General features: G+C 41.6%; 1 long non-coding RNA gene across 1 annotated transcript; it reads left to right on the forward strand.

The window, feature by feature from the left end:
• Window positions 1–33,398: 33,398 nt before the first annotated feature.
• Window positions 33,399–54,938, forward strand: LOC109324620. The gene is made up of 4 exons (XR_002104971.1): window positions 33,399–33,410; window positions 45,297–45,302; window positions 50,437–50,442; window positions 54,863–54,938. It is a non-coding gene; the product is annotated as an uncharacterized LOC109324620 (long non-coding RNA).
• Window positions 54,939–72,089: the final 17,151 nt, after the last annotated feature.

Below are 72,089 nucleotides of genomic sequence, written 5' to 3' on the forward strand. Positions count from 1 at the left end.
ACTTGAAAACCTCCTGGATAGAGCATATTACTGTTCTGTTCAGGGTCATACTGGACACTTCTACCACAAGACACTATAGCACCGTAGCAACATGCTCAGGCATCATAACATCTGTTGGTAAAAACCATGACACCACCACTACATTGCTGTAGCAACATGCTCCCTTGTTATAGTGCATTGCTAAGCAATGTAGTGGCCAAAAATAACCTTGCACAGCCAGCATGGTGCAGTACAGGCTGTTACTTCACTGTCTTTTAGTGCTTCCAAAAGGAAATACTAAATGATGGTGCACTAACAAAGGCACTGTACAGCCACGTGTAGATGCGCCCACTGATCACCAGATTTGGGGAAGAAGGAACTTCTCCCTGCATCAGATAGGCATGTAGTGGATGCCATCTTAGACCCACATCTCCTATATCCTTTTTATGGAATAAAACTTGCCAAAAACTGGTACCAATTTGAGAGTGACTGTGAAAGGATTAACTCTGGACTACACCTCCTCCTGCTTCCTCAAACGGACAGAGAAGCTGGCAGTCGTATCTTTAGCCTTCTGTGCTGCCACACTGTGTTCTGATGAAGAAAATATGCTTTCCTGCTTAAGACATGCACCCCAATTTTGGAGGGATGATTTTGGGGGAAAAAAGTGCATGTAATATATGAGTAAATATAGTATTGACCAACAACTTCCCTGATGATGCAGCAACAGGATGTTGGTGGTACCCTTGTATCCTCTGCTTTACCCATGGCATGTTTTAATGTGTGCTTAGTGTTTCAGAAATTGTTCCATATAGGTATAGGTGAGGCTTTGAAGCGGTCATTTTGGGGATTTGGCTAGTTGCTACTTGCCTATGAGCAATAGGGAAACAGACTCAGTGGCTCAGGAGACTCTTTCCACTCCTGTGTTCCTATAGTTGAGCAGCAGTTGCATTTTGCAGCTCATTTCTATCTGGAAAAATGTCCTCCCAGATGAGAGTGGCTCTATTTTTCCCTCATCTTTCTTATAATGAATATGTGATCTGCAATAAAATGATTGGTATTCTCTGAAACATCTCCAGTATCCTGCTAGAGAAAACTCAGGTAATCCGCTTCCCTTGCCTGATGCTATTGTGGTAAACTTTCATTTGATAATCTTCAGTCTGTGGAGAGTGTGTGTGTGTGGCACAAAGCCTGAACAAGAAAAACCCACTAATGCCTTGGCTACGATATAAAAACCACGGGCAAAGATCATGGTTTGGAAATCAGCCCAGAAGACGTTCTGGCTGTAAGGTACATTTTGTGCTAGAGGTGCACATTTTTCTAGAAAGACTCCTAGCATGTGCATTCATTGTGTCAAAATGCCCAACACATGGAACTGGTCCACAGCTAACATCCTTCACAAATTCAATGTATGTAACTTGACATCACAAGACCCCTTTTTGAGGCTAAATATCTTTGAACCGTGGATGCACTTTTTGAGGTCCTTTGACAATTATTCTTTTCTTCTCCTTCCCCTCTCCCCATCTTTTTATCTCCACAAAATGAAACAGTTCAAATATAACCACTATCCCACTTCCTCCCTTGAAATTTAGTACAAAACTAGCCTTTCATGACTCTCTTTTTTTCATGATTCTGTTGGAAAAACATTCCCTCAAATTTAACCAGCAACCTGATGCTCAGAGTGGCAAAATCACTTGAAGGAAAATAACATGTTCTTTTTCCACAAACAGATACGTACATTTCTACAGCTCTGTTTTGAATATTCAAATGAATGAAAGACCTGCACAAAACTCTAAATAGTCCACAAAAAAGAATCCTTAGAAGTATCGACCTCAGTTATAAAATTTCAGCTATTAAATTTGTCTGACCTGAAACTTTTGAATTTTCTCCTGTAGTGGGACTTCACTGAAGTAAAATAACAACAGATGAGGCATAGACCAAGGCCAGAAACATTGTGCATGGGTTTTTTTCTTTGTTGGTATTTGAAAACTTTTTCTGGCTTCTGGTCGAAGAAATACAGACATCTCAAAATTTTTCACTAAGGGAGAGAGATGTGGGAGCAGCTAACAACCTAGTAGTCAGAATACCCATCTAGTATGTCAGAGACCTAGGCTCAAGCCCTTCTTCTGAAAATTACTCATACAGGCAAAGTATTTGCCCATTCTGGGGAGAGTGGGTGAGTTGTGCTTTATCCTATAGTTTTACCTTTTCTCCCCTCCCCCAGCCAGCTCCACTGTATAGTCCCCAAATTGTATCCTGCACCAAGGAGTTCATGTTTACTAGCTTACCAGGAGCAAGCTATGTATTTCTGGAGCTACATAGTTCAGTCAGTAGGAGTGACTAAGTATGCACTGGAAGGAGCTGGATTTAAGCCCAGGTGATGGTGGGTTTCCAGTAATCATTTCCAATTTCAGCATAGCCTCCTATCCAATAGGTACAACGAGCTATGTTGGGATAAAGGCAGCTGGAGTGAGGTGCTGACAGGACCTCCTCATGCTGAGGTTAAAGAAACAGTGGAGCCCTGCCTCCACTGCCCCAGTGGGCCTCAGTGCCTATAAATGGGACACCTTTTACCTTTCTAATATGTATTCTGAAGGGCAGGGTTTAGGCCATAATTCAAAGACCACTGGAGTCAACTCCACAGGCCAGAAATAGTATTAAGACTCTCTGAGAGCATGTACTTCATCTACCTCATTTTCTTCTTTGGCAATCCCTTGTAATCAAGGATGATTGTTTTCCATTATTGTCTTACCTCTGTGTCTGAAGATGGCTGATGAGGCCTATCTGGGATCTACAGACCCTACTGCTGCTCAGACATGTGTTTCCATGTGGGGTGGGTAGCACAGGATTCTTAATCTGGTTCAGGACAAGCTGTTTCTGCTACTTCAATGTTCCCATCTCCTGTTGTCATGAGGTTTCAAAATACTGAGGTCCCTGCAGCAGACTCTTCCTCCATTTGGGGAGGTTCTGGGCAATAGTTTCCCATGAGGTGACACTGCTGCATTTTTTTTCAATTGGCTTTGAGGATGTCCCTGAAGCACTTTCTTTGCCTTCCTCTTGAGTGTACACCTTGGTTAAGCTGAGAAAATAAAATTTGCTTGGGGGCGTATAGAGTAGGACATGCAGTTGACATGGCTGGCCCAATGAAATTTATGCTGGATGATCATTGTCTCAGTACTTGTGGTGTTTGCTTGCAGGAGGATGCTAATGTTGGTATGTCTGTCTTCCCCCTAGGTTCAGAGGATCTTGTGCAGGCAGTGTTAATGGTATTTATTCAACATACTTAGATGTCTCCTGTATGTTGTCCATGTCTCAGCTGCATACAGCAAGGTGGGGATCACGACTGCTTGATAAACCATGAGCTTTGAACACCTGTTTCTTCAGGAGTCCAAAAGCTGCACTTGCAGTCTATCATAGCATTAAGAGAAATGGTCAGTATAGACCAGTGGCTCTCAGCTGGGTTGTCACAGCACCTCAGAGGCTCCTTCAGAGGTGCCATAGTGACAACAGCCTGGTAAAACTGCTCTGCCCATGTATTGGGGCTCTCTAATCGGTCTCATCCTACGTAGCCTTTCCTGATCTGGTACCCATATTCTCCTTCCAGAAACAGAGGCATGGGTGGAACTGTCCCATCCACCTCTGTTTCCAAGAGTAAACAGTATAAAGCAGACCTAATACAGGAGGAGCATGCACACATGGCACAGTCCTCTCCAGGGTGACTGTCCAGCAGGCATGTAGGACAGTTTCATCTGGAAGCAGAATAACTTGTTTGAGAAGCATGGAAGTAAGCTGAGGAAGCACCAGCTGTGGTTCTCAGGTGCTGGTACCTCCACAATCAAACAAGTGGTGGAGGCAGTTGCCTGCCAAGGGCCTAGATTCCTTTCCTCATTAGGTGAATTGCACTAAAAAGACTTGTTGAATTGGGTTAGAGGAAATGTATTTATTCCTGCTCTGCCTATGAATACAAGTAACTAGTGTCTGGTGCTAGTATTCATCAGAGCTCTCTGAGGAATCTTTGGAAGGAGAAGCTAAGCATTTGTTTGCTTTGCTTTATAAAGTAGGGACTAATTCATGGTAATTAATAGTAAAGGCTTAACATTTCATTTATTGACAGAGCATTTTCATTGGTTAATGAACATTATAAAGGAGCAGATTAATCTCCTTTATGTAAACCTCACAGATCAATTGGAAATTTCCTATTAGCAATTTAAACTACCAACTTCTTCCAATGCAAAAAATAAACATTTTCCCTTTGATAAAGCCCTTTACCAATGGAAATAAAATTACGCCAAGTAATGGTTATCGTAACATGGGTTAATACAGCTGTGCTTCACAGCTTATGATCCCCTAGGGTATATTTATTTCAGCTTTGCTTTTACGGCAAACAACAGCCTAGGGCACGGTGCTTCTTATAATGGCCGTACCTCCAAGTTTTATGGTTTGCTTTTTGAGACAGTTGATAGAAAGAGCAATGACTGGATTTGATCAAAATTAGTCTTTTTCTACACTGTTCCTTCAACTCATTCAGCAATTTAGAGTGTGACGTTCCTTGAAGGCAGAATATTTTGCAAGTTATGGCAATCATTATATAAGAGAACATCAAAGACTCAATTTCCACGCCCCAGTTCTAAGGGCTTACTTTGCATGTGTGCATTGAAATCAAATATAAAGAACTATATTTTTGACAGTGTCTTGGTGGAAGTGCCCAAGATGCCAGGCTAGGCAGTTATGTATCAAGGAGCTGGTGAAATTGATTAAGGGGCAGGGGAGGCAGAGAAGGTAATTGACACAGTCCTAGGAATGTTCAGGAGATTCTGGAGATCTCACTCTTAAGCCTCTCTACACGCTGATCTTACCAAGTTCAACATTAAAGCCTTCCAGGCCCCTGAATTAGCTGCTTCTAAAACCAGAAGCAGTGTATCTATGTCTGAACAGTGCTTCCAGTCAATTAATACTTTTGGTTAACATGGCCAGTTAGCCTACCAGCTCATTAGCACTCCTTCATACTATGCAGTTGCAGCTCTGCTGTTTCCAGCTTAGGAGGATGGCTCTGAAGAGTAGCGCAGTGTGTTTTGAGGGTGTCACTGCTGGGCCTATCAAATTTACTGTCTAGGCATAGCTGTAAGGAACAGATATCCCAAACTCATGTCTCAAGTTAATCCTTATCAAATCCTACACCAAATCGGTTTATAGTGTATGAGTACTGTTTTGTGCTCTGGCATCAATTTCATGTGGGGTTTGACTAATCTTCTTGCATTTGCACCTCATTTCTACCTCAAAGAAATTAAACCGTTGCACCAAAATCATCCTCTCTTTCTTGATTCCTCACACCTCCCCCTGCCATTTCCTTGTACCTGATACAGCTCCCTTGCCTTGCCTTTTATAATCAACATGACTCATGACCTCTTGGGGCATATCAGGAAGAACAATACTAGCATAGAATATACATGGCACTGATGTTTATAGATTTAAGACATGGTGACAAAGGCAGCAAGTGTTTAGTGAAAGGAGTTTAGCCAAAATGACGAAATACTAAAAGGGCATGTATACACATGCGCATTTACTGCATAGTAATCGAAATTACTAAGTAGTACAGGCACGCATGTACACATACACTCCCATACTACACAGTAAATATGGTGACTTGTATCAACTTGAGCATAAATTTGATACCTGCATAATGTAGATATCAAATTTATGCCTGATTAGTTACTGTGCAGTAATACACATGTAGATGCCTTACTGCGTAGAAGCACTGTGTGTGGAATGACTCGGGACTGAAGTCCCTGTCATTCTGCATATGGCATTAATGTACTTTTAACATCTGCACATGTAGATGCCAACCTATTCCCACTTACTGCACAGTAAATTACTGTACATTAAATTTAAGCTGGCGTAAATGCATTTGTAGACGCACCCAAACTTCTCTCATCTTAAACCCACAGACATGTCGGTTTGGAAGGCTTGTTTCTTTTCCACAACTTTAGAGACTTAGAGCCAGCACTCAGGCTTTGCTTTGCTTTGGCTTCAGGAACATGGGATTCAGCCACTGTAGTTAATTGATTTGGAACTCTAGATGGGATATTACTCCCTTTCATTTAAAAATCACCTATTATTTCCTTTCACTTTAAAACAAAATTATCTGAAAGCTCCCTCTTTTTATTATTGTCAAGATGCTGCTATATTATCTTTACAGATCACACAGGTAAATGGGGCTTTTTAGGAAACAGAATTCTTTTTAAAAAAAGAAAGCCCATGAGTATCACAGTCATTTACATTCTTTTGCAAGCTGATGAAATAATGTAACATCCAGAAGTATTACCTAACGTGGAGCATGTCCATTAAGTCTTTGATGTTTAGTCTGCAAAACCAATTCATGGTGCAACAAAGTGAGCCTAATAGTTATGCCTCTCATCCACATGAACTCTGTTCTATTGAATAAGAGACCATGTAGTCCTTATCTGTAGAGCTCTCAGTCCTATAACTTCAGTGACCATGTAGAAGGCCTTTCATGAACCGGTCAGAACTGCTTGGTCTAAAGACCAAACCTGCTGCTCAGTGTGAAAAGAAGAGTCGCATACTAACATCACTACTAAACTTGACAGGTTCTCTAATGAATGTCAACTGCATGGTACAGTGCAACTCCATGGCAAATATGTCCCCATGCTCTCTGTCCTCTTTGTCACTCCCTGAAAAATTCTTTTGCTGCTGAGGAGTTATTCATATCCCATGAAAACTGATGAAAGGAATGAAACTCTTGGGGCATGTACAGGCATTGAATTTTGATCAGTCTAACTATGGTTGATCTAAATGCCCAAACATACAGGCATGCAGAGGGCTGAAATCACCCAAAAAATGGTATGCCAGATCTAAGTTAGTTCATTCAATCTATGAAAGAGTTAACCCAATCTCTCAAGTACCTGTACACACGTTCAGGACAGCTCCATGGCTGGAAAAGCTCAGCTGCTCGCCCCAGCCTCAGCGCTGTGCTATTCCCACCCCGACTATAACTTGGCTAGGTGGGTGGGGTGGGACCCCCTTTGAAATACCCTTACCCTTCTGCACAACTAGGTAACCCCACCCCCTCCAGACCCACTAATCTCACCAACCCCCTCCTGTGGACCCACTAGCATACCCTGATCCCACCTGCTTCTTTCCCTGTCTTCCCTGCCTACCACCGCCACCCCTTCCCCCAAATTTACACCAGGGTCCCTGCATGGCTTCTAACATTGGCAAACATGCTGCTTCCAATCTACCTTCACTCAGCTTAAAAATTGAGCTATATGAACATAGACTGGGTGCAGCGAATGGTTATACACACCCTCGGTGACCAACAAATCCTTAAGCCTTAGTCGCATACAATTATGCACCTCTCATTGTGAGTGGACTGATGCTGTTACCAACTCTTCTTATGTGGGCTCAGTACCAGCATCTTGTTTGATATACTGTATATGCTAGTCGCACTGAATGTGTTTGAAACTTGGTGCACTTGTAGTTGCTAGTGAATTACATTCTGTTTTTCCTCTTAAAAAATTGTAGCTTAGTGAATCTTTCATTTCTTTAAGAGAATCTGAAAATGGATTGGTTGAATTCTCCTTTCCTATGCCATACATGCTCTTGAGATATTGGAAAAATTGAGACGCATCAGTTAAATACAGGAGACAAAATAATACGCACATCACTCAGTGACTAGGAATGATGTCCAAAATGTTATTTATTGCAAGTTTTCATTAAATATGCATTATTCTAATGATCGACACATTACAAAGATGGACATTTTGAAGAAAAATGATATGAAAGAAGACTAAAAAATATTGTAGTCTACTTGGCAGGGAAATGTGGTTTAATTTAAAAATCATATAATTGTTATAGAAAGAGCCATATAAATCAAACATTTTAATGTTGACAAGATTTTTATCAGGCATTCTTCTCTCCTATAATTTCCCTGATATCACCCAATAAGCATGTATAATAAAGTCAATTTTCAAGCTGTTACAGTAAGAATAATGACATAAGTTTTCCTCTCTCCCTTTCATTACTAGAAAAGTTTTGCCCTATTTATTTGAATGACATTGGTATGAATAGGGAGAAGTACATGAATATGAAAAAAACCAACCACTATACCTATAAACTCATCTATAGTACATTGCCCGGGGCATAGCCACAGTTCTTACAACGTCGATACAAAAATCTAGTTCAGATTCTTTTTCTCCCTAGTTAAGTGAATCGACTGAATGGAAGAGTCCTCTGTTTTTCTGATACCAGTATGAACAGTTAACAAACAGCTTTCATGGGAAACAGCCACAGGTAATATAGATGGAAAATATCAGAACCACCAGATTGATTCCATTTTTTCCCCTACTACTCTCCAATACTTTATGCTTGCTAATTAGGACCTGAGTTTATAGCTAGCTTTTTAGCTTCTAGCAGCACTTTAAAATAAAAGTGTGAGTATATAAAATTATACATTCTGGTGGATGTGGCTGGACTTCAGAAGAGGGAGAGGGTGAATAAGGTATTTTGTTCTGTTTCAGTTTTTACTAGAAGGGGTTGGGGAAAATGTTTTTGTTGCTCAACAATGTCGTCTTTAGACGGTGAAGGAGTAGAATAAATAGATTGTCAAAGGGAAGATGGTGGCTGCCACCTCTGGATCTTTAATTTAAGTTGACTAAACATTTCAGAAGAGGAAGTTTTGAGGACAATTTTGGCTGCAAATCTGTCTCTGGCAATGGTGCATGTCAAGGTATTTAAAGCAATTGGACAACTGAAAAAGGATGTGGTTTTAATTTTCAAATAATATTTCCTGCATAATGATCAGTGATCTACCTATTGGACAGATTGACTCTGTATCCTTCATGCCTTAGATGAGAATTATCCATATATAATTATATATCCATATATATAATATTTTAGGAAATATATTATTTCTAAAAACAGAAAAAAAATTGTTGTAAAAAGGGCTTGTGTCAGTGTGATAGCTGACTTTTTGTGGAACTTGACTTCGAAAAAGAGGGGTTGTGTGCCAGTTCCCTAAAATTTAAAATGGGTCAAAAGGAAATAGCTTCACAAAAAACAAGCTGGCCACTTTGGGTAGACTGGACAGAAGCCATCAACACAGCTGCCTGTAGAGCCAGCCAATTGATTAACTGCATGATGTTAGAACACTTCTGTATCTTTCATAGAGTAGCAAGCGTATGGGCCATTTGACAACCAAGTAAATTGCAGTAGAAGGAAAAGGGACAGGAAAACACCAGTACTTATTTTAAGTGGGAGTAAGGAGGAGTTATCCGAATGTAAAAAAACAAAAAAAACCCACCACCACCAACAAAACCAAACATGTTACATGTGAAAAAGGAAGAAGAAAATTAGCCAAAGGGTGGGTAATCCTCCCTAGCATTTTACCATGGAAACCTGTTCTGCATTCGACATTACTTGAATGAACATTTCAGGGTGGCTTCTATTCTTGTCCTTTGAGTAGACTATAAAATAGATAGGCAAACTAAAGTAATCCTTGTATTACTGCCATGAAAATGTACTGCTTGTTACTTTCTCTCCCCCACCCACGACTTTTATGGAGATATTCATACAGGGAGTGAGCAGGGAAGTAATGATACTTAGGGGGAAAAAGAAGTTTTCATTATGGCGAAGGAGAGAATAGAATTTTTAAAAGGCTGATGTAGTAATTACCCTGCGTAATTATTTCTGACCCATTACAATTGGAGCAGCTCACTATGGTTTGATCCAATCCAATCAAGGTCAGTGGGAAATCTTTCCACATACTTCAGTAGAGGTACAGCAAGCCCAAAAAGAATGATCATGCAGTCAGGACCATGGAGTTAATATTCATGTGTGACCATTTAAATGTCTGGGGTATTAGTGAGAGATTTCTACACCTTCTTTCAGATGGAAACACTTGAATGGGTACCAGAAGCATGAAATGCTGAGTTACGGCCAGAGTTTGCAAGATGTCAAAGCTTGCTTAGGTATTTGTTGAAAATATATTTTGCCCTCATAAAGGAGAAATCACCTTGTATACTCTCAGGATTCAAATTTCAATCTCTTTAATAAAAGACAAGGAAACTACCTCCGGATAAAATCAATCCCAAGTCTTTAACTTTGGTGTTTGGATTTAATACTGCTATTTGACTTGATCTGTTTTTATCCAGTACTTAAGTGTCACCACCCCTACCCAGCAGGATAACAGATAACTAAAGTTGAAGGAAACTTGTACAATTGACACCTGGGCAAACCTCTCATCCTTCAAAAAGGTCGGGAGTGCTTACTGCCCACATATACCAGACAGGATTTAGATTTTCTAATATTCATTTAAAAAAAAAAAATCATATTGACTTCAAATGAAAGTAAATGCAGTGGATTACACTCATGTTGTTTCCCTCCTGGTAGGTGACCTGCTTGCAAACTTATCATAAAAAATGAGCCTCAAGAAAATGTTTAGAATTGCCATTTCTGAATTGTTGGGAGTGAGAATGCATGAGTTTGTAAATCAGTTGAGACAGACAAATGAAACATCAGGGCAAGAATAATATCACAATCTCACAATCTTATTCAGAATATCTTTTAAAAACAGGAGTATTAGTTTGACTTCAGGCTAAGTTTCATTTGGGGTGGAGGGTCTGGCTGGTATCAAGCATAATCTCCAAAAAATTAGAGCTATCCTTGATTAACAATTTGAAACTCTTGAAAATAAGTGTCTAAGACCTTGGAATCAGTAGGCCACTTCACACAGTAAAGCACTACTCCATATAGGTCAAGATATCAACATTTGACACTATGTGAACAAACAGTGATGTGCTCCGCATCAGGAGCATCAAACTCAGCTCTTGCCCTGGGCCAGATCTGGCCCACAGGTGTCCTTGGACTGGACCCAGCCCAGGGGTGCTCTGTACAGGGCAGGTGGCAGTGGTGGTTCTGGCCCAGTGGTGGTGGTAGTTCCAGGTCTAGCTCTGGTTCCTGTGCAGGGCAGTGACAGGGTCAGTGACAGAGAAGGTAGGGCAAGCATACAGGGGCCCTGCCACGAGAGCCATATCCTTCAGGACCCAACAGGATCCAAATTCTGCAGCATGCTACACCTCCCTAACTGAGCCAGAGTGACCAGAAGGCCAGATCTGGCCCATATGTAGAAGAGGGGTGTCAAACATGATACGGCTTGTTTCTTTTTTGAAAATTGAGCACTGCTTGCATGGTTCTATTTTCAGACGTTTTTCCACTTGCAGAAGGAAGAAGGACCCCCAGGCTCTGGTTAGCTTTCTCTTACCCCTTTCTTAAATGTTGAAAGGGCCATTGGAAAAGTCAACATCTTCAATCAATAAGACACTGACTCTTGACTTAAGGGCCCTTTGGATCAGGCTCAGTTTACTGTATGCAGGACAGCAGCAGAGGGCTGGCCATCCATTTCATGGCATTCTTGGAAGGCACACAGAGAAAAAGAGATCAAAGCATTGTTGAATAAAATGCTTCCCAACCTTCATGAATCAGTCAGAGGGGCTGCATGATGGTATGTAAACCAGGGCTTTGAGAATCTGCTACAGTGGAGGAAGATGGAAAGAAGCCACGAGTCAGGTTTTTTAGACCTACAGGCACTGTAGGAACAAAAAGTGGAGTCGTATTGAAGCTTTACTTTCAGTGCCAAAAAAGAAATGTGGGATTTGCTGTGACAACTAGTGTGTGTTAACAGTCCTCCTGTAAACTCCTAGAGCACCGACAGATGTGCCGCTCCCCACTCTAACTCATGGTGCTTCACAGAGCACCATGAGTTGTTCAGACAAACCCTCCTGACCTAACAGACATTCACTGTTGGGTTGGGAGGGTAGGGCATTTAGCTCTGCCTTGGAGCCGATCTAGCTGAAGAGCTGCATATCTGCAGCTTCTTTCCCCTAGCCCTGCCCCCACCCTCCCAGATCTAGTGCTGTCTGCACCATGGGAGGGGCGGGGGGGAGGAGGGGAGGGAGCTCAGGCTGGGGTTTGCCTAGCCTGCACTGGAGTTGGGGTGGGTGGATTGGAGATCCCCTGAGGTGGGGGGGTGGGCTTCAATCCACCTGCCCTCTCTCTAGCACAGACTAGGCAAACCCCAGCCTGAGCTCTCCCTCCCCTCCTGTCCCTTCCCCTCCCTTCTTCCCCCCCTCCTCCGCCCCCCCATTGTATAGACAGCACCAGGGACGGGGATGAGCTCCATCAGACCAGCCACCTAAGCAAACAGAAGTTAATGAAGGAACTCCACTGTGAAGTGCCTTCATCTGAACTCTCATATAATGTGGGTTTATTTGTCACATGATTGGGGACTTTCAAAGTGTTCTTCAGCTGGCACTTCTTTCAGCTGTAGAGTGCTTGCAGAGGGCCAAATGCACAACAAATATAACTTCTCTTTGCACCCTCAGTGTAGATTTGTAACTTTTTATCACCAGGTAAATCAAGCAAAATACACCAAAGATGTATTGTTGACCCAAGTGGTAAAGAAAAAAATAACTTCAGGTAATTTGTTTCCACTAGGATTTTACAGTAAGATGACTAATGTGCATTAGTTATACCACTGCAAAAAGACCTGGATGTCCCTTGAAATTCATCCCTGATAATTTCCATCTTTTGTTAGGTTACCATTATAACAATAATAAAACCAAACTGGGCGCCTTTTCTCCTCCTGATCTGCATGCTTCTGTCCCCTCATGGTTTTTCCTTTCTAGTAATCCACACATATGTAATGGGTGACTGAAGCCTTCTGAATTTCTTTCAACTGATTTACCAGTTTTTTTAATCACTTCTTGCTGGTCTATTTCTTTATTCACTTAAGACCTGCCTACTAACCAAAACATTTAACTCTGTTACACACACACATGCATGCACACATGCATGCATGAACCCCTTCTGAACTTAACATTCCACAAGTAATGTTTTCAAAAAGTTTTTTTTTTCCTGTTATAGGGGAGGAACTGTTTAGTCTAGTGGTTTGAACACACAAACATAGGCTGACACAACATACCTGCAGATAGAAAAGACCTAGTAGGATACATCCATTCCAACACTCCTTTCTTGGCCAGTGAAGAATGATCTCTATGGACATTTATAGACATGCTCCAGGAAGTGGGGGCAGGGAAGGGGGTGCTTTTAATTACAGTGGCTCTGAGCTGCTGTAATTAAAGCACCTAGAGTGTCATATGTATCAACATCTGTGCGCTGAAAATTGGTGGTGAAGGCACTTTAACTAAAGCTGGTTGAATGAGCTTCAGTTGAAGCAGTTCCACCGCCATTTTTCAGCATGAGGACACCGATAAACGCGGCACTAGAGTCTGCTGGAGCCTATTAATTACCATGCCCCAGCAAACTCAATTAATCAACTCTGCTCTGACACGCTGTAATTACAGCACATTGGAGCAGCCTCAATGCACGTGGATAGGCATTCTACCTTTCCTCAAACAGATAACTCTACCACATCCTTTAATAGTTATGCTCCAGATAAATGAATCTCTCACTTCTTTTCCCAATATGCATGCTAAATTCAGCTTTCTTTTTACTTCACCTGGTTATTCTTAGTTCATACCCTTCTACCATGCTTAATGATTCCTCCCTGTTCTTGGTGTTCATTTGAAATGAAGGAGTCAGGTTTCTAGGTTTAAGTTCCTAATTCTGTCATTGACTTACTCTGGGATTTGGGGTCAGTCAGAACCAAACTATCAAAAGTATCCTCTAAATTTAGATAACCCAACTTTAGCAGCCTTCATTCTGAATTTTGGGGTTGACATCACCTCAAGTTTTGGGAGACAAGTACCTTTGAAAAAATCATGGACTTAGTTTGTGTGAGGCACCCAACATCTGAATCTCCAGAAGAAAATTTGGGCTTTAGTTCATTTATACTGTGACCTAGCCATCTGTGAAATGGATATTAAAATATTTATCTACTTCACAGTTATATTGGGCAGTTTCTGTAAATAATGCTGACAGCACTGAATGACGAAATGCTATATATCCCATACAGCAAGCAAAATAATACCTTTAATTCATCAAGCTGTTCTGATGTTGCTGTGTTGAACAAATAGAACTGAGAGCAAAAGCAGACCCACTAAGTGTAAAGTGTTACCCTTCCTCTGTCGTAAATCTGTTTGCATTTAATGTCAATCCACTCTTTTTGGATGGAAGTAATGGCTTCCTTTGTTTGGGCTGCGTTCTAGTGACTTGACTCCAAACTGCATCTTCAAATGCATAAGTCTGTCGGTTTCAGGGGAACAATACTGATTTACAACATTTGACCATCTGGCTGGGAACTTTGGTCCCAAAACTACAGGAGCTGGCAAGCAGCACCAACAATAAAGCCAGAGTAGGACTTCAGGAAATCCTATGTATGTGCCTAAAAAGTGCACTGCAGTTCTTATAGGCGAGACATCTCTGAAGGACTGAAAAAGTGCAACAAAATATGCTCATAATGGCAAATGAATATATTAATTTCACTTCTTATTTATCTCAGAGAAACCCAGATGAATAACAGTCTTCCAAGATGGCTCAGAAAACCAATCACTTGAAAAAAATGTTGCCTTTTAACATCACATTTGGTTTCTTTGTCCCAATCCTAATGCTTGTGTTTTTTTGAGATGAGAAGAGTGAGCTTGGGTTGTTGTAAGGGGAGAGGGCCATATGATAAAACAAGCACCTTGGGAAAGCAAAACAAAGCAGTTCTTTATCTCTTAGGCTGCATCCTTAAGCAGCAGGGGCACAGCCATGAGAAACTCTTTTCACACCAGGTCTCTTCATGGGATTATCCACACGGAGAGGAACATTATTCCTCTTGCGGAGAAAACATCTGTCAGGTATAAAAATACACCTCCCCAGAAACCTGCTGGGTGGTATTTCTTGGAAGGTCATATGGTTGGGGTTGGGGGGAGGGGTGGGAATTTGTGAGAAGAGAAAATAAATTAGTTTTTCTAGAAAATCTCTGTTCTTGGAAGCATCCACAGAGGATGTGTCATATACTAGTCTTGCTCGCTATAATCTTTTTGGTCACAGATAAGTCTTGTATCCTCCCGCCAATAATTTACAAAAATAAATACTATAGGCAGCCATCAGAATAATCTTCTGTGAACGGGCAGCTGCCACTGCTGCTGATGGAAAGCTTTGAGATTTATTGAAAGTGTATAGCTCTGTTTATGTTCTTTCTCACATACCCACTTTGTTTTTTTAGGGCTGTCTAATCCCAGTGGTGCAAATCTACTTCTGACTTCAGAAACTCAACAATCCCTGTCACAGTTAATATTCCATATTGTATCTGATGTGCTAACATTTCTCAAAAGGGAAGCATTTTAAAGATGTTAGTGCTGTCTACTTGCAGGTGATACTGAACCCATTATTAGCTTCTCCCTTGCACCTCATGACTGCACCACATTATTTGTTGGATCCATTTTGCATGGTTAAAGGGTGGTCCCAGGGTCTCGGCTGACCCCTTTGTAAGCTCTCAGGAGTCCTGATACCTATTGCTTGTTTAGTACCATTCATAGATGGCAAAATTGCATGGACATTATACAGAAAATGTGTACTCTTTAGAAATAGTTAAAATGTGCTCCTTCCTGGGAGACGCTGCTAGGCTCTGGACTTTCAATTGTGCCATGAGAGTCAAAGAAACTACCTAAGATCTAAGCTCCACAATTGGCCAGTTTTAATTATCTTACAATTATTCTTCTGCAGAGTCAGTAGCAAATGAACCTCCTGATATTTGGGGGCATCTGTCTCCCCCATCTAATCAATAATTAGGCCCATTTTCTTCTACTGCTACTTTATCAGTGGGTACTGATTATCCTTCTTCTTTCTACAGAGATCCCATATAGGTATTAACCAAATACAAACTGTTATAAATTGATATGCCTCCAAAGTGAAGGTATATTGATATGCATGAGTTCAGGATTTGGCCAAATAGTGGTTCCAAACTTACCAACCTTCAGCTGAGTTAGGCCACAACTATGGTGGGAACAATCTGTTTTTCAGCAAGCAGACATTTTGGTATCTAATTTCACAATGTTGCTCTTACTTGGCAAAATATCCAAACTATGCATTTTTCCTGATGAAGACCTTGCAGATTTCTAATCAGCAACATTTCTTTTAAAAAACACTTTTCTGCCTGTAGAGCAAAAAATACAGGGATGACTGATAGCTGCTGTCCTTGAGTAGCGAAGAATTCCCAATGCCAGTAGGTGCTGATGGCTTTTCTTTAATTTGTCCACGAATGCATAAATTCTCTATTGTGTATCATTCAGGCAAAGGAACTGAAATTGTGCAACATAAAAAGGATTCGATGCTATGATGAGTCAGAAGAGAACCTCCTTCTCACCTTGCAGCTTGAAATAGTTTGCCAAGGATTTTACAGTTTTAGTAGTGTGCTGTAATTTCCCTTGCAGGGCTGTGTATTACCACACTGCCCTGTTCTTGAGATCTTACTGCACTTATTACTATGTATTTGCATTGACTTCCTGTAGCTGCACTGTGTTGACCCTGGGAATCTTGCCCAAGCCTTGAGAGAACTGAATGGACTTTGCAATATGGCTGTTCATATCAATAATGTTAATATTATTTATGCAGGTACTTATGCAATATCAGTCAGTACTGAGAGGTACCCAGCTTTGTTTAGAATGCTGTTAGCTTATGGATACTGACTCTTTGTCTGTGAGACTGAGCTATTTCACAGTGCCAGTTATAAACCTGATGTTTACACTGTTCTTCTGCTAAAAGGAATCATTGTTACCGATACTTTAAATTCATAGCGTTCTATTGTAAATTTTGATAGGTCTAGAGGTAATTTTCACTTCCTATTAATGTCATGGCTAAACTTGATGAGTTCATTATCTGGATTTATACTGCTTGTTGCTGCTGACAAGAAAAATATTTAAACCCTGGTTAACACCTTCATTCACAGGTGCAGAATGTGATGAGCATGTGATTTGCTTTTTGATACTTGAACATCCAAGACACTGCTTATGTTTATTACGAGTACGATCTATATTTAGCAAATTTCTGCTGTATTCATCTCCTTGTGTTTGGCTTGACTATGGCTGTGAAAGGTGGAGGACCCCAAGTTTTGACAGCAGGTGCCAGACACACAGTGGGGAAAAAAACAAGAGGGGCTTCCAGACGTTTTGTTGTACTGCCAGTGATTTTTCAGTGCTCCCTGTTAGAGAAAGCACAGCTACCACAGCCAGCCAAGCTCCTTTGGAACATCCTGCTTCCACAGTGGTGTTGCAAGGGTGCCATGGTGACCAGAGAGCAATGGGGACATTAATACAAGTGCTCCTGGGAAGCAGAGAGGTTGGAGTTGGAGACCAGATCCTGATCCATATTTGAATCTGAACAGCAACACTAAACACTCACAGACAAAAGCTGTGGAGGGATTGTGATATTCTTTCCATGACACACAGTCACATCAGATTGTGTGATACAGGGACAACTGTTTAATAGGGGTGTATGAAATGGACCCTATTTGATTTGGATTCAGCTCAAATCAGGGACAGTGATTCAATTAATTGATTCAGATCACTGTCCCCAATTTGATTTGGCAGAATCCAAATCTGAAGATTCGATGCTGTCTTTGAATTTTCCATATCACCAACCTGTATGTCAACAGACAAATTTAAGATAATGCAAGTGCAGCTCCATCGCACACCTCATCCACTGCTCCAGCTGGGCAGCAGCCCCAGCCTCAGCCCTTCCCTACTGACTCCTTCCCTCCCTTTGGGGTCCTCAATCCCTCTTCTCCCCCTGCCAGAGGGAGCTGCTTTCCAGGCTGCCTGGCATCCATGTGCATGTGTAAGCACATACATGCACGTGGTACCCCCTGCACTTGGATCATCCTAAATTTGTCTGTTGATGCACAAGGTTGGTGATACAGAAAATGCAACGACTGGAACTGACTGAGAAATTAAAATCTACCTTTTCAAAAAACATGAAGTCCATTTAATTTTGAAGTATTTAAAGTGAATGCACTTTTCAATAGATTTGGTTGCAAATTTTCTGATGTTAGAAGTTTGGTTAGAAGATGTCAATTTATTGAAACCAACACTTCTTTTGGAGAAGTGTATGTACTACGTCTCAGGTGCAGGATGGAATTTCTCGGTAGTGCAGAATGAGTAGAGGGTGTGCCTTTCCCATTCCCCTGAATACTCAGTGGCCTCCTAGTAAGGACTTCCCATAATTTCGATAATGGCTGATTCAGAACATGAACAACATCCAGGAAGAGCACACTGTTCACCAACCTATATGTAATTCTGGTGCAAATATTTCTCAGTCTCTCCTAATACATCTGTACCATTGTGGGTGAATAATTAGTTATTGAAGCAGAAATTTTAAGATGCAATTTCTTGCAGTCTCTCTGAGTTTCCTAACCTCTGGCTATGGAGTAAGTTTTCTTTCCCTCTGTGGCTCAATCAATAATTAATCATTTCATTAAGAGGAACAACTCTACCAGGAAGGCTTGAGAGACTCTAGAGGAGAGGCACATGCATGATCAGAGGCCATGAGAACAGGTATTATGAAGAGAGGCTGCTAGCCATGGGACTCTTCAGCCTAGAGAGGCACAGGCTCAGGGGTGACTTGGTGGCATCCTGTAAGTACATAAGGGGTGTGCATCAGGATCTGAGGGAACACCTGTTCACCAGAGCACCCCAGGGGATGACAAGGTCCAATGGTCACAAACTCCTGCACGACTGTTTTAGGCTGGACATAAGGAAAAACTTGTGATCAATTGCTGTGGCCGCTTCCAGAAGTGGCTGCAGATGCTTCTGGGAGCACCACAGAGCTCCACTTCCTGGGCAGCACTTGCAGTGGGGCCACTGGTGCTCCCACCTGCTCCCCCTGCCTGTCACCTAAGCAGCAGACACTACTGGTCAGGGGGTGCACCAGTGCTCTCAGAGGTTGCCACTGCTTTGACCCTAGCTGACTTCCTGCCCCTTGGGCAGGGGGCTGGACCCGATGATCTTATGGGGTCCCTTTCAGTCCTAATGTCTATGAAATCTATAGTCTGGTGACTTACAGCACTCACCTAGCATGTGGAAGAAAGACTTAAATCTGTGGTCTGAATCCTTACAAACAGGGATTTTCATCGTGGTATTTTACATCCCGTGGGCACAAATCTTCCCAATATGGAGCAAACATTGTTCATTTTTCAGATATACCATTCATTTTATTTTCTAACTGTTTCTAGCTTTAAAACAAAAATCAAACTTGTTCTGAAAACATTAAAAATATTGTTTTTTCTTTTAAAATCAAAACACTAATTTTTGTGGGGAGGGGAAGTTGTCATAACTTGGTTTTTTGTTCTTGTGGGGTTTTTGGGGGGCTTTGGGGGGTTTTTTTAAAGGCAATCCTCCGACTTGTGACACAATTGATTCCTGAAAACCGCATCTTAAGTCAAAACATCGTAAGTCAGAACCAATTTTCCCATAGGAACAATGTTATAAGAGGGGGATTTGTTCCTTTACGATGCTCAACATAGCTGGTAAGTTTGTTGTGGTAGAAGAGGAGTGGGGAGGGAAGGAGAATGGGGGGGGCAGATCAACACCCCCACTGCATGGAGGGATCGGGGCTGGGACAGGGCCTGGGGAAAGCACTGCCCAGCCAGGGCAAGGGGGCTCAGGGAGGGGTTTGAGCGGCTCCCGCCACTGCATGCTGTCAGTCAAGGAGCTGCTCATCTGGTGGCTCTCACCACTACTGCCACCCCATGCAGATCCAGGAGCACATACCACCCCCATCCCCTCCCTGACGGGCAGTGGGAGCAGCAGTGAGAGCCACCAGATCAGCAATTCCCAGATTGGTGGCATGCTGCACCCCCCTTCTCATGCCCCTCCCTCAGCTGGGCAGTGCTTGCCCCAGCCTCTGTCCCAGCCCCAATCCCTCCCATGCTGCAGGAGCATTGATCTGCCCCCCATACTCCTTCCCTCCCCACACCACAAAGGACTTACCAGCTGGAGGCAGGTGTGTCAAGCATCATGAAGTCAAAACCCACATAAGAACCTCAAAACAGGGTGTAAATTTATAAAGGTCGTAAGTGCCATTCATCGTAACTCAAAGTCTAAGTTGAGGACTGCCTATATATCCAAACACACACCATTTTTCACAAGAAATTTCACCCATGTTAACAATTTCTCCCAAATAATTTAAATTTTAAAAATGAAGATTTCTAATAAATATTTTCATTCACAAGATAGCTGCCAACTCTCTTTCTCAAAAAAAAAAAAAAGGTGTGTAATATTTAGCATAACAAATACAAAAATCCATTGATCTAGCATCATTATTTACCTATTATATCTGACAACAGTACACACTTGGGAGATGCGTGAGCCCAATTTATCCCTGGAGCTTCAATATATGTCACACCAGCTGTATGCTGTGAGTCATTGAACAGAAAAGAAAATAGAGCCATTAATTGTATTCTGTAGCTTAACCAAAGAACATATTTACTAGATGACAATAATCAAGTACTGTACTTTGCCATCCTGGAGAAATGTCTCTATCTACCAAATATTCTCATGTAAGGTGCTAGTTTGTAATGGTGGCTAGGTATTTTTCACCTCAAAAAATATGACATCCTGTATAGCTAGCTGTTTAAGCCACTATATTTTATAATCAGCCTTAGGCTTTGATTCACGTGTTTGGAAACAATGACAAAATTATAAGATAGAAAGAAATCCTGACCCTTGGTAAAGTCAATGGGAATTTTACCACAGACTTCAGTAGGTTAGGATTTCACAGATCCTTTACACCCATTTTTATGGGACTGACCCCATAGCTGCTAATCATTCCTTAAGCTAATATGGGTAGAGATGCATGGACTGAGACTTGGATCAATTAGCTCCTGGAAAATAATATTTGCTGTGTGTTTTTGTCGTGACTGCTGTCTCATTTGTGAATTTAGTATCATGAAATGTTTTTGCCAGTCTGAGCCATTCTTTGCTGGATCCATATGTTTCCTCTTAGTCAAACTTCAGATAAGACAGCAATGGCTGGAGGCCAAAAAAAAAAAAGCCCAACCCAAAACACAAATTAATTGATTTAGTACATCAAGCAACATTTCACAGCTTTAGAAAACCAGTGCTTATATATTTAATTATTTTTCAGGCTTTCCCACAATGTAATTCCCAGGGTTGTTTTTTGTTTGTTTGTTGCCTCCCTCTTGATTACATGAACTTATGATAATACAAAGTTTCTCTATGGATGTGCACACACAGTGGAAGTGCTATCAATTAATTATTAGCATTTCATCAGTTCTCTACACCAAGAACATAGGTTAATAAGTAGCATTCATATATACTTTAGAGTATGGCTTGCAGATAGTACTACTGAAACAAAACAGTGAATTCTCACTCTATTGAACTCAATGGCAAAACTCTTATGGACTTCTGTGAGATAAGATTTCCACAAATATCACTTCATAAGCCCTGCGCTTTCTCCACCCCATCCTGGCACAATGGATATGAAGAGTTTTGTTGGAAGTATTAAAGATGAGGTGATTGTGAAGGCTAGACATGGTGGTGTTTATTCCCTTTGTGGAGAATCAACACACCACTGGCACCAAAGCCAGTGCCGTCTTTCCACATCCCCGGAAGGCAAGCTGAGAAACAAAGTAGCATAGTAGCTATCAGAAAGCTGATGCCTAGATAACAAGAGGAGGACGTGAATGAGCAAACCAACTGCATGAAAAGCAATGATAGTCATGCTTTTCCAAAAGTTTGTTCCAACAGTGTATTTGTTAGTGTGCTGCAATGGATATCAATGTCCCCTGGCCTACAGGAATGGGCATTGGCAGACTGGTTATCTGTCTTCCCTTATCTGTTCAGTCATTACATTGAAAAGAAGAATCAATCCACATATCCCAAATCACGAAACCTGAATGCAGTTAGAAGGAACTAAGGAAACTCAAGATTTCCATAAATGATTAGAAAAAGGAAGGGAATTGAAGTCACATAATGGTTGCGCACCCAAGGGTATCAGCATGTGTGAGCAACATGTACTGCATTTTCTCTGGCCACAGTACAAGACACTGCAGCTAAGTAATCCATGATGACTTCCCAATGTGACCAGGGTGACAGTGAGTTGATCTGGCAGGGCTAGCCATTCGCTTCACCCAATTTAAGAGGCACCTTTGAAAAATGCTCTTATGGGTTGTTAGAACAGGGGTTCTCAATCTTTGAGACTCAAAGTACCCCTCATTAGACTTAAAGCATCCCTAATTAGGCTTAAGGCTCCCCTTGTAGTTTTCACTTGTTTTTTGACTATGGAAAAATAATAGAAGAATTCTTCTGTTGCAAAGAACTAAGAAAGGCTATATGCACACATTTACAGGACCTAATCTGTGGTCACATGGATTACTTTAAATTGCATGCTTGTAGATTGGGTCCCCCTTGTGTACATGTTTGCCAGTTCTGGGAGCCATGTTAGGAAAGCAACCTAAGTAAGCTGGGGCCAGCAGAATCTGGCCGGGCTAACAGGTTGGGGAGGGCAGGGCGGTGCTGGGAGACATTGGCAGAATTGGGAGGAGATGAAGAGTCTGGGAGGGGAGTTGTCCATCCAGGGTTTGGAGGGGATCGGGGGCTAAAGATAGCGTGGTCATGATGTGGGTTAGGAAAAGTGCAGCACTAGGACTGGGGCAAATGGATGGGCTTTCTGAGCCCCAGGCTTGTGCTTAAGACATGTCCAGATGTTTGCTAGATTTGGCTAATCCATTCGCCAGTCTAACTTAGTTTTAGGCAATCCAGGTTAGATTGGGCTGGCCATTTTTTGCCCCCTTTACCCTCCATGAACTCCTGTACAGATCAGTACTTAGATCAACCTAACCTTAGTTTGGTTGATCTAAATGCAATGTCTACCTGTACCTAAAGACCACAAGGGGTAAGAATGTCTTTGACACTCTGGATTCATTAGCACTGTTTGTACACCTAACAGTGCTACCATTGAGTGTCACCATTAAAAGGATCTCCCAGTACCCTCATTAAGAATCACTGTATTAGAACGTAATCAGATAAAAATTACTCTCTCCTTCTTGATACTTCTGTTGGAGCATTGTTCAGAACTGGAAGGTCTGAATGTCAGTGAGATTGTTGGTAACACCTATATGGAAACATAAACAAAAAGGATTATGAATTACAGCAGACCAGAATCATCTATACATCATTCTCCCATAGCTCAAGGGAAGTAATTGTGTGAAAGTGCTGCCTTCTTCAGTGATAAAGTGAATGAGACCTTGCTGCTAATTGAAAACTATGCATCATCAACCCTGGCCTAGTCTGTCAGCTGTTCAGAAAGCCATGTCTCCATATAGTCCTTCAAAACTGTGTTCCTCGTGAGCTGCTGGTGACACAAGTATATATTAGTGGATAGAAACAGGAAGGTGCTGCCACTTGAAGCCAGATCCTATCCTGCTTATTAGGAACGTTAGTGGAGTTAAGTGCCTAAATGAATTCTATTGCACCCTGCTTAGTCCTTGAAAAACTGTTACTACAAAAAATGGGTAGATCCTGTTCCTGTTTTATAAGTGAGAAAGAAGTCCGACCCTATATCTGTTGTTCTAACTTACTTTTTCCTATATAACTTTCCATTCACAAATCTCAGCATCTTACAAACATTGATGAACAAATCCTCACAACACTCTCTGTTGTCTGTCTTGTCTATTTAGATTTCAAGCTGTTGTGGTCAGGGAATGTTTGTATAAGCCTGTGTGTGTGTACCATGAGGCTCTTATCTGAAAAGCAGAACTAGACAAATACTGTAAATTAAATATATTGAAATGATGTTGATAAATTGTAAATGGTTCAGAAAAAAACAAAACAAATTGGAAGTCTTGGAAATGTGTCTTACAGTACAAAACTAAATAAGCTTGATGTATGTATCTTGTCAAACAGAAAGATAAGGACTGACTTGACCATGTACCTATATGGGAAAAAGACTGCTGAATAGATGACATTTTAATCGATCAGGCAAGGATGCAAGAAGATCCAGTAGCTGGGAGCTGGAGTTAGACCAATTCAGACCATAAATTTAGCACAATTTTTCAGTGTGAACAGTTAACCACTGGAACAACTTACCTATTGACAGGCTGGGTCCTTCATCACTACCTTTCTTCAGAATTTCATCATTTCCCTACATCAGGAAAGAAGCTAACACAGTAGTCAGTGTTGGAGGCCTTTAAAAAAGACATGCTTACAGCTCCACTATAAGTTTTATGTTTGATGCAGCAGTTACTGTGTGTGTAGGATTTTTGGCCTTCCTTACACAGGAGACCATGCTAACTGATAGGGAGGGTCCTTTCTGGCCTTTAAATCTGTGAAATAATAGCTATAATTAAATCCCATTTGCAAATGAGGAATGAGGCATGGAGAGTTTCAGGGTCATATTCATTTCCTACTATTAGGCATGTGAGTGGAATTGGGTACCTAAGGGTGAGGTTATATGTTAGCGCAAACAGGTGATAAATATAAGGAATGTTCGTCTGTGTTAAGGTTAACAGGTGCTAATGATTAGTCACATATTTGGAGTTAATACCCTTCTTAATGTGCACTGCTCAGACTTGCGGCTAGAAAGCTGGTGAGCAGGGGCATGGAGCTGCCATTCCACCCTAGCCCACAAGCCCCACACACTGCCCTGGCTGGGTAGCAGCTCCAGCCCTGCCCAACTCCCTCCCTCACAATGGGGGCCTTAATCCTTCTCCCACCAGATATGGCAGCCATGTGCATGTGTAGAGGCACACATGCACATGGTGCCCTCTGCTGATTGCACTTCTCCTGCTCCCCCTAGCCCTTTGCTAGGCTGGAACTCTGCCAGTGTCCAAGAGGAAACTCACCATTTCCTGCATTTTTCTCCTTGAAAGGAGAAAAATCCAGGTTTTTCTCCTCAAGATGACAAAACAAGGAACAAGCCACAGAGTTATTCCACAAAAAAGTGTGTAATTTCTGGCTGGTTTCTATTACACCATTAATTGAATGTGTGGCTAGGTGCATCCCTGTGACTCAGATCCCCATCAGCTATGAGCTCCCAGCCACAGGAGCGCATGGTATGCCCTGCAGCTGGGAGCCCAGATCTGCTGACAGGGCTCCCAGTCCCCTGTCCCCTTCAGCTGAGGGGGCTCCCCACTGCAGGAGCTTTCTATTTGCTGGTGCAAGGGGGTGGAGCTGGAACTGTGATCCTGGGTGGCTCCTGCACTGGCAATAAGGTATGATGGGATCTGATGTTTGATCCCACAATCATGCCTCTTGCCATACACATGTGGCATGGCAGGAAGTATGATTGCCTAGATTGTTCATCAGATCCCATCTCATCTTTACTTGTGCACCTGGCAGGGGTTTTAAATGCCTAAAAGGTGGAATAGAATCTGGCCTTATATGACTTTTCCAAAGTCAGATACTAAGCCTGTGGTCAGCATCGAGACAGACCTCCTACCAGATAGCCCTATGCTTTAACCACCAGTCAGGGCTTCTTCTCTTTATAAACTCTTCTAAATGTTGCTTTTAAACCTACAGTAAACACCTTCCATGAAACTGGAGGGCTGGTTTCTAGGTTGGTATAAACGAACAGGGTTGACTTCATTGGAGATGCACTGAATGACACCAGCTGAAGAACCAGTTTGCTAAATCTTTCAAGAACAGCCCATGGAAAGGAGGCAGAGCTTCAATTCTTGTAATTGTTTTCTGTGTTAATTTGTATAAAGGGGATGCATACGAATATTCCAGGCTGGTGCCGAGACAGCATTATCACAGATTTTACTAGTTAATCTCCCATCTGTAAAACACGCTTTGTTTGGATTATCTACAGGGCACACATTCTTCTGTGAATTTGTTTTTTGGGTAATGGGAATATATTCAAGTAAATTAATTTGCAAACAGATACAGCCACTGCTGGATGAATGGATTCTCTCTTGGCACTTGAGGGGTAGCTCTGTTGGTATCTAGGCTATTGGCATGCATTGGAGTCTTTAGATTGCTTGCCAGAAATCTTCCTATAATGTTCTAAGGAAATATATGTGACAATTTTGCAGTTTGGATGGCAGATAGGAAACTTCTGCCAGCCAGTTCAGAGCTTAGCTACTTTGTGTTGGAGAGAGAGAGACATGTTACTGTGTAAGTCTCTTCTTAATACAAGAGCCGGCAGGAGCCACATGACTGCTGACATTGATTTGTTCGCATAACACTTTCCCCTGTCCAGACACTATTTCTTGTGTTTTAGTTGGTCTGCCCAGGAAAATACAAAACTACTAATGACCTAATCAGTTTTATTCAAGATCATTGGCTTTTGTATGTTTTCTGTGCTAGGTGGACTGGAAAATATATAAACCCCTCACAGCCAGTGAGGGACCAACCTCACCATAAAGAGCAGTTGAGCACTTTGCAATCACAGGAATAAAGAAAACAGCTCAGGAGGCCCAGTGATTCAAAGGGCTGTGACTTTTTTGTTGCTAAGGTTAAAATGAAATTCAAAAGTGAAGCATGACCTAAACAGGAGAACAGCACAATTACAGCAATTAGGGATAAGGGAATAATTAAGAATACTGGATTGAAAACTGCCATGGGAAAAAGAAGAGTAAGCTGCACTTGCACCCAGAGGAAGATGTCTCCTAAATACAGCTACTCCTTGCTTAACTTTGTAATTATGTTCTTGAAAAATGTGATTTTAAGTTAAATGACATTAAGCGAATCCAATTACGTCACAGTAGTTACCTACTAGCGGGCAGCAGCCAAACAACGTTATAACCGAACATCGTGCAACTTTAAACAAGTATGTTCTCTAATAGATCAGTGACATAATAACAAAACAATGTTAACTAGGATGACATTAAGGGAGGAATACCTATAGCATCTTCTTCCTGTGAGTCTTTAAAGTATAGCTGCTCATTTTTTTGACAATTTTTTTTGTTTTGTTTTTGTTTTGTTTTTTAATTACTACTGGTAGCATTGCAGAGGTGGTACATCCAGGACAAAGCAAACTAAATGGTACTAGGCCTTCTTCATCAGGAGTAGAACAGTCTGATAAATTCTAGGATCCTGATTGTACCATGCAGACTTGAACCCAAACAGAATTCCACAGGCTAATTTAATGAAGACATATTTGAGCACAACTGCTTTTAGAACCAGGGCCTAATTTACCAAATCTTTGCTAGGAGTGATGGAATAATAAGAAGGAAGGGAACAACTTAATTTTTCAGGTCTCTGAGGTGTCTACTGGTTATAAAAACGATCTTTTGGCTTGCAGGCTGAAAAAATGGATATGGCAAGCCTTAACAGTCATTCAGAGTAAACACAAATGAAGATAATTTGCCTACTTCCCTCATGTGTAAGAGAAAGGAATCTAGAATAAGTATAAATCTACTTGTTGGATTTTCAAAGAGGAACTGATGATGAAGGAATGGTGCATTTACAGAGAAAACACTGTGATGTCACTATTACATCAGTGTCAGAGGGTCCCCAAGAAAGCCCTTTTGGGCAGAGAGACTACCCCCTGCTCAGCTGACCAAAATTATATATATAAAAAAAAAAGAGAGAGAGAGGCAAATGAAGCGGCACCAGGAAATCTGAAGAAAACAAGGGCTATCTAAAAAAAATCAGAGCTAGTCTGAGGGTGAAAAACCTTTGAGATGACAATTGGACCTTCCCTGTTTGTAAAAAATTCTTTGTTTGAATTTGTTTGGGGGTGAGGGACAGCAGTTAATCTCCACGAGAAAAATCCCTTGACAAAGGACTTTTTGTTGCAGCTAGATAAACTGATGTATTCATTAGGGCTGTGTGAAATTTCACCAGCTTTTTTGTCATGACACTGTTTTGATGCGTTTTGAGCTTGAAACATTAAAATCGAAATGAAACAAAGGGCTTCAAAAGAGCCCCAAAACTAAATGAGGGCAGTTGAAATGTTTCGAAAGTTTTGAAACATTTCAAGTTTTGAAGCTGAAGTTGGACTTGTCTGCAGGGAAACAAAGTAAGGAGAGGGAGGAAGAAGAGGGGGGAAGGACCGCTCAGATATCGACTATGACTGTTTGGCTGCCTGAGATGCTGCTCATGCTACTGTGCTGCTTACTACATTATTACCTGTTGTCATTTAAAGTAGTCGACCGGATTGGGCTTTAGGGGAGGAGGAGACCTCATTGGGGCACACTACTGTGTCCTGCAGAGGCCCCAGCACCAGTGAGGGTGTGCCTTAGCACACATGGTCACACATCACAAGTTTTGCACCTCCTTGAAACTTAGCATGTTTCATGCCCTCAGAAGGTTCTATGATCTCTGCTGTTTTCATCCAAATCTGCCCAAAAAAACAAAGTTATAGGTAGTTTTGTGCTTCCCCATTATAGCCTATGGGCAAAAAATTGAAACAGTTTCGATGAAACAAAACAGTGCTTTCAAAACGAAACACTGTCTTGTTGAAATAGAGAAACGGAAGTCAAAATGAAACAGTGGTGTTTTGCACAGCCCTATATTGCAGGGCTTGGTTTCCAGTTTGCTGAAGTCACAGTGACAGAAGTCGGTCTTTTATTTCTTTCTCTCTCTCTTTCATTTTGTCTGATACCTGAACTGAAAAGGATGGAATTGACACTGTCTGCCCTGTAGAGTTCTAGGCCCCCAGATATAATATAGCTATAAATATAGCAATGCCTGAGCAACCAATTACAGTACTCCAGTCCCAGCAGCACTAAAAAATTAAATCATGTTTTTATAGTGTAGATCAAAGGTCTTCTTCCCAAGTATGGTATTCCATAAACCTGGCAGGGCTAAGGCTTGCTAGTTTTTGTAGTCATCAACATACAAAGGAATGATGTTGCTAACATCATGTCTGACCACCTTTCATTCCCCAATATAAGTGACCTGATACTTGTTTACAACTGAACAGACTTGGGATTAAGTTCATGCCTCTGGGCTTGAAATGAAATACTCTAATCACTCTGCCACTGCACCCCTTTGTACTTTAGATGTGTCACAGCACCGACACCACTTTTGACAGAAAGCTCTGCCTTGGGGTTTTGCAGGAAGCAGCCTCATTCAGTCTCCCTCTCCTGAGAGGACCACTGAAGCCAGTCCTGGCATAGCTTCACAAGGAGAAAGACTCTGGCTTGGAGACCCCACGTCTTTTTAATCTGTGGCTTCCTCAGTGATCTGGAGCTCTGAGAGCTCCTTCTTTTTGCTCAGCTGCTAGGAACAGCAGGGATGCTTTCTTTTTTAAAGAGGAGAGTTGTTAGTGCAGACATCCCAAACAGTACAGCAGACTGCTTCAAACCAAAATTTTGTATTATACCACTCCTATTCACTCTGTCTTCCCTGGGACTACATTTTCTCCACTCTCTCAGAGCCTTGCTCTTTCCCCTCAAGCCCAGTCAGTCACACTTGGAACAAAATACTGTAGTTACTAAACTCTAGTATTAAAACCTGGGGACAACATTCCCCAATTAAATAAAATATTAAGTCACGGGGAGCCAATCATAGAGCAATCTCTGTAGCCTGCTGTCAGGACTAGGTAGTCATCTGACCTTGGAGTAAGAAGAGTTTAAGCTGTCCTTCTGATGAAACTATTTACAACAACTATTTATATCAACATATATTCACACTGAGCACTCCCACCCAAAGTGTTCCCAATAAAAACCTCAGGCTAGAACTCAGCCTTCTTGGCCTCTTTCATCACAAGATGGGACATTCATTTTGACCAGACCAAAGCCTGTCTTTATCTAATGTTATAGTAAGGCAAGGCTGTCTAAGTGGCAGCCCATGGGGTTAATTTGCAGCACCTGAGCTCCCACTCAGCTGCCGCTCTGCCCATAGTTCCAGCTGCAGCAGCAGCCAGGTCTCTTTACCTCCTCTGGCTTTCACTTCTTGCCACCACCCCATGTTGCTGATGGAGTCTATGGTTGTGGAGGTGAGGATGAGGCTCAAGAATCCACACGTGGTGCCATCAGGGAGAAGGAGGTGGGGGACATTGCTTATGCATATGCAGCCCACATGGCATGTAGCCCTCAGCCTCTTAAACATTGGACAGCCTTGTAGTAGGATTTGGTAATATGATTAGGGTTTCCTTTCACAGTGAAGGACTTTGCTTGTGCTCCTGTCAAGTATATTCCAATAAAATCTATAATGTTGGTGGAACCAAGATGGTGGTATGCAGCTTCCTGTGAAAGCCTCTTTTGTAATGTCATGATTTAATTGTAAGGGTCACTACATTTGCCAATGAACTCCAAAGCTAATGATAACCTAAGGGAGCCCAGCTTTATGTACATTGACAATGAAAAGTCATTCAAACTAAGTCTGTAATAGAGGTTGTGGTAAAGTGGGATGGTGGGGCTCTGCATGTAGCTTAAAGGACAAGCCAAAAAGTTTGCAAATGTGCATGTGATTTTTCTGGAAGTCAGAAACGTTTTTGCACAGTCTGGTTTCTTTCTTTTTCTTGGCATTACTAATAACTGAGTTATACCACAGAGGAAATGGACACAGTCCATTAGGCAGTCAGGAGAGACTCAGGGTATTTTACCTACATTAAAATAGAGCTGAGTAAAATTGTTCACACTAAACTTTTGTTAGCAAAGAACACCGCTTTGGTGAAATTCAAGTATTTGGGAATTTCCTGACAGCTTTAATATTTTTAAATTTGCTTTTTTTTAAATCATTGAAATATGTAGAAATTGCAAAAACTTTTGGTAGTGTAAAATGAAATAGTGGACTGTAATAGATACAGTGGCACCTATACACATGTAGTGAGGCTGCTCCAATGCACTGCAGTTACAGCATGTCAGAGCAGACTTAAGTAATTACCACACTCCAACAGATTCCAGTGTCATATGTATCAGCATCCCATGCTGAAAAATGGTGGTGGGGGTGCTTTAACTAAAGGGACATTTGGCTACACTGGCCCTGGCCTCACCTCCAGGCCAGTTAGAACCCCAGACCCTCAGCTCTTGGCTTCCCTCGCAGTGGGCCTCTGGCCCTTCGACCCTTCCGGTCCTGGGGCCCAGCATTAACCAGTCAGGGGATTTAAAGACAGGTTTCTGAGTCTACAGCCACACTCTCTCTGCAGGGTCCACATTCCAAACCCTACAACAGGGGTAACCCACCCAGTTGTGGGAGCTGGGGTTAAGGCACCCCAACCCACCCATCACCAGGGTGGTATCTGGCCTGGCATTTCTTGCAGGCTCCTGCACCACTGAGAGCCCCACCAGGCCACCTACTCCAGGCAGGGTGCAACAGTTTTAGGTCATGCCCAGGATCAGGAGCCTCCTAGCTACCCCCTACAGTTCCTGTCCTTATCTCCAGGAATGCTCCAAGCAGCTGGGCAATGTTACTACCTGCTCCACCAGCAGCAAACTGCTCTGCTTATATGGGTGGCCAGAGATCTAGAATGGCTGCCACAATCAAGCACCTGCTGGCTGCTTGGCTGAGTCCTTAAAATGGCAGGCACCAACAATGCCCTGCCACATTTCCCCACTGCCAGTTTTCAGCACAAGAGCACACATACACAGGACACTCCAGCCATTTTAATTGGAGCAGTGGTCAGAGCTGCTCTTATGAAAGCATCCCCTCCCACCACAACTCCTGGAGCATGGGTATAAATGCCTGATGGTCCAAAAAATGTATGATAAGTAAGGGATTTTTTTAATTGGACCAACTGTATGGTTAAGAGAGAGGCTGGAAAAACTTTGGGGCATGAAATGCCGTTCAGGTCTAGGAAAGAAGCAGAAACAGGTTAATTTAAACAACAGAAAAAGTAGTCAATTCAGGTACAGAGAATGACAATGAAATGGGAACAAAGAGAAGTGATCAGAAGTAGTTTCAAAACAAGGGAAAAGCAATTGAAGGAATAACCAAGAGAGGTTGGCAGCTATAATTAGTTTCATGAGGTCACTTCCAGACCCCAAACTTCTGTGAATCTGTGATAGATTGTATTGAACCACGAAGTAATTGTCTGTGTTTAATCCATTGTTTTTAGTGCCCAGTAAGGTTACAAATTTTTGTTCCCAGGCCCATCTTTTGAAAGGTGTTCTGTAGATTACCCTTTAGAATGAGGATTGTGAAGTCAGGGAGGGAGTGGTAGTTTTGTGAAAAGTGTTCCTACCAATGATCATGTTAAGACTCTACAGTCTTCCAGGCTTTCAAATGCCTGGGGTATAATTCTGATCTCCTTGATGTGGGTGAAGGTAGAAAGGTAAAAACTTCACAGAAGTAAATGGGAGTCAATATACAACCAGTGTAATGAAGATCAGAAGCAGTCCTGTTGTCTCTAATTAATTCCCAATTTCTCAAGTTAAGGCCTGGCTACAAACAACATCAAGGCATCCATATAACACCTGGATTACTCAGCTCCTTAGGAATGCTGAGCCCACACCAGCTGCAAATGAGGATCCAATCCATTCACACTTCCCCTGTGTGTATGTGTGTGAGGGCAGTGGGGACGGGGGAGGGGTGTATGTGGGGGGGCATGCATACACACCCTCTAAGCATCCCAGTACAAAACAAGAAAAAATAAGTAGGCTCTAAAACAATTTTCATGCAGATCATATCCCTGATGTGATTTTATTTCTCTAAGTAAAGAAAAAGCAAAACTAAATGTACAATGTGACATCACCAAGATCATCCTAATGATATTTGACAACCTGCCAAAAGGCAAGGAAGAGAGTGAGGACAACAGAATGTAAATCTACACAATACATGGTGCTGATCTGCCAAAAATATGTTCAGTCCTGCTGGGAAAAGGTTTGGATTAGCACAAAAAGCAATGTCGTTGTGCTTTCCATGAGTTGTCTCCAGAGAGAAGTTAAGATTTGCATGTGATGAGAAATAGACAAAGATTATCTAGTCAGAGAAGGAAAAGGGATGGAAGAATTTTACTGATGTGTTCAAAATTATGAAGACCATTGTGAAATTAATCCATTTTGTGATGGTCTTTTTGTTTATTTTTCAGTTGGTCCCATTAGGAGAAATTGGGAACATTTTATTAAATCAGAGGGCTGCAAACCTAGGCCACAAATGAAATTAAACACCGTTTAAGTAAAATAGATATGCCTTTGGAATGCAAGGCCATAAGACGCCATTGTGTTGTGTTGATGGAGTTTTAGAAGGACTGCCTGATGTCATGAGCATTGGTAAACATTAATGTCAATGTTGGTTCATTATTTGGTTTCTAAGATGTCTACCCAAAGGAGAGAGGGGTGTAGGAAACAGTCTCCCACCTTAGGCTTATGGAATGGAAAAATAGAATAGGCTTAGCAACTGGAGAGACTAACTTCCCAGGGCAGATATTTTCCATAGATAGCAGAATCTTATAAATACCCGTGATAGAGCTCTCAATAGAGCCAGCTCAAGGCTATGCATCGCACTCCCAAAAGAGATGACAACAACAAACATAACTAACCACTCAAGTACAAATCGCAAATCTCTGGCTCTCTACTTTCTCTCAAAAGCTTACACACTAAGTACTGATATATATTAAAAACAAACTTTGTACTCTGTTTCTCCTACAGATTAGGAAGAAAAAGAGAAAAAATATTGAAGTGACTTTAAAAACAATTGGGAAGTATTAGATGCTAAGGAGAAAGGGAACTACATGTTTTATATAAACATATGGCTGAGTATAGTAGTAATTGGTATGAGCATGTGTGGGGGGTGTGGATATATGAAACATTTACTACACAGTAAATTGTTTTTTAGTAGATAGTAAAAGTGGAGTAGACACAGCAGACGACCCTCCTATGTAGTAAATCACTTGAATCTAGGGCAGAGTTACTCCTAGAAAAAAATTTTTGTAACTTTATGATGTAGTAAATTTACTTGGTAGAACATGTCTTGTGTTTGCTTCCATAATCAGTTTCATATCTGAGGTGGCTCTTTATTCACTGAAAACTGTCTTCTCCATCACCTAGTAGCCAGGTGGTATATAATAGCGGTTAATATGGGTAGCCAGTTTGAGAGAACAGGTTGTGAGATTTGAATAAGGAAACAGAATCATAATGGAGCAGAAAGATGATAAGAAGATGGAGCGCAAAGAAGATAGATAAGCCAATTCAGGGAAAGAAGATATTCACAGAAAGCAAAAATAAAGAGAGTAGAAGACATAGGTGCTGCAGATAATGTAAAGTGAAAGGGAGGGACAGTGCAAACCCTTGAATGGAAAAGAATAAAACAGCAAGGTCTCATGTACACATCTATACATGGTGATTTAAGGTGCATTAGCCATTTTTAAGGTACATTAAGGGCAGAGATCTATACTTGTGTCTACATGCAGGCAGGGGCTCAGCTCTCTCCTTGGCCTGAGTGATCCCAGGCTGAGACCCCACCCGTGTTGTGCCTAGCCTTCTGGGGCTGAGTCAAGCAGAGCCCCTAGGAGCTCACGCCACCTCTCCTATGGGCAGTGTCCAGCAGGAAGGCCTGGGACTTGTCCAGGATGGAGGTGGGAGGATCAGGGAAAGCTGTGCTGGGCACTTGGAGAGACGCAGTCCCAGCCCACCTGCTGTCCCAGGCAGGAGCCCCAGTGTATTCTTCTAAGGGTGCCTGAATCCCAGGCAAGCAGTGAAGTGTCCCACCCCTGCAGAGTTGCATTGCCCAGCCAGCAAACCCACCCTGGAGAGAGAGGCACAGGCAAGCCACCAGCAGAGGTCCTGCCTATGCTGCACTGCCTATTTCCCCTGCAGGAAGTCAGGGGGAAGCCTTTCCCTTGTGTTTTGACAAGAGCCCTCATGTCTCTTGTCCCATCTGCCAACTTAGTCCCAAGTCAGTTGGCACACTGACAGGGACCACTCCTGCCAGAACTGCCTCTCTAACTCCAGTGTCTGTGCCTGGCAGAACAGCACCCACTATGTGTTCTTCTTGGCAGTGCCCAGCTCTGGCCCACTGTCATCCAGCACTGGGAAGACAAGAACATGAGGACGGGGTTAGAGTTGTGGCTGGACCAATCATGTCCGGGAGGACTGGAGGTTTCCACCCCATCTGCTGGCATTGGGCTGCACCACCTGGCTATGCTGCCATGGGCTTCTGAGGGCTGTCCAGGGTGCTGACCAGGGCAGGCTGCCAATGCATTTGCCCAGCAAACTGCGTTAAGGCACCTTAAGGCGTGCACACATGTCTGAATCGTCTTAATGTGCTTTAGGCTAAGGCGCATTAAGTTTAGACGCACACAGATTTACATGTAGGCATGCCCTATATATACATTTCATAAAAACCTGCATGTCAGTGTTTCAGTTAACAATACATTAATAATTTATATGCTTAAGGGTGCATTGTGTACATGTGTTAAACGTAACATAGAAGAAATTTTTCTTATTTTGCAAATAAACGCTTGGAAAGATACAGTCTGACTCCTAGCTGAAGATCTTCTATTGCCCTCAACACTTTTCAGTCCTCATGGTAATTGTGGCTGAGATGCAAAACCCTAGTAATTTCTGGATTTATATTAGATGAGTGAGAAGCACCACAAACTGTGAAGAGTTAACTGGCTCTAAGAACATGAAGGCAAATCTTTATTCCTATCTCCAGTGTGTAAATTATTAGATCACTGCTGGCTGTCTACAGATGGTGAATATCTGATGGAAATTATTTATGGATAAATAGTTGTAATTTGGAACCATCTCTAACTTTCAGACCCCATCCAATACACTGGGAGTTTGGAAAATATAGTATCCACCTTCAAATCACATTTGATTTTGGTTCTATAAAAACAAAAACAAAAACCCAGCTGGCAAAGCTGCCCTCTGTTTTGCCTACCTGTAGTCACAGCATCCTGAACTTGTGCTTTCTCTGTTTTTCAGCAGTATCTGTCTTTGTCTCATATAAGGTTCCACCACCACCATCTCCCCACCACAACCCACTACCATAATAAAAAAAGACATGTAAATAGGACAGAAAAAATACCCAGTAATGTTCAGCTACTAACAGAACTCCTAAACCTGAAAAAAAGAGCTCATAAGGGAAAATAAATTAGGAAGACTCTCAACGGGCAAAGAGCATAGAGTGAAAGGATTATGTTAAGAGCTAAAATAAATATGCATCTCTCCAGAGGAAGAGAAAGATATTAGAAAACTTGGAAAATTGTAGGTAGTATTAATGCTTATTTTGATATAAGTATTTGACCAACTTCTCCATTATGTTTCCCCCCCTGAAAACCTCTTAAGAGTCTACATATTTTATGCACTAGAATCAGTCCAGTCATGGCTAGGTGAAACATTAAAATGCTTTCACCACAAAATTGTTCATAATTTTTTCACCCATTTTTCACAGTCTCCCAAATTTTACCTGATTACAGATCTAGGAGTATGGGTGAAAACTGGTGAAACTGAAAGCTTTTGTAGTGGATACCTACAATTTAAATGAAAAAACTCCCTCCCCCCAAGTTTGGGAAGTGGCATTTTGAAGTTGGTAGCCAAAATAGTGCTCCCTTCTGTTTGCATTCCTGATCCTGTACTGGGCTGCATAGAAGAAAATAGCTGTATCTGTGTCAAGCCACATTTAAGTCAATTGGACTATGCATGGAGTCAGCAAGTCCTGTCAGCACCATGGATTGCATGATTTGGGCTATCGCAGTCTCTTTAAACTTTCTACCCTCTGATTTTTAATACTGAGAAAGCCCTTTTGTCATTTATTTTTTAATTTTTTCCCTTCATTCTTTCTGTTCCATTTTATCATAGTGAAGTTCAGATCCTAACCCTGGACAGCACTATGCCAAGATAAAACCGACTGATGATGGCAACCATCCAAACTGGGTTAACTTTGTCCAATGTGGTGGATATTTCCATCTGAAAGAATCAGGGGTAAAGCTCGAGTGCTATAAATTACACCTATGTAAGTCCATCTGTCCACATTCATCCTGAGGTACAGTAATCACCTAGTTTTCCTGGGAACATTGCTTGTCTCTCTTCCTGATGTTATATATAAAACAAGTATTAATTACACTAGGGTGTATGTTTGTCTGTCCGGGGACCTTGTCTTCAAATCCCAACAAGAGTAGCAAATTCAAAGCAAATTAACTTCTTACCCATGCCTCTGCATGAAGCTGTCTTTAAAAGAATATTTTATGAACTCTTTACACTGCATGAGACCCTGCCTCTGTCAAATTCAATAGAAAAACCCCTTTTTACTTTGATGGGGCCAAGCTTTCATGCAAGGTTTCCATTATCTGGAAGCTTTGCTCCTTGCTCTATGAGTCTCGGAGCCTTAAACACTATTAAGTTTTCTTTTAGAATAGGCTTTCCTAACTGTTCCTCAACATAACCCCATTTAAACATTGTAATTTTTTGCTATCCCAAAATGATGCAGACAAAATCAACAAGTCATCAGTATGACATTGCACTGTTTATGGTCTTTATATTTTCCATTTAAAACATTTTAAATCATTTTAACTTCTTTTTAGATTTGAAAAACATTTAAATCAAAGTCTAAAAATGCTATTAAATGCATTTATTTGATACTAATTTCAATTGCTTTAACTGTGGATTATATTTACTGTGCTGCCATACCATTAAACAACCCTGTTTATATTTATTCCTGTTTATATTTATAAACAGGAAACATTGGTGACATGTCGGGGTTGCATGCAGGTACATGTGTACCCCTTGAGCGTGGCAGTGCACCCCCACTGTGAAAAGGCGCCACTGGCAGTGTCAGCAGTGCCTGTGGGTGGTCACTGCTCGGCACCCCCCCCCTTCTCCAATAGCACCAGTGGGGTCTGCGAGTGGTCCGCAATTGCCACTGACTGCTGCCGCTGCTGCCAGTGGTGTCTATGGGTGGTCACTGACCGCTGGTCAGTGCTAGCTCCCCCCTCCCCCCCACCACCAAAAGCGCCGTGGCCACCTGCAGGAACTCCCCACTTGCTGCCACCACACTCCTGCTGCCAACAGCGCTGCCTCCTCCGGTGGCACACAGCGTTCATGACAGGAAGCATATTCGTCATAATAGGTTGACATTGTCAAGTGTCTTTGCAACTCCATTTTTTATTGTTGCAACTCCAAATGTTGAGAGTCTCTGTATCTCCACATGCACTGGCAAAATGCACTCTAAGCTTTCTAAACAGCTTTACTTTTCTGATGAACAATGCCTTTAATTCAAAATGTTATCAAATTTTATCCCAACCATGCAGTTGGTCCAATAAAAGATTGGACCTTTGCCTCTCCTATACTTCCTGGGCCATCATGGCTACAGCATCACTCCAACATTATTTTCTACATAATATTCCTAATTAATGGGTAGGGAGGGGAAGAGGATACTCCATTATCCTAATCAAAGTTTTGAAGAGGTGGGATTTGTGGTTATATCATCAGTCACTCTGCTAGGAGTTTGAAGATATATCCATGATAAAATGGAGAGTATTATTACATCAGAAATCTAATCCACAACTCACTGCTCCAGTAGCCTTTGTATCTATAGCTGTATCCTTCCATTGTATATAAAGAAAATGTCTCAATTCACTGACCTGGTTTTTCTTATCTTAAGTCGTTCTCATCTATATTTAGATCCCTTGGCCACATGGCTTATTCATAAGTACTCAGCTTTTTCGAGAAGAAATCTTAACTGATTTGGTAAATCTCTCTTACATACATGTGCCGGCCCATTGTATATTTTGCAGACAAAATCATAATTTAAAGGAATGTAAACGCTGCAAAGGCAAGCACTCAAAATGTAGGAAAAACTGGAATTTAGGTTATCCTCCCAGGAACTTTACTTTGCCCTTTCACATAAGTGTTCAGTCTTTAATTATATGCTCATCTATTATCTTTGCACAGGATCTTGTCTCGTTTGGCAGATGTTTGTCTGGAAATGTCAAGTAGTGTGTTGTCTGAGGACTCTCTATCTCTTTGGTGGAGAAAGTAGAAGGTAAGAAAAACTAGCAAATGAAAAGGGGGACTGCAGGAACAGTAAAACTAGTTTCATGATTAAGGCAGCTCAGTGTCATTCTGGAGAGCTGGATGCCAACCTAGCCTCTGCCAGAGAGTTCCATGCAATGTTAGGCAAGTAACTTTAAACCCTTCTTTCCTCCCCTCCCCCTCCAAAGCCCCTCACTAATTGTACATTTCTTATTTCTGGGGTCTTGACTTGGGATCTTGTTTGCAAAAGGGGTGAGCATTAACACATGCAACTTAAAGCAAAGGTCAGCCACACTTTGAAAACAAAAATGAATCTTAAATATTCTGCAATAAACATGGCCCAGGCATTGGAAATTGGCACCCAAAATTAACGGGCACTTTTGGCCGTAGTATCTGGGTCTCAGTTTCTTGTCTGTGAAGTGGGGATAATGTGAACTCACCTCACAGAAACATTGTCAGAATGACTGATTGCAACCAGGTCTTAAGGAATGTGAAATGACTTAGCAAAGGCCACAAGGAAATAAATGATTCTGTGTTCAGATCTGTGCTTTCATGGTGTGTTGTAAATGAAGTCTTGGGCCACATACTGAAGAATGACAATAGCTGGCCATGCAGTGAATGTTGTCCCTCTTCTGCACTGTATGAGACAGGTCTTGTCAAGAAAAAACACCATGTGATTGTATAATTACAGACTGCCTCAGAACACAGAAATAAAAAAGGGGGAATCAAGAAGGCACTTTAGTTTTAATCTCTCTCAGTCATCATTTTCTTAGCAGACCCTTGTGACCCTAACTTTTATTTTTCTTTTACATTACTTCTGTGTCCATTGTCCTGCTCTTCTCTCTTTTCATATCTGCTCTTCCAGAGTCAAGGTAGTTCTTGAGTCCACTCAAACGGGCAGGTTTTACCTGCTTTTGTTTTTCCCTAGAGTCAGAAAATTGATGATGATGCTAGCCAGGAATTGAATTTAAGATGTCGACATCACAGCATGGCTGCTTTGTTTCCTGTGACAAAATATGTCAGGAACACAGAAGGTTTCCAGCTGATCTTGAATGCTCACTGTTTCCCTCAGAGTCCCTTTACTTGAATGAGTGTACATAATGGACAGGGAATATTAAATGAGACAGTTGTTCAATATTTCTTTTTGTCCTCATCTTTACCATGAATAGAAACTTAATAGACTAAATAAAATGTGTTTGTCCAAGCCTTATTTATTGCATGCAGTCAGAGTCCAGCACTGAATGTAAGTTTGAGAGTCTTATAAAACTTAGTGGCACTTTCTTTCCTTTTTCCCTCTGTCCAGTTGTGTAGCATATGTTTCCTTGCCTGCCCCCACCAGCCTCTGAGACATTGATAGCATTTGCTGTGCAAAGCTTTGGTAGCCGATTCAATTCGGAGAAGATTTAGCCTGATTCGGGGACCAAATCTCCAAATCCAAATCAAATCAGAAGCCCAATTAAAAGCTCTGAATCAATTCAAAGCATCTAAATCAATTTGGAAAAGATTTGGTAATGTGGCCATAGACTAAACAGGCAGCTGACAGCTGCCTCCAGCTGGTAAGTCGGTTGGGGTTAGGGGTTGGTTGGGGAGGAAGACAGGGGTTTGAGGGAGGGAGGGATTGGGGCTGGGGCTGGGACAAGCTGTCCAGTTGGGGCAGGGGGTGCGGGACTTGGGGAGGAGAGCAGAGGGGTGCAGGATGCGGGCGTGGCAGCACCCAGAGTGGGGGCTATGCCCTGTTGCTACTTGCCCAGCCAGTGCAGGGGGGGAGATGCGAGCACAGCTCACTCCAGGTGGAAGGGGGCAAGCAGCAGCAGGGCATAGCCCCTGCTCCTAGTGCTGCCATGCCCACATCCCACACTGCCTGGACCAGCTGGCAAGCAGCCACAGTGTCTGCTCCTCCCCCCCATGCTCCCTCATGCCCTCGTATGCCAGCTGGCAAGTGGTGGCAGTGCAGAGTCCCTGCTCCCAGTACTGATATGGATGTGCTCAGAGCAGGGGCTCTGCCCTACTGCCACTTGCCCAGGTGGTGTGGAGGAGAGGGTGGGGGGATGCGATGCAGATGCAGCTCGCTTCAGGTGGAAGGGGGAAGGTGGCAGCAGGGCATAGCCTCTGCTCCCAGTGCTGCTACCCCTGCATTAATGCTAGGAGCGGGGACTCTGCCTTGCTGCTGCTTGTCAGCTGGAGCAGGGGAGGCATGGGATGTGGGCATGGCAGTGCTGGGAGCAGGGGCTATGCCCTGCTGCTGCTTGCCCCCTTCTGCCCAGAGCGAGCCACACCTGCATTGTGCCCCCCTCTTACATGCCAGCTGGGCAGGCAGCAGCAGGGCGAAGTCCCTTCTATGAGTGCTGCCATGCCCTCACCCTGCACCCCATCCCCCATCCCTGAGTAACGTGCCCTCTCTGCCCTGGCTGGGCAGCTTGTCCCAGCACCAGCTCCATTCCCTCCCTCCTCCACGGCCCTTCCCTCCCCACTCCCCCAACCCCAGCAGACTTACCAGCTGGAGGCAGCTGTGTCAGTAGCCTTTTTAGTCTATGGCCGAATCGCTGAAGTGGCACCAAATCTTTTGGATCTTATTTGGCCGAATCAAATCAGGACAGTGTTTTGAATCTCCAAATCAAATCACTGTCCTCCGCATTGGCCGAATCTGAATCCAAAGTGAATACTTTCCGCTTCGCACAAGCCTACAATGCAGCAACATGTACACCCAATTTAAGTTGCCATAAGATGACAAACCAACATAAAAATATTCCACATATAATATGAGGGTGAGGGAAACATGCTGCTAAACTGGGCAGAGAGAAAAAGGGAAGAGAGTGACCCTCAGTTTCACAAGACTCTCAAACTTTTGCATTCAATGCTGGGTTTGGATTGCATGCAGTAATTAAGGCCTGGAGGAATGTAACATTTTTAGTGGGTTTGTATGGCACCTTGAATTGAATGTGTGTCATGTCCACACACCAGGGCTGTCTGTAGTTGGTGCCTGACAATCAGTTGATTATCTAAATCAGTCCTGAACACAGGTCTTCTGGCCCAGGACTGTCCTAGAGACTCTTAGCAGGGTGAGCCAAGGGGTTCCCCTTCCACAGTGGAGTTTAAACCCCCAAGCCAAACTCACCTGTGACTGGGTACCTCAGCAAAGCTGCAGGGTTCTGGGGATCAGAGGATCTCCATGTAAGAAGCAGAAGAGCTTCCCTTGCTGGGCTTCTCCCATGCCCAGGCACAGGAACAGGAGATCAAAGGCTCCTGGTCAGACAAACCCCTGGTTCTCCCCCAGGGAGACTCCAATCCACCATACCTGGGAACCCTGCCAGGGCTGCCAGTGGTCATCCAATTGAGATCCATCCCTGATTTCAGTAATTACGCATCCTGCCATGCATGTATGCCACAGTAGGACATGCTGATTGGGTTTGCGAATCAGATCCCAACCTGTAATAACTATATTGATTGCCAATGGACCTAGTGAAGTCAATGCCTTTGACTGTGTGACTCCAAACCTGAGGATGGAACTTCTGTTCCATCCTACTTCACTAGAAACATTTCTTTCACACTTGCTTGAAACAATTATCAAAAATGATTGGGGAAAAAATATTTGCTTTAAAAAAATCAGAATTCCTTCCATTCTAGTCAGGGCTCAGTTTAGTCGGAATAGATTGCAGGACTTGTTTACTGTTGTGACCTCCAAAAGTCATAAAAAAAATGAGACACTGCCTATAGTAGATTGTGGGGATATACTGTGGCCATGGGCTGCTTTCTATCAGCTAACAGATTAAAGTTGCAACTGACTTGTCTTCATTAAGCTTTTCTCAGGGATTTGCTAAGATTCATTAGAGGTTTCCCATTTTTTCCTTAGTAAATATAAGGCTCTGAGGATCAGTAATACAACAGGTTCTCAACTGCTGGTTAACTTTCATGAATTCACACCTTCGTAAAGGGCAATCTGAGATGCAAACCTTCTGGCATATCCTAGGATGACCCCTTTGATCTGTGGGGGAGGGATGATAAAAAAGGAAAGCCACAGAGTCCTGTAAGTAGGAAGGCAGGGAACAGAGAAGAGAAAGCTGCATGCTCCATTTCAAGTGTAGCCAGGGGTAGATTCAGAGGGGATGCAGTGTTTCAGTTATACCCCTCTTTTGACACTTTTTTTGCTCCCCAAAGCAGGTAAGAATGTGCCCCCCTGAGTACTCCCTCCTTTCCCATACAGAGCAGCAGGTCCTCTCCCCAGGCTTTCCCATCCCATTTCCTTCCTTGCCTGCCCACCTCTTCTGCTGCTCACCTGTCCCCAGCTACCATCAGCTGCTGCAGTGGTGGTAGGGTGAGATCCATAGCCACTGATGCTCCTCTCCAATTGGGCTGCATAGGAGCCAGGCACAGCAGCAGCAGTGACAGTGGGTGGGTGGTTCTTCCCTGCCCATTCTCTTTCAGTTTTCCCTGTTGGGCGCAGGGACAGGGAAAACTGCCCACCACAACTGCCACTTCCCCCCCTGGCTGAGCCCAGCTTGCCTTGTGGTCTGCCTGGAGAAGGGCAGAAGCAGCCAGGACTGTAGTAACTGTGGATGAGTCTTCCTGCATCCAGAGAGTGTGTGTATGTGTGTGTGTGTGTGTGTATGTGTGTGGCAGGGGGCAGGGATGGGGAGAAGAGGAGGAGATGGGCAGGCAAGGGAGATGCTGAACTCGGAGAAGAAAGGAGATGGTGACCAAAAGGGAGAGGGGGGATTCTTACCTGATTCAGGAATTAAAAAACTCCCCAGAAGCATGTCTGCCTACCCCATGGAGGGGAGACTGGAAGTAGGGGATACAGTCACCCCTGCAGCACTGGTTGCTGCTCCTACCTCACACCCCCTATGAAAATCCTAGATGAATATAGCAGTGTCCTTCAGGCACTCAAAACTACTTTCCAAGGCATATATAGGGTGCACTTTCTTGTAGAGCACTGCCCCACCCCCGTTTCTAGTTCTATTGGACCTTGTACTGCTGTTGGACAGGGCTGTTCAGTAAGATCACTTGGTGCTTTCTACTCATAGAAGCTCTGTGTGTACTTAAGTTTTCAGTTTTAATATCATTGCTGCCATTTAGACTCTTGGGTGTGCTTGTTGACCTGCCACATTAGGCTCTAGGCTGCGTAGCAGCAGAAGTTGTAATTTAAAGATACTCTCTAACCAAGGAGACTGAGAAAGCTGGTGCCTCAGTTAAATATCTAGTGAGTGTTAGAGCCAGACAAAGGATCTGCAGAGGTTGTCTACAGCTCCACAATAAAATGTGTTCTTTTAGTTCTTCTCGTTAATGAATGCCTTTGTGATCACTACTTGGTGTCTCAGGAGTGGCAAGTAAGAAAGAACTTGAAACGTAAGCTCCAAATTGAAAAATTAGTCAGAAAATGAAAGAAAATGGAGAAGTGCAGCCATGTGGAAGGAAAAAGGCCTCTGTAAGTGATCTTCCTGCAGAGTTATAGTCTGACTAACTACTCACGGAAGTGTTGCAAACTCCATTTGTCCTTCTGATGGCAGGCAACATAGCAGAGAACTGGAGGGCATTCAGACAAGGGTCCAAGTGGTACCTAACAGCCACAGGGGCAGAAAAGAAAATGACAAAGTTGAACGATCTATCTTCATGCATATCACGGGAGAGGAAGCCCTGGATCTTTATAACACCTGTTCCTTTTAAAAAACTCAAAATATGAAATTATGCGAACTACCTTCCAAATTTGCATAATACTGCATGCCATAAAAGAATGAGACCTTTGAAAGACACTGATTTTTATGTTCAGACAAACCACACGAGAAAGTACAGATCCATATGTTACTGAACTAAAGAGACTGAGTAAGAACTGTGCTTTTGGGAACCTGGCAGAATCTTTGATTAGAGACGGGATTATTTGTGGCATTGCAGACACTGCATTACAAGAAAGGCTGTTGCATGAGGGAAACTTGTCCCTAGAAAATGATCCGAATGTGCAGGGCAACAGAAATTGTGAAGGCCCAGGCTGCAGAGCTGAATGAGCCAAAACGGGTTGTCCATGCAATAGGTATGAAAGAAGGTGACCAGAAAAAAACACCTCACAGGGTGGAATTCTCTGCTGGTAAAAAGCCACCGCACAGAGTGAACTTTTCTGTTGTCAAAAAGAACGCTAAGGGAGAGAGCACAAATAAGCAAATGAGCATCAAATGTGGAAGGCAACATGGACCCAAACATTGTGCTGCATTTGGAAAGCTCTCTTTTAACTGTAACAAGAGGAACCATTTTGCCACATGCTGCAGATCCCAAACACATAAGGCTCAGGTGCACACAGTTAAGCATATACTAGAAGAGCAAGGAACCGTGGTTTCATTTAAATTAGACACTAGAACTGAGGTTAATATTTTGCCAGAGCATGAATAGAAAATATTAAAATTGAGACCAGTAGTGAATCTAACAAACATCAAAATAACTTGCTATTCAGGAACAAATATATCAGTGAAAGGGAGATGCATTGCCAGCACCAAATATATAAACAGAGTATACAAGCTTACATTCATTGTAGTACCTAGAGGGGTGACACCAGTTTTGGGTCTGGCAGCTTTTGAGAAACTGAATCTAGTTAAGTGTGCACATGCACTATAAGAAGACACAGCATTTGTGCCTCCTGATGATCCTCTCGGCCATCACAGCCCAAATCTGAACAGTGTTCTTACAAAGAAACAAAAAGCAGCCATGTACTTATGGGAAGAAATGTACTTACAGGCACAGATGCAATCACTATCATGCAGAAAAAGAAAACCTGTTAGGCTGTAGCCTTGAACCCAGTGCCTTGGCATAGATCCCCATCCCAGTATGCTACCTCCCCAACAGTACAGTGGACACAAGTGAGTAGAATCCTCCATCTGGGCCTGGCCACATAGCCACCCCCTGCCACCAGAGTGGCCAGAGTAGGTCAGCTTCACCCCTTCCAATAGAAACCCCTAACCCAGAAAAAGAAGTGTCTGGGCAACAAGATTCAACTTTGTACCTAGGCTGCTGCACTCTTGGCTTGTACTGCTACTGACTTCCTGATAGACTGTCTGGATACCTCACCTGGCTTGCCCATGGACCCCAAGTTTTGCCTAACCCTTTGGATACCTGACCCAGCCAGCCTCCTGGCCCCCTGTCTGATCCTTTGAGACAGATGTCCTGGTTTTTGGCTTCTTGGCTTCCCTGTGCTCAGACTTGCTACACTCTCCCTAAACTAGGCCATGTAGGACCCAGCATAATGAAATCAGCCTCAGTGTTCTGTAGCTTATTAACTTTGTGCTGGGTGCAAATGCACAGCTTCCAAAACTGCAAGTCATTTGGATCTCTTCCATGTTTCAGCTTGCCAAGAACTTTTTTCCAACTACTCAGTTGGTCTAATAAAAGATGTCACGTCTAAAGAACCTTGCCAGTCATTTGGATCCAAGTATAAGAACTCAAGTCTATGAAGACTGCACCTTAACACACACAGTGTCACCCATATCATGAGTTTTGCTTGTTTGCAGCTTGTTTCCCCAAACCCCTGCACCTATCTCCTTGAAACTTGGCAGCCTTTGTTGCCTCAGCAGGGGCCACCACCCCTGCAGTTTTGGCCCTGATGTGGCTTATTACACACACGACATGAGTTTTGCTCTCAAGATTTTGGGGTACAATTTCTCCAACCCCCCTGTATGTAACTTCTTGAAAGTTAGCATGCTTCATGCCCTTGGGGCTACTGTTTCTGCAAGTTTCAGCCAAATCTGGCCAGAAATGACAAAGTTATAGCCTGTTTCAACCTTCCCCATTATATCCTATGGGTGCAACATCAAAACAGGGTCAAAATGGCAAAACGTTTCGATGGAATGGAATGGAACAGCTGTTCTGACTCGAAACAAAAGTCGAAATGGAACATTGTTCTGTCGAAATGCTGGTCAAAACAGAACACTGCGTTTTGGACAGCCCTACTAATAACCTGTCCTCTGTAGATGAGTGTTTAATTGATTTTCTTCTTGTACTCATTGCTAAGAGGGAAGATGCAGTTACAGATGTTATAATTTAAAGATGCTCCTTAACTAAGGGGACTGAAGAAGTTGGCAATTGGGAGATGGTTCATGTGTTTAACTAGTGAGTGTTGGAGGCAAATTAAGAATCTCCAAAGGTTGCTTACAACTCTACAATAAAACTGCTCATTTTAGGTCTTCACATTCATGAATGCCTGTGTTTATTGAACCTGGCAGTGAGTACAGGCTGTTTAATACCTCTGTGCATTTCTTTAGGAGATTGTTTTCTGTCTCTGTGTTTTATTCTGTCCCTTCTATGCAGCTGCATCTTACACCTCTGTGGCAGGCTGTAGCCCACAATGGTTAACAGGTGCCTTGCAGAGATCAGCCCAAAAAATGAAAACTAAATATCAGTAAAATCAAAATATGTCTTTGGGTCAACTTAACTGTAGTTTCTGTCCATATGTTGTCCTCCTCTTAGCTCCTATTGCCTAAGGACCTCAAAATGTTTACAAGCAGTTATTAAATGTGCCTCAAAAATACCCTGTGAAATACTATAAATTGGGGGATACAGAGGTATTTTCACCCACCACCGAAATGCAGCCATTTCAGAGGCAAAACATCACAGTGCATATTTCCACTAAGCATAATATCCTATTCTTTCTCTCTTGTGCCCTTCTGTGATAGCTAGCTGAAGGTAACTCTTTCACAGCTGCTTTGCATGTCAGGCTCTTTTCTGCAAGGAATGAGGCCCGCTCTCTGGCTAGACAATTTATTCTGGAACCAAGAGTTCTTTTCTCTCAAAATGGATGCATGTTAGCAAAATATGCATTCTAGAAATTGATATTTTTGAGCAAAAGAGGTGGGGAATCGTCAGAAGACGTATTTTTCTACCAGCCCTATTCACTGTGCAGGAAGTGCTCAACAGACAGGGAATTAAAACTAGGTCTTCCAAGTCTTAGGACCATACCATACTTTCTCTCTCTCTTCATACTCAGCTGTAGTTTTTTAGAGGCTCCACATGGTAGTTGTAATTGAAAACTCAAACCCAGTAGTATGGCAGTATGCTTGACCATAATAAAGCTTAAGATCTTGGAAAGCTGATCAGTGCTCCTCACCACCAGAATTTAGAAACAATGAGAGTAAAAAAACCCTTTGGTTCCATTCCAGTTTTTATGTGCAATGTACTGAAATCTTGAATGAGTACTTCAGGGAAATTGGGATTGGTTCATTCTGGGCAGAAACCTAGTCACAGTAAGATATATTTAATAAAATTGCTAATGGTTTATATTATTGCTGAGTCTTTGTATTCTAATTTAAGGATCTCAGCAATTAATGGCAAAAGTTATAAATGAGAATTTTTTTTCCCCTTCATTTTTCTTGGTAAATAGTTGAGGAGCTTCAGCTTTACTGATACCTAGTTAGATCCCTTATGCAGACACTATAGTCTTCCACTGCAAATTACTTTGTGTACTTTACTTGCTTAGCATTAGTGCTGTAATTTTGCAGCATGGCCTGCAGCCAGTAACAGTCAATTAGCAGCAGCTAGACCTTGGGCCTCCTTTTCACAGCACCAGCACTTCCCATTGACTTCAAGTGACGGTGCAAGTGTTGGATATTTCTGAAAATGAGACACTACTGCATCTCCCCTTTTACCCTCCCTCTTCTCTCCTTTTCTTAAGAAATCTTGACAAAGACCTTTGGGACCAGCATATTGTTGCTTGAAGACGGGTAGAAAACAGCTTGTCAATGCTGCATCTCTTCAAATTACATCTTAAAACATGTTTTAAACTAACCTATTGCTTCCTATGTCTCTCTGCTCATATTTTTAGCCTTCTGACTGAATTCCCCACATAGGAATTTTATATATATATATATATATATATATATATGCATTAATATAAAAAATTTAAACACATTTATACCACCATTTTCTTAATTCATAATTCACAGTGACTTGCCCTACTGGGAGATGGTCTCTCAGTTAAGTAACTAGTCAGTGTTAGAAGCAAACAAAGTATCTGCAGAAGTTGCCCAAAGGTGTATGGTGTTGTATTTGTCTTACTTATAAAGTAAGATTACTATTCAGCTGCATGCAAATACAGTAGAATCTGGAACATACATAGCTGGATGTGCCACAATCTGACTAATTCCCAGCAGGGGGCCGAATTAAGAATGAATAACTCAGCCTTGGCTGTAGCTTTTACTTCAAAAAGTGCTGCTTCGCTGGTCAGCTGGAACTCTTTAGTGGTCCCATGCAGTAGGTGAAGAAGCAATGCCTTTTGAAGTAAAAGCCACATGAAACAGCTGCAGCATCTCAGTAGCCCTGCACCACTGTTTGCTGTGGTTCTATATACCCCTAGTTACTTCACTATCGCTCATTTTTGCAGGCAATAAAGAACCTAACCCTATGAAGAATCTTGGTTCATCTGCGTATCTGGATATATATATTTTTAAAAGGAACTGAAGGTGAGTCCAAGTGAAAAAACAGACACTCCCAGTTCCATCTCAGTCCTCTGTTCTTTGAGGTCCCTGAAAGCTTTGGCATTGATTTTAGGAGGATTTAGATCTGTGGTTCAAATCATCAGTTGGTATAAATCAGTGTAGGACTCAATGTAGTGGTGTAAATCAGGCAGGTTAGGGTGCTTTTTATATCTTTGGGCACTATGACCCTAGTTGTGCAACAGGGTTCAAGGTGTAGTTTTAGGAATAGGTTAGACAAGGACTTGAATGGTTTTTTGGATAGTGATGATCCTGCTTTGAGCAGGGGGTTGGGCTAGATGACATCCAGAGGTCTCTTCCAGGCCTACTTTTCTATGGGTGCCTATACATGAGCAGCGAGGCTTCTCCGATGCACTGTAATTACAGAGCATCAGAGTAGACTTAGTTGGGTCTGCTAGATCATGGTAATTACCGTGCTCCAGCCAGACTCCATGTCTCATGTATCAGCATCCCTGCACTTCAAAATTGTGGTGGGGGCTCTTTAACTAAAGCTCATTCATGAGCTTTTGATAAAGTGCCCCCACCGCCATTTTGAAGCACGGAAACACCAATACACAAAATGCTCTGAGTGCTTTAATTAGAGTGGCTGTTGGAGACACTCTAATTAAAGTGCTTCTCCCCACATACTTCTGGAGCACATGTAAAAACACCCTATAATTCTTTACCACCTAAGGCTTTGCTCTGTATATGCGTTCTCTCATGGATTGTTCAAAACCTTGCTTAGAAAACAGTTACATTTGATTAATTCTAATGAAACCATTTACAGGGAGTGTCTACACATGCACAGTTATGATGCAATAACTTAGGTTACTACACAGTATGGGTACACACCTACATACATGTACATACTGCACAGCAATTATGGTGACTTATGCTGACTTGGATGTAAATTTGCTACCTATATTATACAGGTAGCAAATTTATACCCACTTAGTTACTGCGCACTATGGCACATATAGATGCCTTACTGCACGGTAACACTGCATGTGTAGACTTGTTTGGGAGTAATTTTATTCCAAAGTCAGATCACACAGCGTTACTGTGCTGTAATGCCTACACATGTAGACACTGGTCTAAAAAACGATTACTGCACAGTAAATGTACCTGTAGACATGCCCACTGGGTACCAAAAAGGTACCAGAGTACCCAGAACATAAAATCTACTGTGATTTCACCATTAACACCCCCCGCCCCCAGACACTAAGAAGTCGTTAGTACTGGGTCTCCTCTTCACAGTACAATTTACTAAATGCAAAGCTTAAAGTATATTTAACTAAATAGCAAAGTCTATCTATAGGTATACAGGCTTTATCAGACATCTCAAAGTATGTTACAAACAGCAATTCTCACAATTACCTGTTAGGTAACTGCAGTCATACCCATTTTTAGATGAGGAAACTGAGTCATAGATTCATAGAAAAGTAAGGCTGGAACGCACCTCTGAAGGTCATCTAGGGCAACCCCCTGCCAGAGGCAGGTTCATTCCTATCCAAACCATCTCATACAAATACTTGTCTAACTTATTACTAAAACTACATAGTCAAACCTGTCAAACAGCTGAAAGGCATAGCACCCTAACCTGCCCCAGGTAAAGCAGAGAGCCAGTAATGGCCAGGGGTTATTCAAATACGCTTGAGAGATCCAAGAAAGAGCCCCATCCTTCCACCCCCCACTACAGAGGAAGGCAAAAATCCCCACAGTTCATACCTATCTGACCATGGGATAAAATTCCTTCCTGACCCCAAATGTGGCAAGACCCTCTAGCCAGGAACTTCTTGGTTTTAGTCCTAGTGGGAACACTTGTACACACCAGTCAAAATCCTGCAGGTGCAGGAAGCAGAAGCTAGAGGAGGGAGGAGGAGCATAGAGTCCCTGGTTCCTGCTGCAGCTGGAGTGATGGAGGGCAGTGGTGGCTGGGTGCGAGCCAGGGGCCAACCAGTTAAACTCTCTTAGATCACATGCAGCCTATGGGCTGCCTGTTGGACAGCCCTGAGTTAGTTAATCAGTTAAGTCATTGATGGAAATAGAACTCATAAATTAACACTACACTGTCTTTTAAAGAAAATAATCCACACATTTTCTCTCATCTCATCTCTAGTTGGGAATGGTCCTAACTTTGAGCATGGGGCTGGACTAGATGGCTGCATGAAGTCCCTTCCAGTCATACTTCCCTATGATCCTATCTACACTGGTATTTATGATAACCTACCTGTGCTCCATTAATAAAGTATTACAAATACAAACTTCCCATTAGCATGGCAATGATTTTTAGTAATATTTCACACTCCTCAGTAAGTCCTTTAATTTCATTTTTTATAGTTAAAATAAACTAATACTGCAATTTAGTCAATGAAAAGTAATAGATCTGTGGACATTACATGATTCCATAGAGTAGTTAATGCACAAAATGAGTGCATGTTTCTGGTGTTCTGCTGTATCTACCTGTACTGGATAAAGCCTTTTATGATGGCAGCAAGATAAGCCTTGCTCTTTGACTCAGTCTGTGGGTGGCTTTTGGTTCACGTCTGGCAATTCCCAGTTCAATCTTTGATACATCAGGCAAGACGGAACCTATTATGAGTGCATTTATCTTCATCTCTTCTGTTCATATCCATAACTTAAGTCACAATGAGTTTAATAGATCAGCAAAGACCTTGAACGTGACTAGTGATCATATATAGTCCTGTCTAGAACCCACTGAATCCAATAAGTGCTGTTTGGCCTATAACCACTCCATAACATAGTAAAAATGAACTCATATGACAGTCTTTACTCAAAAAACAGGAAAATCTTTGAATGACCAGGTTACATGTAAGTGAATTATTAGGAATATATTGGCATGTGCACAATTTTGTTTGTGTGTGCTCCGTGACTTGTGAAATAACCTGTCTATGATCACATTTACTGTTCCTCTACTTAAGTGAACACAGATGCTGAAGCACAAAACAAGAAACCATGGAAGCTGAGTTTAACTCAGATGTTTCATTGTTGGAGAGAAACCAAGGAAGCAGAAAAAATGTCAGACAGCTTCTAAAACGAAATAAATAAAAATTAGCAATTTAATAGAAATAAGGTACTACACACACATGCATTCATATTACATGACGGCTGCAGTCTGTTCTAACCTTTATCTCTGTGAGGAGAGATCTAATAACTCACTCATACCTGTAACACTCATGAATTATCACTCCGATCAGTTGTGAAGATGAATGTAAATGTCATTATAGCACTCAGCCATCATGTATTCTGTAACACTTTGTGTGGATGAATAAATTGTGTTATTAAATTAATAATAAAATTTAGCTTCACATAAATTATGGTTGATGCTATATTTTTTCTTTTCTATTAGTAAACTAGAACTTGTAGCAGCATGAGTGTTAATCATGACCTATAAATGCTTTTCTACAACTTCACTATATGCTGAGCTGAGAAGAAATTATATATTATAGATTATAACTTTTTTGAGGCAAATAAAAGATCATGTTTCATACAGGAAGGGAAAGTAAATCCTAATTGTGTTTCTATACCATAGCCACCACAGAAACATTCTCTTTCTGATAAAAATAAAACTGCTGGACCCTTAAATATGGTTCATGGTATAGTACCATTAAGCAGTACAAAACTGGTCATTATAACATTTAATGGTGCAGAGGTCCTTAAATGGGAAATGAATAATGTATTGTTGATAATAAAATAGAGTATTATTTAGTAATAGATACCTTGTACATATTAATATTCAATTATGAATGAATACAGGACTGAGTAGAAAATAGAATTATGATTGAAAAGAACTTTGTATTTGATAAAATAAAATCACAATAATATTATGATTCTCATGTATTCTGTAATTAGAAAATATAATTGTTCCCTATTTCAAGGAACCAAACTATTATAAAACTTGTCTGATAAAATATTTTCCATATCAAATTCCAAATTTTCATCTAAAAAAATGGAAACCCCAAATTTTCAGTGTTGTGGCATTACTATTCAGGCAGCTGAAGGACATGACTGACTTAACTGATTCATTAGTCTTCATTCCACAATGTTAACAATAGTCTTTCCTTTTTAATGGTCTAGGTGTCCTACTAAGCAAGCAAACCTTTCATAGGGCAATTTTTCTGTCTGTTAGATGCTCCCAGTCTCTTTCCTCCAATTTTACCACCTTGGAGACTCTAGCTCTTTTTAAAATCATAGATCCACAAAATTTAGCTTTGGAGATTCTTTAGCTGTTCTTAAAAACGTAGATCCATGCATTTTAGCTTTATATAAGCAGGAAAGGGAGGGTGAGTCAGTTGAAGATTAGGCACTGTCACTGCTCTATGCAGCCATAACTCTAGAAAAAGGATTTTTTCTTCATTCTGCCTTTAAAAAACAAAGTGTGTGTTATATTCTGAGGTGTGCTGTATGCAAAAAACCCCCATATATATATATAAATGATGTGTGTGTGTGTGTGTTTGTGTATATATATATACACTTCATTTATTCCCTCCTCCCCATGAGATGACTACTTTTAGTGACATTACTTGATTTTAAATGGAAATGCTATTAGGTCCAGTGATATCTAGAGAATAAGAACAAACTTTCTTTAAGTATTCTTTCCTTAACAAATTAAATTTCTTGCTACCTTTGTTTAAATTTTGCATTTATATCAAGTCAGACAAACTGTAATGAATTAACAAAAATAATTATTTCTATGTAGGAGTGTTATAATCCAGTAACTGCAACATATACAGAGACTGTCCATAGAGTTCATGTGTTTGCTTTCGTGTGTTGCATGGAGACTCTCTCTTAAATGAGGTGCTGTTAATTTGCCCCATATTTCATCCACTGGAATGAAATGCAAAGCTTCTATTGATTTCAATGGTACAGGATCAAATCCCATGTTGCAATGTTTCTGCTACAGCAGGAACAACTTTGGAGTAGCTGTAGATGGTGAGTGAACATTTTGTCCAGTCTTTCTCAAGGGATACAGAGTCAGTATCTTTTCGTGAATATTATAAACCATTCCAGGCTTCTACACCCAAAACAGGCTGCTTCAGCTCATTGGGAGTTTGTTTTGCATTGTTTTGTATTTGAATCTCCTTTGCTTACTTCTTACCTTGTAGCCAAAATCATGGTTTTGGCTTTTTTTTTAATTAATTCACTGAAGACGCAGAAAGCAGTTGGCTTTGTTATCATACTTATTCAACAAACGAAGCAGTTTGGACCCCAGACTTACTCTTATACAATTCATGCACAACCAGTCAAAAAATTCCAAAGATATGGTGACATGCTCAGGTAATGGTACTTCTAAAGCCAGAGAAAGATCCATCTCACCCAAAGAGCTTCAGACCTGTCTCTCTGCTATGCCAAACATACGAACATATGAACAACTGATACTGAACCACTTGCCCTATGTGTGGATAAACGCCTGATCCCCAAACAGGGCAGCTTTTATCCTGGAAAATCAACAGTGAGCCAGCTGATTAATCTAACTCAACATATTGAGGTTGGTTTTGAAAGAGGACAAATCACAACAGTCGCCTATGATACAGTTAAACACTGATGACTCCTTCATAAGACCCAGGAAATGACAAAAGATTTACATCTTACAGAGCTGATATGAATCCTTTAAAAAAAAAAATTTTTTCCCTCAAACTAGATGGGAAGTGAAGCAGATGGAGGTGACAGATCAATGGCCTCCCCCAAAGAAGTGTACTTGCACTGCTGTTATATAATATCTATACAAATGATCAACCAATAGTTTTGGAAACAGAATGTTTCACATATGCGAATGACCAGTGTATAACAACCCAAAACATTGACTTTGACATCTCAAAGCCACACCCAAGGAGATATGACTACAGATGTGGAATGAGAGACTGAAGAAAATACCGGACAGCAAAAAAATGGACATTCCAGTATCTGAGTCCTTACCACCAGGGGCTGATGAGCCACGGCAAAGGTAATGATGTCTCAACCACCTATGTACTGGGGTTGGATGCTCTAAGGAACTAATGAAGAAATGGGGCTATTCCAGTGGTTCAACCACCTGTGACTGTGGCACAGAGCCTCAGACTATGCAACACTTGATGCAATGCCCACTGCTTGAAGGCACATGTACAATGATAGATCTTGCAAAGTAGACTTAACAATCACAAGCACATGTAACACAATGGTTAAGTGTGGTGTAGAGGCATAAACAGAAGAAGAAGAAGAACCTTTTAGCCCCTTCCAAGCAGACAAATATAAGTATCTGAGTTTCCTGTGAACGGAAGCTACTTTTTTCTGTTGTTTCCTTTATGTACAAATGAGATTGCACTGCTCAGTGTCTTAGACTATCTGTGAGGAATGTAGGCAGAGGTTAAACAAACAGTCATTCTGTGCAAGTCTGGGAGAAATGCATCCAATAAAAACTGGTAAGTTTAAAGCAGGAAGAATATTCATTTCAGGAGCGATGTGTCTGTTTTCATAATACAGAACCCCACAGACAAATAAAGCTTCATGTACAACCAATGAATCAAGGCAATCATATTCAGAACCTCCATTTTTCAAATAAGCCAGAAATAAAGATTGTAAGCTATTTAGCATTGATCTAACTCTGCTCAATTTGAATTCAGTGGGAATTTCACAGCTGATCAACAATATTCCACTAAAATATTTTGTCAACTGAATTTTTTTATCAAATGACTCATTTTCATTAAAAAAAATGTTTGGGTTTTCATCAAAAATCTGAAAGCTAGAGTTGAATGTTTTTGCAGCTGAAAACTAAACATTTCCTGCCAGCCTCTCCTCCTGCCTCAGTTCCAGTTTTGAAAGCTGGAAAGTTCTCACTTGGGGGGCATTTTTAGTGAAAAAGAGGGAAAATAAAGAAAAAAATATACAAATAAAAACCATCTAATGAACACCTTCACTAGTAGATAATTCCCCACTAGTTCTATTTTTAGCATTAACTGGGAGGGACCAGTCTCAGGGTGATTTTGTGCAAATTCCACTTGAAGAGCTGCTGGGGGCCTCCTGAAATGGATCATATTAAGTGTTGGGCAAGCAGCTTAAAAAGGATTGATTCCACTAGCCTAGTTTTTTGCATCAGTGCAGGGGAACTGGTTGCCCTCTGAAGCAAAGTGATTCATGAACAACAAGTGACAAACTGCATGTATTTATTCTTATTAATTTCCTTAATTGATACTGTACTTATTACTAAGGCAGCTAAGCATATTAATCAAAGTAATACTCAAAATGCTATAGATTAGCTATAAAGCATCAGGAAAAGCAACCTGAGGAGTATTTATTTTTGGAACAAGAAATGCAATTAAGTTGCACGTTTTGTCTTTCTATTGCAGTGATACTGAGCGTTCCTTGCAGTCATTTGTAGGCATCTATGAGCAGTATAGGTCCATGGCAGCACAGGACTTTGTTTTATGTAGTGGAGGATGCTCAGTGGCATGATGTTTCCTAGATATAAGAGCTGTACTTTATTTACTACCATCATACATCTCACCATTGCTGCAGTCTGATGTGTGGATTGTTAATGAAATAAATGCTTGGATGTGCTCTGTTGTCCTCTGAGCAATTACTGTGTTTTATCTTCTATCCCAGCACAGTAAATTTAGATAACATTTCTGTAGAATTAATTTGGGTTCAGACAGTAATTGCTCATATGTGTGGTGTGTCTATTATCTCCATGAAGTGAGTATCTGATTATCTCATCAGATACAGCCTACCACTATTACATACCAAGATCTCTTAAAGGACCAGCATATTAATCAGCAGACTTAGGCACTTTGTGTGCATATAGGCAAAATTTAGGCCTTTCTGATGTCACAGTCATATTTCATATTTAGAGAGTAAAAAAGAACAAAACCATAGTTGCATGGCCATTATGAAAAAGGAGAACTATCTAAAATACATTTGGTACCCAGACTGCAGATTAACTAAGGTTGCTTCCCAGAAAGAAATCATCTCTTTTATCTGTGTTAGTAGAAATGGTAATAGAAATCACATCTATTAATGGTAAAAGTATTGTCCAAGAGTAAGAATTTATCCAAAACCATAGATAAACAGCACTGCAAGTTTGCCAGGGCAGGGTAGAACAAGGTTAAAAGGGAAAATAAGTTCTTGGTGCCAAAATATTTTATGGTGTAATTAGAACACAACTGAAAGAACATGAATCATATTGGTGACAGTGGTTTAATAGCTATGCAATGGACCTACAGTCAAGAAAGTGGTGTTCTATTTTTAGCTCTGCCACTGCCCTACTGCTTGGTCTTGGTTATCTCTCTACCCCGCTTTATGTCTCTTTCCTATCCCATCTTTTCTCTCTCATTTCTTTACAGCAGTCTCTTTCTTGCAAGGAGACTATCACTTGCTATCTGTTCACATAGATCCCTGCAGATTGAAGCCTCATAAGCCCTACTGCAATATGAATATTGAATAATGGCCTAATAATTTTTTTTCAGGATGTACAGGAACACCTAAATAGTGTAACAGATCCTTCTCCTATATTGTGTAGTCCTGAACCTGTATGAATAATGGGGCAAAAAAATTCCATAGCACTGGTGGCCATGACAGTCTCCCTCCAGACCTGGAATGTAACTTCTGTAATAGTGTGAAATCCCAATGAGAATTACAGGCCAGATTCTTTCCCAACTGTTATGCACATAATTGGCCTTGGGCCCCTAAGTGAGATTCTATTCCAGCATGCTTAGTTAATGCAGAAACTGGATGGGTCTTCATTGCTGCTTTTCTGCAACTCAGTCTTTAGGGTTAGATGGCATGTTACAAAAGTAGTTGCATTAATAGATTTTCAAAAATTGAATAGGGTGAAATACAATGGCCATGGGCATCTAATATAATAGATTTACTTAGATCCAAAACAGGTTTTTTTTCCCCTCAGTCAACATAGGGAAAAACAAACCTCATCTTGGATTCAAGCCCCAGCAATCTGGCGGGGATCTGGGCCTGGGCTTGGAGCTGCCAGGGCTGCCTCTGCTGTTTGAAATCAGCAGCAGAGCAGTGAGTGTGCATCAGAGGCCAGGGCTAGGGTCTGGGATTGGGGGGCAGCAGGGATCATGAATCAAATGAGGGATAGGGCAGCAGGACCCATTGGGATCAGGTAAGGGATCAGGCAGCAGTTCAGGCCAGGGAATATGTTGGGAATGGAGCAGAAGTGCATGCTTCTGCCCTATCCCTTGATCTGTGCTGCTGCCCCATCCCCTGACACATGCTCCTCATTGGGCAGCAGTGTGGGTAAGGTGATGCAATAGCAGTCCACATGGGGAACTGGACAACAGCATGGGTCAGGATGAAGAGGCAATGATCTGTGGGATGCAGCAGCAGCATATACTACTGCCCCATTCCCTGACCTGTGCAGTATCCCAATCCCCTGCCAGATCAGCAGTCTGTGCTGCTGTCCCATCCCCTGACATGCTGATGCTGATTGTGCAGCAGCATGAGTCAAGGGTTGCAGCCACAGCATACATGCAGGACTGGGGAGGGTGGGGAGCAGGCAACAGGGATGCAGGCAGGAGGACCAAGTGGTAGGGGGGAAGAGGAACAGGCAGCAGGGGTGCAAATATGGGGAAGCAAAGTATGGGGGTCAGGCTGTCTATTTCCTTTCTCTCCCCACATCATGGTTGGGGACAAATTTAAGATGACCTTCTAATAATTAGGTTCTATGCATGGAAAATTATAACAAATTTATAATTTTTCATGTGTAGAATCTAACTATTGTAGGGGATCATCTTAAATTCAAAGTTGCCTTGGATTTGGGTAAATACGGTGGCTAGAATACAATCTGGATTTATATACGTATCTGAACCACAGTGGATTGACCCACGAACTCTGTCCACATGCCGCAATAATTGAGAAAGAAATAACCATTGCTGTTTGACAGATAAAAGATGTGTTGTTTAGAATGTACTGTAGATCAATAAATGCTACAGTAAACAACATCAAAGAGTGCTAAGATACAACTGAATCATAACAGTTCCCATAATAACAGTAAGGTAATAACCATAGGCCCTGATGGTTAGAATCATGGGTCAATAGGCTGCTCCATACAAAACACATTTTGAAATTAAAAAAATACAAAAAATATCCTCCATCCAAAACAAGGATTTGATACTATGGTGCTCATGGCTAGGGACAAAAAATATACAGAACTTTTGGCAGAGGTGATATCTTTTATTAGACCACCAAAATAGTTGAAAAAACAATTCTTTATTTGCAAGCTTTTGGGCTTGTGCCCTTCCTCAGGCAAAGGAGAAAGCACAGATTGTAATATTTCTCCCAGGTGGAAATGAAAAGTCATAATGCACAGGAGAATAAAAAGATATTATAGTTTCCCCTGGGTAGAAAAGTTCCTTTTATGCAAGTTAGGCTCAAATAAAAGTTCAAGCAGTCTGTTTACCTGAGCCTGAATTGATTCAATTTTTGCAGGTTAGTCTAACCTGCAGAGATTGAACTGATTTGCAAGTAGATAAACATTCACATTGATTCAGGAATCATATGCCTCAGGCTAGAAGCTGGGGGGCACTAAAGCACACCCTTTCTTCCATTTGACAGTGCTGAGCTGTGGGGGGCATGGCCAGGCCCCAGCAGGATGCTATGATTGGGGGGGTTTAAACCCCCACTCTGGCCTGCACAGTCCCCAGCTGGGATGGACCTGGAGGGGGAGGGGGAAGCAGTCCTTGCCAGACTCCCTGCTCCTCCCCCTCACTTGCTGCTTAAGGGGCAGGGAGTGTTGCCAGACCATGGCTCTTGGACAGCATTTGGAGGCAAAGGGGTGGGGGAGGGAGGACTGCTTGCGTGGAGTGCATGCATCTGTTGATGATACTGAGCTTTTCTGTCTCCCTCTCCCTGCTTCTTCATTGTGTCTGTAGCAAACTGATTGCACTCACAGGTCCCATGCATTGCAAACCAGGTCATTTCTCACACTTCTTTCTGACTCCTCTTGAAAACTGGAAGACTGGGCCTCTGAAACAAGCCAGCATCCAGCAGGCAGCTTATCAGAACTCAAAGCTTATAGGCCCATCAAGAAAACAAAGAATAGCTTTTTCCAAGGCATTTGTAAGGAAGAAGGGAGGGACATTACTAGCTGACCTGATGATTAATTACAAAAAACCATGAGTGGACATCATTCTGTCTGCCTTTGTTCCAGTGAAATTGGAGACACACACAGATTGTCACCTCTCACCATTAGCTAGCATAGGGGTGGAATGACTATGACCAGATGCTTCTGGGTCTGTGCAGCTGGGGTCCATGCTGTGGGAGAGGGAAGGGATTGGGAGGCGGGGAGGATTCCTGCTTAAGCAGCAAGTTGTGATGGTGGGGTGGGTCAGAGGGAAGTCAGGCAGATGCTGCTGTGCCTGCAGTCTCTGCCTCTTTCTCAGCCAGCTAGAGCTCCAGCTAGGGAGGAGAGGGTCGGGGACAACCCTGGTCTCTGGAGCAGACAGCGGAGCCCAGCCCCCGCAAAAAAGCATGCTGGGATACTGGGGCATTCTGATCTAACTTAAACTGGGAAGGGGTCTAGGACACAAGTACCGTAAAACAGTTTGACCCAGATCAGTTAAGTCTGAGACTACATTCAATCAGGTTTATCTCAAACCAGTTTCAGCCATTTTGAAACTAGTTTATGCGCACTGAACTTATGTTCTGTTACAGGTTTAAATCAGTTTCTGATCACTTAAACTGGTTTATGTGTAATGTCTGTCCCTAGGCTGTGTTTTCTAGACAGCTGTCCCCTCACTCTTTACTTTGCCATCTTTCTGGTGAAAATTTAAAATATCCCCTCCCTAAGGGCATTTTGGCCTTCTGACTGTCATTTCTTAAGAGCTGGGCAATTCCCTTGCAAATCCTTGATGTCTGACTAGCCTCTGTTCAGTCTTCCAGAGCTCTGCTGTTGGCAACATGCTTTTGCCCAACCGTAGTAGGTCTCTTTTTACTTTTGTATACCAGTATCTTTCCGGAGCCCTAGCTTGCCTCACTGGCCACATCTAGCTCTAAAATGACTCCTTGGAAAACATCCCCTGAAGTTCCTCACACTCAGGTTGTTTTTGCTACACCCTTTCTTACTGGTCCCTGTCCTGTCTGTGTTGAAAGGATCGCTCTTAAGACATAATGCAGATTTCCTCCTCTCAGGAGTAGATTCCCTAGATTTTCTCTTCCTAGTCAGGAACAGACAGCCACCCACCTCTCCTTCTTGGTTCCTGCCTCAGAACTTGGTTTCCTGATTGCTTTTGAGATAGAAGAGGGTGACCAGTGAGGCCACAGGCTTCTCTGCTTTCTCTGAAAGCTTATGGTTGGACTCCCAAAGGGACCAAACTGTACCCCAGATGTCCCATGACACTAGCAAAATGACAGCAGGGGTTTAAGCAGCGATTTCAGTGACCTGGACGAGATGCTAGATGCTGTCTAGCTCTTGGTAAGAAAAAGGTTTGCCAAGTACTAGAAAGCAGTGGGGATAGAAGGGTGCAGAGAGTAGCAGGATGCTGCTGGTGCCCCGTCTAAGTCAGTGTCCTGCTTGACCCACCCTAGTTGTGCTAGTGAGTGGCAATACTGATTTGGGTTTGTTTGCTAAGTTTTTTTAACACATTATCATTTTTCTAATCTAATTAGCTCCCCACATCACTCACTTCAGAGCAGTTTGTTTAAGTATCTCTTTCTTTTATGTTTCTGTATGCACAGCTTCTATGATCACACACACACATGGGGAAGGTGTAGTAACAAGATTTTTTGTTTGTGGTGGTGGGGGTATTCTGTTGTTTCACCTAAAAAAATGGAAGCTAGTGGGAATAAACAGAGCCCTTCACTTACAAGAGTTGCAAGAGACAGTGACACTCCTTTATGAAATAATAGCAGTCTCCACCTGAAACTAGTCACTGAACAAAATCAAATCACATATAGTCCAAGAGGTTTTGCTGGATATTGTTATGAGTCGAAGGAGTGCATGTGAGAGTGATACTGGTGAGGGAAACACCAGAGATATGCCCGCAGAGAAGGATCAGAAAGCCAGGCACAGCTTAGAAAGAAGCTGGCTGCATCTATACAAGATGATGACTGCACAGTAGCTCATTACTATTGAGCATTAGCATCGTGTGTCAAAAAGCACAATGCGATGGTGCTGCACAGTAGTAACGAGCTACTGCACAGTCAGTGTCACCTAAAAGTAATTTGGTGATGGTACTGTGCAGTAACTCCGGTTACTGTGCACACAGTCATTTAATACTCTTGTAGGCAAGTACTAAATGACTGTGCAGTAACAACTGTGCAGTCAGCATCTCATGTAGACACAGACACTGATAACATAGTTCTGATGAAATCTAGAGCCTTTGGACAAAGTGCTGGCTGAAAGGGGTTCTGAATTTTAAACAAGGAAAATGTCTCTTATGCTTGATTCCTCCAACATTCACAGAAGCAGATATATGTACATTTTTTTTGGAAACACGCACAGTTGCATCACAGTTACCAGGCTCCATTATGAGTCTAACCAGGGTGTTCTCAACCAGGGTGTAAGAACTTTTGAAGGGTGCTGTCAGGTGTAAGGAGATAAGTGCAGGCTCAGATACCTCCTTGCGTGGCTGGTGCCCTGCCCCCACTGCCTGGCACCTCTGCAAGGAAGTCAGCACTGTAATATTTTAGTTTTTTAAATGGGATACCGTTCAATTTACAAAAGTTATAAAGGGTGTCTTGAGTCTAAAAAGTTTGAGAACCACTTGTCTAACTAAATTACGACATTTAATTTATATCAGTGCAATGTTCAACTTCCTCTAGATTCCCTCTCTATTGTAAATCATTGAAGTTCAATGACCAAGATGCATCATGTGACATGTAGTCCATCCCCCAAAAGAGAATAAGATCTGGGGGCATCCAAACTATGAACAAGAAGAAGCATTTCAGCAGCTCAGACAGGTGCAGTCTAATGTCAGACCCGGCAGAACTATTATAGCATTTCTACAAATAGAAACACAGGATTTCAGCCACTGCTTTTATGCACCATTATTATGTAAGAGGGAGAACCAGACCTCATCAGAGGTGGAGCCTTAAGTAAGTTAAAAAAAATCCATCCTCTCTCAGTTAAACCTGATTATCCAGTGGTTCCACTTAAATATTATTATGCTTACTATTTCTACAATACGAGGTTCTTAAAGAAGATTAATGATGAATTTTGCATAGACACTATTTTACTAAAGATATGTGACTCACGTGGAGAGCTGTTGAATGTTGAATACTGTTGGCACATTCAGATTTGCCTCAGCAGGTGTTGTCAGAGTTGTTTGAATATAGGTGACAGGTTGTCAGGTGAAGGATTTATTTTGATACTTTCTTTTTTATTTGTGGCTTATCATTTTGGAAGAATAGTTTCTGTATTTCTTCATTAGGAGAAGTAATTCTTAGTTTTTTCAGGCTGTCAGTGTGTCACAACCAGTATATCTAAATTGACAGAAGGCTGTTTTTCCCAAATGTAAAACTGAGTGGGGACTGGTTCATTGGACCATTCTGGATGCTGTATAGGCTCCTCTGATCATTGAATTTTTTTCTTGATAACCCACATACACAACTATTCCTTTAACATTAAGGTGACACTTCCTCTCAGCATAATCACTAAATATCTGTAAACCCACCAGTTATATCAACTCCAACTTCCATAAGAGCCTCAGTTTACATGCTTGCTGTCTATACATGTTGCTACCCACATTCACTCACAGATTGCTTTTCCCATAACACCTGCATTCAATTCTAATATGTAACAAATCACAGTGCATACATCTAATATCTTGTGGTTGTGACATAAATGTGTAGCCTTAACATGTGCAGCCAAAAAGGGGAATTAAGTACTGAGTCTCAGAAATTTAATCATGTCACTGCCAGAATTTTTGGCAGTCCTGAGTAACTGAGAACAGAAACCAATCAAAAAGAAAGGGCGTACAACCCAGAAATGACCTCTAAGGAGAAGGGCCTTCCACAACTCCAGTCACCAGAAAAATAGTTGCAGAAATTGCTTCAAATCTTAAAGTAGTGCTGGAAGCAAAGTGCAGCCAGCTGGAAGAAAGAATTGCACAGAAAATTAATATAATGAGTTCTCACACTGATTTAGCCAGTGGCAGGAAAGAAATGAAACACAGAAATTTAAAGGTAAAAGGAGTTATTGAGCAACAAGATAATAAAGAGGCAAATTGGAACAGCAAGTCAGACTTCTCAATGAAAAGAGAGAGAGAGAGAAGACCTGGAAAATATTAGACACTACTGTATTGATCACTGGGTTCAGTAAACACAGGCATATGTGAATGAGGAAAACTAAACAATGGACTTTATTATAGTAGAGCACTAGGCAACGTCTGCAGACCATTTGTCTGTCTAACTTACCAACAACTACAACTTAACTGAGGGACTGTCTCCCAATTCCCACTCTCCTAAATTAGGGAGTGTCTTTAAAGTATAACTTCTATCATTAGAACTACAAGCATATTCACATGTCTGTCAATAGAGAGTATAAACAAGCCACAGACTTGTTTAAATCTCAGCTGAGATGTTGCAGACAATGGGTACCTCTGTGGGGAAGGTGATACAAAACATTAACAGATTTCACAACCTTATGATCTGCAACTGTATTTATATAGCTCCCTGGCCCTGCTAGTCACCTGCCTCCTAGAGCTGCCACACGTGGTTTATTGATTTGGCTTGGTGGACCAGCCTTAGGGAGACCCCTGCTGCTGAGACCTGTGGGGTTTTTATGCAAGCCTCTGAGCCTTGATGTTGCTGCTCTGTGGTAAGTGTTTGCTTGTCTTTTCCACCATTAAGTCTGTATTGGGGCTTGTCTGGCTGGTGGGCCCTGGAACTTGCCCCCCTCCTCCCCTTCTCAGTAATGGGGAACGGGCCCCATTATATACACAGAGCCAGGATTTTCAAAAGTAACTGATGATTTGAGGTGCCTTGGTGTATGCAGGCACTGAACCACAAACACCTCCCCACCAAGCCAGAGAAGTGATTTTTTTTTCCCAGAAAGTAGCAGCTTTCAGAACATCGCACTTAGTTCAAGTGTGGGAAGCTGGGAGTGCCTCTGTTTATGTCAGGGGAAGCAAGACTGGCCCTATGTGTATAAAGGAAGGAGACATTTGCTACTTTACTTAGAAATGAGGATACAAAGGATGTTCACAGTGGAGTCAGTTAAACAGCATGCAGATATTCTCAGCAGTTATGACTGCAGGACCCAGAAGGGATATTGGTAGATTTAAAAGCTTTTCAATGGAAATTCATAGAGCCTCTGTGGAGTTCCCTATGTGAGTTGCTGAAGTTGTATGTTTGCCAACACTTTCCAGCTGAAAGCAATGTATAAACTAATAACTGAAAATTGTGCTGCATGATTGTACAAGAACCAGGAAGGAAGCAGAGAAGGAAGACACTAACAAGTCATGCTCTGAGAAGTCTTGCTTCTCTCTCTCTCTCTTTTCTGGGTTGAAAGACACCAAGGTTGGCCTTCCAAGGATGTGTACAAGGTTCTTATTTACTGAGGGTAATGTGTGAACATTGGTTGAGAGCAGGGCTTGGTTTGACTGTCAGCATTTCATAGTATGTGTTAGTTAATGATGAGGTTTGGCTGAGGGAAAGTAGTGTAGAACTTATCATCTTGTAAACACCATTGAAGGTTATCAGTAAAATAATATAATATAAAGATTTAGGTATAAAAGGAAATATCAAAAAGGCAGAAATAGTGCAAGAATGGGGGAGCTGGGAGGTAGAAAGAACAAAACACACAACAATTTATTTAAAATGTAGAGAATATAGAATCCAGGATTGCTTGCAATTACAACAACAGAAAGACACAAATTAATTAGGTATTGAGTTCCTCTGTTTTCCCTTAAGGAAAACCATTGATTTACACTCTGTTATTTACTGACAGTGATATCATGTGGAAGATAGCAGAGCTATCTGTACTTGCTTGCGTTCTGCTCCAGTCTTTTGCAAAGGAGATTAGGCAAATTACTATGGAGTTTATTTGGAATTAATTTGTTTATTTATTAACATGCAGAGCAAGCACGGTAGTTTACCATTACATTTTGAAAAAGAAACATGGTTATAAAATGAATGATACTGGAAGTTGAGGGTGGTGTCTTTGCTGAGAGAAATATTTGAGGGGGTGGGGAGGGGTTGTTTTTTGTTTGACCAAGTGTCTCCATGAAAGATCCTACAGGAGATACAGCGCAGGTAGCTGAGATCCAAACTCTGTCCTATATGAGAGGTTGACCACCTGTTGCTGCAAAGAAGTTACTAGATGGCCTGTCATCAGCAGGTTGTTGCATTGAAATAGCCAGCTAAATATAACAATGGACGTTGTTCCAATTAAAACCTAGCTGTGGTCCTGCTTTTGAAAATGTAGGAATAACTTCTTTTTTTCTGTAGTCCTGATGCATGGAAAAGTAAATAACAGTGGAAGAAGTGGGATTCCTTTAATGTTAACAATTCTTGAGAATAAATTCAGTATTCAACCTGGTGGTGTTGCTTATGGATTTGCTCCCTCTCTGATATAGATGTTTCGTTTTCACGTGTCAGAATTCTTCACCTCTTCTTCCATATGCTGTGTTGCTTTATATTATTGTTTGTTTTCCTGTGAATTAAGAACCAGGGTAAAATATCCTAGCATCACAAAAACCTATACTTCATTTAGGGCTGAATGCTGATACCCTAATTTACATGGAGTAATAGTTACCTGTACAGTCGATCCACTGAAGAATGAACTACTTTCCTCACTTAGCCGTAAGAGAATCAGAGTGTAACTCAGGCTGCGTGCCTCTTGTCTCTTTAAAACAAACATCCTCAGGACTTATAGTATATTCTGGCAGAACTCATATGAAGCAGTATCCTCAAAACCAGGTCATTAACTAGATAATTAAGACAGTGAAAATGTAACTTCTATAGATCTGAAGAAACTAGGGGCAGCTCAGTTCCCAATATGTTTGTCAACTGGTTTCTGTCTGTGGGCTTTAATGACTGAATCGATGTGTTGCAGGAAGGACATCAAGTTTTTTTTAAATATTGCTGTATCATAGTTAATTTGCAACGCTTTTCCTTTTCTGTCAGCACAGTTACAATGACATCTTAGTGATTTAATTGGGAACAAAATGTTTTCAAGCCCTTCCTTACAGATTTTTCATGTAAGGAAAGTAAAGGTTCACTCATAATTATTTTATGCATAAGTACAGATAATTTATATATTGTAAAAGATTATGTAAAGGACTCTGACGTTCAGATTTCTGACATTTTAACAAAACAAAACAAAACTTATCTGTAATTAAACTTATACCATAAAAGAGTGCTTCATTGAATTTTCCTTTTGACATGATTGATTTTTGTATTGACTCTAGGAAGTGGAAACTAGTAAGTGGAATCTGACAAAAAAAGAAATATTTTGACTCTACTGTAATGTCATTTACTACAATAAGAGCTAAACTAAAATACTAATTGCTGTTGGCTGCTTGTGCATATGTAGATCCTGTTTCTCCCTCAGGGTCATAGCTACAGTCTGTTCTAAGAAGGTAGACAAGTAGAGTCAGTGATTCACTTGTCAGTGTAAGTGGAAGGAGGAGAGGGAGAAAATTGCAAAAAATTAGGATATCTGGCAGAGAGTTTGGGCCTGGAAAACATTAGCACACAATATGTCAAAAAGGTTAAAGTCTCCCTCTTTTCATTCACATGAAATAAACATGAAAATAACCTGCAGGTAAATTCATTTTTGTGCCAACCAGAAACAAGTCCTTGGCTATAGTCCTGTTGCTATTATTCACTATTAGAGATGACCAGTGATACTGATGTTGAGCAGCAGCACTACTGTATGTCAGATGTGCTATAGGTCAAAAATATTACAAAGTGTCGAGCATGATATACCAAGTATTTATTTTTTTTGTCTACTGCATAGTTTCATAAACCAACTACAAATTGATTGGAATCATCCAATAACATAGTTTATTTGCAGAACTCTAGGTGAAATATCATTGCTACTTGCTCACATAATAATAATAATAATAATAATAATAATAGCTAGACCTGCTAATAAATCACTTAGGCCCCATAATGCATGCTATTCAGACTTTTTTCATTATTAGGGTTGGGTTTTCCACATTATTGTTACTTTTATCCCTGCAGATCTTTATAATGCATATTCTGTTGGTATCCACATCTGCCAGGCCCTGTCCATGCAAACTATGAGGACACAGACTCTGCCTGAGAGACATGATACCATATCTTAACATTCAGTACTTGGTGGCTAACCTTCCTTCATCCACATGTAGTCTTTCACTCATGTTATACTGAGATTTGGTAGCAGAGACCATTGTACCATTCCTCTGGGAAAGGGAAGAGGCATAACTGGATGTTTGAGTAGCCTGAGCACCAGTTCACACCGTGCCGTGTCAGTGACCACACGACTGGTTGCATGGAAGTGGCCTAGCTGGCAGCACACTGCTGTGGTGCTGTTTGTGTGCTGTCTCCTCCCCTGCCCCCAGAGCTGGTGCCCCAGTTGCCCCCTTTATGTTACACAACTGGGAAAGAGACTGTATGCAGGTCTGCACAGACAGGTCCACAAGTAGCACCTGCAAACTATGTGAGGCTGCAGTGTGTGAAACAGGATTTAGATTCCAAAGCCAGGTCTCTAAAAATATCTTATGACAAAGTAATGAGGGCTAGATTGGAACATACAGAACTGAGAAAAATCAGGCTAAGTTAGAAATAGAAATGCCAGTTTTTTCAATACCCACAAATTACTAATCCACTGAATAAAGTGTTAACATATGTAATATTTGACTGGGAGAGAGGATATAAAAAAAGATGTTTTCAAATTCTCCAAAAAGGCTGCCATATAGGAACATTAAGTGTCTTTAAAGATGGTAAGATAATTGGTATATTTTCTTAAGAGGTTACCCAAAAAGTGATAAGGCAGCCATATGCCTAGTTTGCTTTCCATTTTGTTTCTAAGTGCACTGTCAGATTTCACACAGCTCGCAGAACCTACATGATTCTGAAGAGTTGAAGTTTGGCTTTTTAAAAGACCACTCTTCTTTTTCTGTTACACCAACACAATATGCTCAGGGAGTGGGATTGATGGGCATAATCAATGTGGGCTCTTTGAGATTCACTCCCCCCATCTGGATCTAACAGAACTCAAAATGATGTATCTTCCAAACCTACTAAATTTTATCTCGTTTTCCGTTCTATGCAGATGTTGCAGCAGAAATGACTGAGATGCTAGGGAGAGTTTTATTTTTGGTACATAGGGAACTTTGTAAATATGAACATTGGCACTCCTTTAAATAAGTCATGTTTGTCCACACAGTCAGTTAAGGACAGGAGCATTTTATGTGTTTAGAAATAAAAAGCTAATATCCAGTTTCTGAACAGAATCAAAAGGTCAGAATTTCACTGGTTTTAAATTTATTTTTCTTTTAAAAATGTTATGAAGTTGTGATGAACAACAACAGAAAGCACATTTGATTATTGGAGAAATCAGAGTAAAAACAGAAAACCAGGTCCAAAGGCAGAGTGGTCACTTTACATTACAGTACCTGCAGATTCTGCTTGTAAGCCTGATTTTTTTTCAGCCATGGGAAAATTACCTCAGCATGGAGGAATATCCTCCAGTGAGGTGAGAGAGGTCCCTAACAGTAACCTACTCAATTTGCGATGTTTGTGGATTTTGCATAAATCGTGAAATCAGGCATTATCTGTGAAACCAGGCAATGTCCATGAAATCCTTGGAGGAAAAAAAATATTATTGGTAAGAGTTTTTCATGGCACCTGCAGCCTGGCTGCACAGCCTGGTGCAGGGTAGGGTGGGCTGCTGGCACAAAGGGGAGCTGCTGCCACCCCCGCTCCTTGGTGCTGATTGGCCGAGAATGCTGCCTGTTATGTGTCCCTGCCGCTCTCCGCCAATCAGTGATGAGGGGTGGGCCCAAATGATGGACAGCCCCCGTCAGCCAATAAGTGGTGAGGGGTGGGGTACCCAGGGCCCCTTGGAGGCATGGTGGGTGGGGGGTCCACAATAAGCCTAAGTAAAAAGCAGCTGGGTCCGTGATCTGCCCACTAAATCAGCCTTCTACCTCCATGATTTGGGTAGGTCTCTAGTTCTTGTATACCAAGCCATCCCTGCTGCTGATAGCAAGGGGTGTAGCTGAAGCTTCCTCATGCCTCACTGATTCCTGGCCTGCTAGGATTGTTCCAGCATAAAGCAAATTGTCTCAGTAGCTTCTTAGATTTATGTTTAGAGACAAGAATGACCCAAATGGAGTCCCTTTATTATTGTTTATTGTGGATGAAACAGTAGCCAGAGTCTTTCATTTGTACTGCATCTTTGTTTAATACAAAAAAAAATCAGATTGACAAATAGATCTTGTTTTACTAATGAACAGATACTCATTTTGCTCTTTCATGCATTCAGTGTGTAACCTTGGTAAATCAGATAATGTCTGGTCTCAAATCAGGAAGTTACTTCAGCTTGTAGTTCCATTAAAGCCAAGATCCTAATCTGACCTGTGGCCTTCAGGTGGTGGAAGTGGTAATAGTAGTGGTAGTAGAAGAAGGAGGTAAAGAAGGACTTGAAAACTTAAGCTTAGAAAAACATTAATAAGCGTTATGTACTGTACAGTTTAAAAATATACTCTTTCATGAAAAGTATATGAGTAGATGTGAAGTGTGGGAAATTCCGAGGCAATGTCTACTGTATCTGAACAGCCTTTAAAACTATATTATTTACATGGAATGGTTTTACCTTTAGTATCAAGAAAGGAAATGCAAAATCATCAACCAGACTATAAATATTTTAGCTTTGCAACTAATAAATCATAACATACTGTAATCTACTTTTCCATGGAGATATACTTATCAGGTTATTTGTGTTTTGCAGCTCTTCAAGAAAGTTGCCTAGATCTTAGAGTATTAATTTTTTCTTCTTGTTCAGTCTGAATATATTTTACATAACCTTCCTTTTGTCTAACATTTATGTTCTTATATATAGATGCTCAACGAGAAAAATAATAAAGAAAATTTACAGAAATCCTGTAAAGCTGTGGTTGATGGAATATCCCACAGATAATCACAGATATTTACAGACAATCCCTTCAGGTCTTTATAATCCTTTCATAGGATGATTGTTTTGCTGCTTGTGCTCTGTGCAGTTATGCATAACACTTGACTTTATATGCCTTAGGTACCACAGCATTATTCAGCAGGCTCCATTTACTTCAATAAAGCTAATCATTTTGTATCAGATGAACATCTGACACAGAGTCCCTAGAGTAGTTTCAGAAAAGGCTACCCTCCCTCTGCAGTGTATGCATGAGAAGTGAATACTGTATTGTGGAATAATTTTGTTGAATTTCATCGTCTCTGAATAAAATAACTATTGACATGTAATCCTATGAAAATATTGTTAATTAAACACTGGGAACATAATTAGTATGGAGGATAGGGATTGGAGGATGGAGGAAGAAACACTTTCAGACTGGTAGAAATGTACGAAGTTAATCTCTGATAATGAGACACGACTCAAAGGTGTTGAGTAAACTGATGCTTGCTGTTTGATTGTGATCTAGGTATAGGGATGGTTACCCAGTGAACTTTTCAATTCAGAAACTAGGGAATAGTTTCATGACCCTGTTTTGGACTATGAGGTTTATTGTAATATTTCTGTGTTATGTTGTAATAATGTTCTGTGCCTCATCTCCCCCACCAGCTAACATGTATAGGAGGGAAAGAAAGTGTTAAAGAGACAGTGAAGCAAGAGGTGCATAGAGGTGCACAGGACAAGAGTGAGCACCAGCATCAACAGGATTTAAATAGCTTTGTTGACATATCAGCAACTGGGATAGCAGATGATACCCAGGATACTCCAAAAAAACTAA

Source organism: Crocodylus porosus, unplaced genomic scaffold (genome assembly GCF_001723895.1).
Source record: "Crocodylus porosus isolate Cpor-Errol unplaced genomic scaffold, CroPor_comp1, whole genome shotgun sequence".
NCBI classification, from domain to species: domain Eukaryota; kingdom Metazoa; phylum Chordata; order Crocodylia; family Crocodylidae; genus Crocodylus; species Crocodylus porosus.